General features: G+C 32.1%; 20 protein-coding genes across 20 annotated transcripts in view; 10 read left to right on the top strand and 10 right to left on the bottom strand.

The window, feature by feature from the left end:
- Positions 1-273, top strand: part of SAPINGB_P003335 (uncharacterized protein) — a gene marked incomplete at both ends in the record, with an annotated part of 1,329 nt that extends 1,056 nt beyond the window's left edge. The window contains one exon of the mRNA XM_031998053.1: positions 1-273. This exon is cut by the window's left edge and continues 1,056 nt beyond it. Within this exon, the coding sequence (XP_031853944.1) occupies positions 1-273 (273 nt within the window).
- A 101-nt stretch (positions 274-374) lies between these two features.
- On the bottom strand, positions 375-2,636 carry SAPINGB_P003334 (uncharacterized protein; the record flags this gene model as incomplete). The annotated part of the gene is made up of 1 exon (XM_031998052.1): positions 375-2,636. The coding sequence occupies one exon, from the start codon at positions 2,634-2,636 to the stop codon at positions 375-377; it is 2,262 nt and encodes a 753-aa protein (XP_031853943.1).
- A 1,495-nt stretch (positions 2,637-4,131) lies between these two features.
- SAPINGB_P003333 (uncharacterized protein) lies at positions 4,132-5,474 on the top strand (the record flags this gene model as incomplete). Its single annotated transcript, XM_031998051.1, has 4 exons — positions 4,132-4,156; positions 4,220-4,375; positions 4,436-5,196; positions 5,469-5,474. 4 exons carry the CDS (start codon positions 4,132-4,134, stop codon positions 5,472-5,474), a joined length of 948 nt encoding a protein of 315 aa, XP_031853942.1.
- A 235-nt stretch (positions 5,475-5,709) lies between these two features.
- On the bottom strand, positions 5,710-6,894 carry SAPINGB_P003332 (uncharacterized protein; the record flags this gene model as incomplete). Its single annotated transcript, XM_031998050.1, has 1 exon — positions 5,710-6,894. The coding sequence occupies one exon, from the start codon at positions 6,892-6,894 to the stop codon at positions 5,710-5,712; it is 1,185 nt and encodes a 394-aa protein (XP_031853941.1).
- Positions 6,895-9,197: 2,303 nt separating this feature from the next.
- SAPINGB_P003331 (uncharacterized protein) lies at positions 9,198-11,693 on the top strand (the record flags this gene model as incomplete). Its single annotated transcript, XM_031998049.1, has 1 exon — positions 9,198-11,693. One exon carries the CDS (start codon positions 9,198-9,200, stop codon positions 11,691-11,693), a length of 2,496 nt encoding a protein of 831 aa, XP_031853940.1.
- A 3,273-nt stretch (positions 11,694-14,966) lies between these two features.
- Positions 14,967-16,486, bottom strand: SAPINGB_P003330 (uncharacterized protein; the record flags this gene model as incomplete). The annotated part of the gene is made up of 3 exons (XM_031998048.1): positions 14,967-15,805; positions 15,859-15,898; positions 15,950-16,486. 3 exons carry the CDS (start codon positions 16,484-16,486, stop codon positions 14,967-14,969), a joined length of 1,416 nt encoding a protein of 471 aa, XP_031853939.1.
- Positions 16,487-26,228: 9,742 nt separating this feature from the next.
- On the top strand, positions 26,229-27,740 carry SAPINGB_P003329 (uncharacterized protein; the record flags this gene model as incomplete). Its single annotated transcript, XM_031998047.1, has 1 exon — positions 26,229-27,740. The coding sequence occupies one exon, from the start codon at positions 26,229-26,231 to the stop codon at positions 27,738-27,740; it is 1,512 nt and encodes a 503-aa protein (XP_031853938.1).
- A 37-nt stretch (positions 27,741-27,777) lies between these two features.
- On the bottom strand, positions 27,778-30,947 carry SAPINGB_P003328 (uncharacterized protein; the record flags this gene model as incomplete). The annotated part of the gene is made up of 2 exons (XM_031998046.1): positions 27,778-29,391; positions 30,108-30,947. The coding sequence occupies 2 exons, from the start codon at positions 30,945-30,947 to the stop codon at positions 27,778-27,780; spliced, it is 2,454 nt and encodes an 817-aa protein (XP_031853937.1).
- Positions 30,948-31,648: 701 nt separating this feature from the next.
- Positions 31,649-33,280, top strand: SAPINGB_P003327 (uncharacterized protein; the record flags this gene model as incomplete). Its single annotated transcript, XM_031998045.1, has 1 exon — positions 31,649-33,280. One exon carries the CDS (start codon positions 31,649-31,651, stop codon positions 33,278-33,280), a length of 1,632 nt encoding a protein of 543 aa, XP_031853936.1.
- A 164-nt stretch (positions 33,281-33,444) lies between these two features.
- Positions 33,445-34,965, bottom strand: SAPINGB_P003326 (uncharacterized protein; the record flags this gene model as incomplete). Its single annotated transcript, XM_031998044.1, has 1 exon — positions 33,445-34,965. One exon carries the CDS (start codon positions 34,963-34,965, stop codon positions 33,445-33,447), a length of 1,521 nt encoding a protein of 506 aa, XP_031853935.1.
- Positions 34,966-39,024: 4,059 nt separating this feature from the next.
- Positions 39,025-40,088, bottom strand: SAPINGB_P003325 (uncharacterized protein; the record flags this gene model as incomplete). Its single annotated transcript, XM_031998043.1, has 2 exons — positions 39,025-39,958; positions 40,006-40,088. 2 exons carry the CDS (start codon positions 40,086-40,088, stop codon positions 39,025-39,027), a joined length of 1,017 nt encoding a protein of 338 aa, XP_031853934.1.
- A 2,446-nt stretch (positions 40,089-42,534) lies between these two features.
- On the top strand, positions 42,535-43,400 carry SAPINGB_P003324 (uncharacterized protein; the record flags this gene model as incomplete). The annotated part of the gene is made up of 2 exons (XM_031998042.1): positions 42,535-42,565; positions 42,619-43,400. 2 exons carry the CDS (start codon positions 42,535-42,537, stop codon positions 43,398-43,400), a joined length of 813 nt encoding a protein of 270 aa, XP_031853933.1.
- An 18-nt stretch (positions 43,401-43,418) lies between these two features.
- SAPINGB_P003323 (uncharacterized protein) lies at positions 43,419-46,263 on the bottom strand (the record flags this gene model as incomplete). The annotated part of the gene is made up of 2 exons (XM_031998041.1): positions 43,419-43,481; positions 43,552-46,263. 2 exons carry the CDS (start codon positions 46,261-46,263, stop codon positions 43,419-43,421), a joined length of 2,775 nt encoding a protein of 924 aa, XP_031853932.1.
- Positions 46,264-46,607: 344 nt separating this feature from the next.
- On the bottom strand, positions 46,608-47,293 carry SAPINGB_P003322 (uncharacterized protein; the record flags this gene model as incomplete). The annotated part of the gene is made up of 2 exons (XM_031998040.1): positions 46,608-47,180; positions 47,225-47,293. The coding sequence occupies 2 exons, from the start codon at positions 47,291-47,293 to the stop codon at positions 46,608-46,610; spliced, it is 642 nt and encodes a 213-aa protein (XP_031853931.1).
- A 3,671-nt stretch (positions 47,294-50,964) lies between these two features.
- Positions 50,965-51,450, top strand: SAPINGB_P003321 (uncharacterized protein; the record flags this gene model as incomplete). The annotated part of the gene is made up of 1 exon (XM_031998039.1): positions 50,965-51,450. One exon carries the CDS (start codon positions 50,965-50,967, stop codon positions 51,448-51,450), a length of 486 nt encoding a protein of 161 aa, XP_031853930.1.
- Positions 51,451-52,699: 1,249 nt separating this feature from the next.
- On the top strand, positions 52,700-53,124 carry SAPINGB_P003320 (uncharacterized protein; the record flags this gene model as incomplete). Its single annotated transcript, XM_031998038.1, has 2 exons — positions 52,700-53,032; positions 53,110-53,124. The coding sequence occupies 2 exons, from the start codon at positions 52,700-52,702 to the stop codon at positions 53,122-53,124; spliced, it is 348 nt and encodes a 115-aa protein (XP_031853929.1).
- Positions 53,125-54,715: 1,591 nt separating this feature from the next.
- SAPINGB_P003319 (uncharacterized protein) lies at positions 54,716-57,813 on the bottom strand (the record flags this gene model as incomplete). Its single annotated transcript, XM_031998037.1, has 4 exons — positions 54,716-56,530; positions 56,586-56,734; positions 57,603-57,714; positions 57,778-57,813. 4 exons carry the CDS (start codon positions 57,811-57,813, stop codon positions 54,716-54,718), a joined length of 2,112 nt encoding a protein of 703 aa, XP_031853928.1.
- Positions 57,814-59,477: 1,664 nt separating this feature from the next.
- Positions 59,478-60,770, top strand: SAPINGB_P003318 (uncharacterized protein; the record flags this gene model as incomplete). Its single annotated transcript, XM_031998036.1, has 1 exon — positions 59,478-60,770. The coding sequence occupies one exon, from the start codon at positions 59,478-59,480 to the stop codon at positions 60,768-60,770; it is 1,293 nt and encodes a 430-aa protein (XP_031853927.1).
- Positions 60,771-60,823: 53 nt separating this feature from the next.
- Positions 60,824-64,495, bottom strand: SAPINGB_P003317 (uncharacterized protein; the record flags this gene model as incomplete). The annotated part of the gene is made up of 1 exon (XM_031998035.1): positions 60,824-64,495. One exon carries the CDS (start codon positions 64,493-64,495, stop codon positions 60,824-60,826), a length of 3,672 nt encoding a protein of 1,223 aa, XP_031853926.1.
- Positions 64,496-66,066: 1,571 nt separating this feature from the next.
- On the top strand, positions 66,067-68,559 carry SAPINGB_P003316 (uncharacterized protein; the record flags this gene model as incomplete). Its single annotated transcript, XM_031998034.1, has 3 exons — positions 66,067-66,175; positions 66,235-66,305; positions 66,361-68,559. 3 exons carry the CDS (start codon positions 66,067-66,069, stop codon positions 68,557-68,559), a joined length of 2,379 nt encoding a protein of 792 aa, XP_031853925.1.
- Positions 68,560-70,873: the final 2,314 nt, after the last annotated feature.

Below are 70,873 nucleotides of genomic sequence, written 5' to 3'. Positions count from 1 at the left end.
GGGTGCAATCCAGAAGAAAATTTTACGTGGAAAAGATTTTCATGCACTTCTGATTTTTATCTTATGCAAGAAAAACCCATTCCAGCTCAATCATGGCTTCATAGGAAGAAAGTTGTTGGAGAAGCTTTAAGAACTGGTGGAAAACAGTTATCTCCGGAACGTGAGAAGGAGGTCGTTGATCAGTCTAATAAAGAATTACTAGATTATTACAGAACTCACAAAGAGCTTCCTCCAGAAATGAAACCTAAGCTCTCAGGTTTAGCTTTAGACTAAATTCTTTAAATGGAATAACAGTTATATATATAATAGAAGTTTATTACATATTACGTAAAAAATTCAATTTAAATATACCATAAAATATGTCCATTTAGTCTCTACCTATTAAAATCAACAGTCGTGGGTGCTTTTTGATAAGAGTGGAAATCCATAGTAAAAGTGCCTCTTCCTTTTGTAAGACTCCTAAGGTAATTAAGATATCCAATCATTTGTTCTAATGGAACTTGTGCCTTTATTATACTTTGAGATGATCTGGCTCTATCGCCATGCTTTGACATATACATAGTAAAGTCCGGAGGTGTATATATAGAATTTGCCAAATCTCTATAGTTAATATCATTTGTATTTTCCTGAAAGAAGTCTTCGCTGTCTTTTAAAGAAATTATTGAGCCGCGGCGATTACTAGATAAGTCATTAACGACTGTTCCCACATCTTCTTCAGCTACCATAACTTTAACATCCATAATTGGTTCTAGTATACAATATGATTCAACTTTGATAGATTGTAAAGCTTCTTCAATGGCTAATCTTGTAGCCAAAGATATTGCTGATGGGTTTGTTATATCAGGAGGGATAGAAATATTTGAAACTTTAACATGTAGAGAGTGAAGTGGCAAATGTGATTTTAACCCTCCTTTAGCAATTCCCGGAACAATTCCACGATTTACTGATCTTAAGATGTCCTTTGAAGGTATTAAAAAATTCTCAGGCAAGTGCTCAGGGTATGAAACATAGATGTTATCTCGGGATATGATCTCAGCACCTAATGAAATATCTGAATCAGCCGGTTCAACTAACAGTGATACAGTAGCAGTTGATGGTCCAGTTTCATCAGTTTGAGTAGACAATGTCGCCAATTGTGTACAAGTTTTGGTTGAATCAATTATAGTTTCTTTATATGAAACCATAATTTTTCCTACCTCGACTTTAGCTTTTAAATCTTTGACAAGTCTATCTTTGGCAATTTCTAAATGAAGCTCACCCATTCCAGATAACATTGTTTGACCAGAATCCTCGTCATACATAACATGAAGGCTTGGATCTTCTGTAAGTAAAACTACAAGAGCCTCTTCCATATTTTTAGTGTCAGCCAAAGTTAAAGGGTCTATACTAGAGAAAAAAACAGGAGGAGGTATCTTGATTGGATGAAGTTGAAGATGTGATTCGGCTTTAGATAATGACTTAACACCGTCTCTTTTCAAGCCATGGGCAACAATGGTATCACCCGTTCTAATTTCTTTTGTACCAACAATTACGCCTATATTGCCTGCTTCAATAGAGGTAGTTTCAATTGGTAGATTTGCATGCATTTGATAAAGTTTCATTATGCGCTCGCGTTTGCCGGTAGTTGAATTAAGAACAATACTATTATGGTGTAATGTTCCGGAGTAAACTCTGACGTAAACCATCATTCCTTTCTTATTATCATGAACAACTTTAAAAGCAAGAGCTGATGTAAGATTTTTGTTGCTTGGATCTATGGTAATTTGTGTTTCATAAGGAGTAGCTGTTTTTTTGGCATTTTTATTTTGATTTAAAGTAATTGCTTTAGGAGGAGGTCTTTCAATGGGAGATGGTAGATAATCAATAACAGCCTCTAACAAAGGTTGAACACCTATATTTTTAAAACTAGCACCACATAATACCGGAACAATTTTTTTGTTTAAGCAAGCCTTTCTTAAAGCCTTTTTTATTTCATTTGGTGAGACATCCATATAGCTTCCAATTTCAAGATAATGTTCAACTAAATTGTCATCTAGCTCAGTGAGTGTTTCTATTAAGGCGGTTCGTGCTTTTTCACATTCTAAAGCAACTTCATTGTATTCTGTGATGTCTAAAACTTGAATGTTTTTACCATCTGACCCCTCAGACCATTTAATTATCTTTTTCTCAATAACATCAACAATTCCTTGAAACTTGCCTTCGGAGTTGACTTTTCCATTTTCAAAAAAAGGAAAATTTATAATTGCAACCTGAGTATTTAATTTCGACACAATTTCTTTTACTGTACGACCAAAACCTGCACTTTCACGATCCATCTTGTTGACATATACAATTCTAGGGATTTCCATTTCTGAAGCTTGCTTCCAAACTTTTTCAGTTTGTGCTTCAACACCAGCTACACCGTCTAGAATAGTAACAGCACCATCTAAAACACGGAGAGACCTAATGACCTCAAAAGTAAAATCGGCATGGCCTGGTGTATCAATCAAATTAATTTTATGATCTCTCCAATGAAAAGTAATAGCAGCCGATGTAATTGTAATTCCACGATCACGTTCAGCTGGTAAATAATCCATTACTGTATCTCCCTGATCAACGTCACCAATTCGATCGGTTAAGCCTGAGTAGTAAAGCATTCTTTCTGTAGTAGTTGTTTTTCCTGCATCAATATGAGCTATGATTCCAATATTTCTGAGCTTATAATGATCATAAATGGTTGAAGATTTTGTACTGTAATTCGAATTAAAACATAAAAAAGGTATGTTACCATGATGTTGTTTTTGAAATGACTTTATTAAATTGAAAGCATTTAAATAAGCCCATGGCTTTCTCATTAGTAGAGGAAAGCTCATTGTAACTTTTTATATATCTGAGCAATAAATTTTATATTGAAAAAATAGGGATGGTTGTCATCAAAAAATGAAGTTCTATTAAAAAAGGCTAATCATGGTTACCTGTAAAATTGCTTATAATTGCTTATAAGATGCATATGGCCCTTTCATGTTTTTATTTAATTACAAGTCAAATTACTGCTTACTTTAACTCTACTCTAATACAAAAACCCCATTACAAACATTAACCGTTTTGTAGCACTAGCTGTTATTATGAATATGCCAGCTGTAGTTTTATTTCCTTTCAATGTAATTTTTTTCTCAATAAATTTTTATAAGCGCGCTTAAGATGGGACTTAGCTTTCTCTTTAGTAATCTCTGATGATGGTGGTGATCCTTCTTAGTTTCAGGTCATATAACCCTAACCACTTAGCTCCTTGAACCCAGAGGCACCCCCATAACACCTATTGTGCTAGCTCATGAGTTAGGGCCCGGTGACATAGCTTGACATTCGTTAAAAAGATGGGCAACAAATCACAACAAATACATGCTCAACTCTTTTCAACATCCTGGTCTACATTCTTCACAAAGACGCAAACATATTACCATTATATTAAATATCAAAATGGAAGATCCGATGCTAAAAGTCAAATGTAAACTCATAAACCCCTTCAAAATTCACACAAACAACTGTCTATGAAGTCACAATTAAGAATCAATGTAATCAATTAAATTATTAAAACTAGCAGAATCGACTTACATCACCTCCTACTTTCCTTTTTTTTCCTAAGGAATTTTTTATCAACTATCAGAAACTCAAGACAGGATACAGTCAATTACCATTAGGATTTTTTCAGGTTTAGAACGATATTGTGGTCAAAATTTTCAACTGTAACAAATTTATAAAAATGGAATCTGTAGTACTGTAGACGTGAGAAGGTGTTTAGTGAGATTTGTATAGTAATTTTTAGAGAACTCGATGATTTGATACTATTTTTAGGAGTTATCTCCCAATTGTTTCATTTCTCTTTTTCACTTGTTACTTCCTCGGTGTTTCTTTTTTTTTTCTTTCTAGGGTATTTAAAACTTTGAAAATAAGGGGGAGAGGCAAAAGTTTTTTAAATCATATACAAATATAAAATAACTTCCATAAAGAGTAGTCATATAATAAGTGAGTTGGTGTCAAGAAACATTTTTTTTTCTGTGGAAAAATTTCGTTAACACTAAGTGTTGACCACCGAAAAAAGTTTTTCTTAATCATAAGCTTAGGTTTTTGATAATCGAAACTATACATTCTGCTATGTCGAAAGAAATCAAAAATGGATGTGAGTATTAACTTTGAAATCAAGAATTAAAGAAACATTTCTTATTAATAATCCATTTATCAGCTGTACAGTTACCATTAGCTGTTGTACCGATTTATGCCGATGATGGCACATTTGATATTAAAGCTACTTATTTAAAAGTTCTAGAAGATGATTCAGAAATAACAATGCCAGTTGCTGCTATTGAAAGTTTGGTTGTTCTATTAAGTGTTACGCAAAGTAAGTGGATTCATTTATATGCTTGATTATATATATTTTTTTAAATATCTAACAAATTAGCCTCGACTTCCTCTGAGCTGATTAAGGTGCTGGCTGATGCTACCTCAAAATTAAAAAAAGATGTTAAGAATTCTGTCAGCTTAACTGCTGGATGCGATCTTTTCACTCGGTTTGTATTAAGAAATATTAATGACATGGGTGATTGGGAGGCATGTAAGGACCATTTGATGAAAAATGGTCGACTTTTTGCACAAAGAGCTAAAGATGCAAGAAAAACTATCGCATCTAATGGACTTCCATTTATAAGAGATGACGATGTTATTTTAGTTCATGCCCATTCCCGAGCCGTTATTTCATTGTTACTTTTAGCAGCTTCAAAATTAATTCGCTTCCGTGTTTACGTGACTGAGTCACGAGTAACAGAAAATGGCTTTAAGACGGCCGAGATTCTTCGCAAAAATAATATCCCTGTTTGTTTAATTGCAGATGTAACTGTTGGTTATGTGATTCAAAAAGTAGATAAGATATTTGTTGGTGCAGAAGGTGTAGCAGAAAGTGGTGGTGTCATCAATGCCTCTGGCACATACCAGATCGGTGTACTAGCTAAAGATACCAAGGTTCCTTTCTATGTTGTCGCAGAAAGTCATAAGTTTGTTCGCTTATATCCGGTTTCTCCAAGCGATATTGCAACCGATTATCCATTGGAATTCACAACCGAAACAAAAAATAAAGAGTTAGAAACTTTACCTACAACAGACTTCACCCCACATCAATATGTAACTGCACTGATAACTGATATTGGTGTTTTAACCACGAGTGGTGTAAGTGAAGAACTAATTAAAATATATGTTTAGATCATGTGAAAAATAACTTTTGAATAAAAACAAACAATGTGAAAAAATGAATATAATTAATTATCTTACCTGTTGTATTTTGTATGAGCTCAATATATATAAGTTTATTATAATAAACTGTAACTGTAGGTAATAGTGTGACAAATTATTTTTTGAGCACTTGAAAACAGATAATAGGAGTATTAAGATGGAAATACAGCAAATTATAACTTTACTTTAACAAGGTTTAACAAGATTAGTGTTGACATCTAATTCGGTTTTTTTCTTGACAAAACTAAAATCAGTTCTGATTTCATAATAGATATCATTACTTTCCCACATTCTTTCTGTTAAATTTTTTAACTTAGAATCAATAAAACATGCTTGAGAAAAACACATTGTGTGTAACTTAACTATTTTTATAATTGTAAAGTTATTAAATTTACATACATAAAGTCCCAACAAAATTTATTACCATTTTTAGTAAAGAACTTAATATTATTATTTTTCTTTTTCTTTGCCTTTTTTTGAAGGTTTTATATTAGATGATGAATTCTTCAATAATTGTTTGGGTTTGGCTGTAGATTTTGCAATTTTCAATGTAGTTCTGGATTTATTAGGCCCTAAAGGAACTGATGCATTGCTTTTTGATAAACTTTCTTGAGAAGTTTTAATTTCATTTGAATGGGGTGAACTTATCTTTTGAATATATTCCTCTTGTGTCGTTAATGATATTAGAGATGCCTTAGTACTAGCGACAAGCTTATCGGAAACAGAAATTAATTCTCTTGAATCTCTATCATACCAGTCCATCCCTACAAAAGACTCATCCTCCATCTTTTTTCTGGCAGTCAAGGCACCGCTAAAACTAGGAGCGTTATCTCCTACAATTTTGGCAGTAAGTTGAACAGCTTTCGGACCTTTAATTTTCTCTTTCTCTTTCTCGTGATTCTTCTCTTGGTCTATAATCGAAATACCACTTATCTCACCAATAGGCTTTGGAGGCTGTGAAATATATTGAAACTGTGGTCTAAGTTGAGCAGTCGCGTGAACAGGGTTAAGATGAAGTTCATTATTTTTAAAAACACCAATCATATATCCATTAACAGGTTTTGCAATTCCGCCAAATGTTTGCTTATCCAATCCACCCCAATTGTCACCTTTTTCTTTATCATAAAACTGGGTTCCATCAACAGGTATATCAACCTCAACTGCATTAGAATTTGGTTTTATTCGAGAGTCAAGAATTCCTGTACCTAAAGCATCAACTAATGGACGAGCAGCAGAACGCGTAGGATATTGAAGTAAATAAAGTTTATTCAAAAATTCTGTGGAATAGTAAACTGGATATTCTTGTACTACTTCATCATCATTTTCATCACTTAGTACAAGCTCTGGCGTTGCTTCAAGTGCAATCACGCTGTCGCCTTCATAAAGTGTATTTAAGGTCTCACTAGTAGATTTTGTAATACTGTTGGAAATTTTTGGAGAGCATGGTTGCTTGTATAAGCTCATGTTACCGCTATGAGCTTTTTCGATTTTTCTAAAATCCCTTAGTTCATTGGTATTAGTATTAGAAATATTTTCTCCTTTTTGTTTTTTCCATGTAAGTTCAGCTCCTGGTTCAGTTTTAATCTTTACGTCTTTTGAACCAGAGACAAATAAATTATCGTCATCACTTTCCATTTTATTCTTATGTATATTTGCGAAATTTAAATAAATATTAAAAGAAATATAAAAAGCAGGGTTATTTTTCAATCGTGATTAAGCCAAAGGTATTTTAAACTGATGGATGCTGACATAAATTTTTTTCAAAAAAATTTTTGAATAAAAATTTAATAGACATACAAGGTTACAAAATGATGCGGCTCAGGCATGTAGCCGTTCAAGAAAATGTACAAATTCTAAAATGGCATTAATTTTCTTAAAGGAGTATGGAAGCACCCCTGTGTTTAATGTGATTTAGGTAGAGAAAGCCAGACATTTATTGACTCCGTTGACGTCTCTGTCAACAGAGATTCTACACGAGTCACAATAGTAGACACGCTCACAAAGAGGTAGCTTAGAGTTAACTATCTCGCAGCTGGAGTATGTCTTACTAGTGTGCTCTTCATTAATCCTTGGGAGTCTCGTGTCCGGTCAGTTGATACTTGAAGGAAAAACGCTCGTAAAACGAGTATTGCAAACTCGCCGTCAAATTTTTGTTCATCCCCCTATTTATACTAATACCAAACAACTTTTGATTTTCGAATGGCGGCTTTATGATTTCTTTTAACTTTACACTATCGCTTGAGGATTGTTTCTAAGATACTTGATTGTTTCTTTTTATTCAAGAATTATAGAATATAGAAACATCATCATCAGCATTATCCTTCTTGTTCTTACTATATACCTTTTTGTTTTCACAATATACTTTTAATTTAACTTCAACTTTGCATTTCCAACAACCCGAAAATAAGGTCTGATGTCAGCTTACGAGGAACAGGGGATCAAGGACTAAACCTTCCCAAATTATCTCCACTTGTCTTCATCAACGCTGTAATTGTACTTCTTAATCCCTCTAAGCATAGATAAAACCTAAACGTTCTTGTAAGCCAATTAAATAATTTAAAAGAGTCGACATGACAATGATTCTTGTAATTGTTCCAATACTTTTCTTTCTATTCCTTCATTGATTGTTTCTTTAGATTTCCAATCGTCTGATTCTGTTGCTGATTTAGTGTAAGAGGTTAAATGCTCTTGCGTCTTCTCTTTTCGTCATTTCCCATAAAATTTCTATCTTCTTTCGTCAACATATAAAGCGTTGTTAGCTTTATAATTAATGATTTTATAAATTCTTAGAAATCTGTATTTCAATATTCTTTTGTAAAAAAGTCGTGAGACTTTGCAATAGTTTAAAATCTTTTCCATACTTCCACCAAACTGTTACTGCAAAATAAAAATCCCGCCTCGTAATTTTAATATCAAAAATTGACATTTGGTCAGATCCTCTTTCAAAGTTTAAGCCTTCATTTTCGTTTTCAATTTTCAATTTTTTTTTTCTTCGATATGAACGAGACCAAATGTTATCTTTTATTATTAGGCATCCAATTGTACTTGAGCCATAGCTTAAGGGGTAAGTATTCCATGAACTATCAGAATTGTTTTGGAAATCAAAAGATTCCGAGATTATTTTATTAATAATACTGGAGATACTGTGTGGTGATAAATAAATATTGCTCTTGGAATCTTGTTTAACCGTGAAAGAAATTTCAGAAAGAGGAGGATTGAATGCTTTTAAAGAACGAGAATGGCATTGAGAAAGTCTGATTGGGGGTCTAAAATTGTGAAAACTCCAACCCAATATCCATCTCCTGGTAGTGGCTTTAATTTTTCTATTTTTGATATTAAATTCAGTGACAATTTCATACAATAAATAGTTGTCAATATTTCTTTTACGCAAATATTCAACTAATTTTATGAGAACCGATTTATGTCCTACTAAAGATGTATACCATAAAAATCTAGTATTATTTTGATAATTATAATTTATGCACGCATATATTAATTAATCGATTAGAATTAGTTAATAAGTTAGAATTAGCTTACTGTCGTTGAGTCAGTAGTACTTTAAGTTATAATTCATTTAAAATTAAAAGTTGTTGATTAAAGGCAATTATCTACATATATGAATAATTTCCTGGTTCCAACAGCTGAGCTCATTCCATGAGCCCCTTGATCTTAAGATGGACTCAGTTTCCTCTTTAGTAGTCTTTTTAGTGTAGTGCTGATGGAGGAGGTGATACTTCTCAGTTCTTAGTTATGTTACCACCTTACCACCTGACCCACATAACCCTAACCATTTAGATCACGGGACCAGAGGCGCCCCGCGACACTTACATAATTATTTTAAAATTTTTTATCAATAATATAAATTTTAAATCTCAAAAGATTTTAAAAGATTTACTTTTTCATTGACATGCAACTTCCAAAAAAGTTTTATTATTGAAATGGCTAATGAAGATGGACTTATTCTTAACTTGTCATTTGATAAATCTTTGACACCTAAGCCTGTGTCTAGAACGTCTTTAAAAAAGCAATATCTTATCGAAGGTGGTTCTAAGTATGAGCGCCAGCTAATACGTAAGGCAATTCGTGATCAAAGGGATAAAGAGCTTGGTATAGATACTGTTAGAAATAGAAACACCAATGATCCAAACGAACTTCCACTTGGGAAAAAACACGCTATTAGTTCTACAGCGCTTAAACAGAATATTGGTATTGTTAAGAGTAAAAGGCCTCTTGAGTTTACCAAAAAAGGAGATACTAGTTTAGCGGCCCAGTTCAGAAAAAAAAAGAAATTGGAATCTGAATTGTCTGGTGAAGTTCAAAAAAAAATGATAAAAAAGGTTTATAAAGAAAAAAGAGAAGGAGAAGATGGAAACTCATTTGTATCTTCATTATTTAACAAAAATGATTTGCACCAGATAGAAAAAGATTTTGATAATGATATTGCTGATAATCTACAAGTTATCAAAAATGAACCATCTAATGCGCCTTTGAAAGGATCTGATTTAACATTTGAAGGTCTAGGCATAGAAACCTCATTGACCAATATTTTACAAAAAAAGATGGGTTTGTCCATACCCACTAAAATTCAAAGAGCAGTTATTCCACGTATGTTGAATGGTATTGATAATGATTTATTTGTACAAGCTCAAACAGGTTCTGGTAAAACTTTAGCATACTCTCTACCTATCTTCCAAAGACTTCTAAGACAGAGCATTAGTGATAATAATTACAATGGTAAACTTAGCAGATCATCTGGAATTTTTGGAATCATTCTTGCTCCAACAAGAGAACTTGCTGCCCAGATTTACAATGTTTTGGAAATGCTTCACAAGGGTTGTTATTGGATTGTTCCTGGGATAGTTTCTGGTGGTGAAAAAAAAAAATCAGAAAAGGCACGAATTCGAAAAGGTGTCAATATTTTAGTTGCTACACCAGGACGACTTGCTGATCACATTGATTCCACTGAATCACTTGATCTGTCTTTTGTGAGATGGCTTGTTTTAGATGAATGTGATCGGCTGATGGAGCTTGGATTTGAAGAAACAATTGATAAAATTTTAAAAGCTTTGGATGAACAGTTTGATATTTCCAATTCTAAAACCATCTTTCCTCTACTACCAAAAAAACGTGTAAATATTTTGTGTTCTGCAACAGTAAAGGGAAAAGTCAAGGAGCTTGGGGAAACATCGTTAACAAATGCTGAATGGGTTACTGTTAATAGTCTACCAACAGATTCTCATGAAATGATCCCTGCAAATGAAATAAATGAGATAGTAGATAACTCTTCTAGTTATACTGCACCAGCTCAACTCATTCAAAGATGCATAATTGTTCCCGCGAAACTTCGTCTAGTTACATTAGCAGCTACATTAAGAAATACTGTGCGCAAACGAATTTTGAAATCCGTGATCAAACAAGAAGAAAAGATATCCAGAGTCATCGTTTTTTTTTCTTGCTCAGACTCAGTTGATTTTCATTTTTCGGTTTTTACAAGAAATGGAGTAGACCCTAAAAAAGAATTTAATCAATCTGACAAACCAAACGAAGTCACTAGAAGCTTAGTATCATCCACGGTTTTGACTAGTCCTTGGCTCGGTAAAAACACTGTCATCCATAAATTACATGGATCTTTAAACCAGGCAACTCGTACCTCTACTTTAGCTTCGTTTTTTGGAAAAGCTGGAAAATCTCAAGCCAACAAAAATAATGATAGCAAAGTTTTTATTTTATTTTGTACAGACGTTGCCTCTAGAGGTTTGGACCTGCCGCGCATCACAGACGTTATAGAATATGATCCACCTTTTGCAACTGAAGACCATATTCATCGTGTTGGCCGCACTGCTCGAGCAGGTCATGAAGGAACATCTGTTATATTTCTACTTCCTGGTAGTGAGGAAGCTTATTTAAATGAAATTAAGCCTTATCATCCTTCAGGAATTCAAAATGAAAAATATGACATAATATTACGGAAAGCCTTTGCTGAAGAAGAAAGTTACACGAATAATTCTACATTAAATTGGGAAGTTGAAGCAACAACTTGGCACCTGAATGTGGAAAGATGGATATTGGCAGATAATTTAGAGTTGACTAAAGCAAAAAGAGCATTTACGAGCCATATTAGAGCATATGCAACCCATTTGGCTAGCCAGAGAGGCATTTTTAATTTAAAAGGACTCCATTTAGGTCACTTAGCTAAAAGTTTTGGTTTGCGTGAAACTCCCGGAAAATTATCAACCGTCAAAGATTCTGTCAATAAAAGTGACAAAAAGAAAGTTAAATACAATAAGCCTAACTTTAGTCAAGGGAAACACCATGATGAATATAATAGTTTCACAGGTCAAGATTCTGAGGCTGCCGGGAAAAAGCGACTTTTATCTAAAGCACGCAGTTTAAATAATTTCAGAAGCCAGGCAAATGAATTCAATATAGGCTAAACGCGAGACCTTAAGTATGCATTATCATTTATATAATATCTCGAATAATCAAATTTTGTTTCATTTTATGATGTTACTTGTCTAATAATTTGTAATAAATAAATTACCAAATGTAATGTGTTCTAAAATGTAATGGGCATGTTAAGCGCTTCGCATAATTATAAACCCGAAAGAAGTAAATTTAACCGAGCAGCATGTAGTTTTATTAAGGCAATCAGCTACTTGAGGCAGTTTAAACATATCAATTCGTTTTTTGTTTTATTTTATTTTATTTTATTTTATTTTCTCATTTTCTCATTTTCTCATTTTCTTATTTTCTCATTTTCTTATTTTCTCATTTTTTGTTTTATTCTTTTATTTTTTATAAAACATTGGTAATAACCAATTTAGTGGTTGAAGTAGTTCATCTGTTAACTTGCCAGCTACTTAGCAGCAATTTGCGTTACCTTTTTTTTTTATATAAAAGAAACTGTCTTTGATATTACATAAATACAGGGACTAATTTCGTGTCTATTGCGCTAGCATTGTTTTTTTCAAATCAATATATAAATTATCATTAAATTGAAAACTTCTAGTTGTTTCAATATTAAGTGTAGTTTTCATTCCTAATTAGAGTTTAGAGATGCAATTTTAATAATTGACAAAAAATCGAAGTACTTATAATGACCGAACCATCCAACCCACCGATAAACCCATCATCAACATCTTCTTCCTCCTTACCATCATTAAGTTGCAATGAAAATAATACCAATTCCCTCATTAAAATACCAATTTTGAGTTCTAATAAAACTAAAAATTCAAGCAAATCTGATCCGCCAGTTCCAAAAAAACGTCGAGTGAGAACTGGGTGCCTTACATGCCGTGAACGTCATCTAAAATGTGACGAAGGGACACCAATGTGCAATAATTGCTTAAAATCTCACCGAAATTGCCGTCGAGGAATTAAACTTAATTTTATGGAAACAAAAGTCACTTCACCAAAAACTTTGGTCCCTTTTCCTCATCAGCATTTTGCAATTTGTGATGAATCAAGAGCAATTGCAGCAGAATATAAAGGAGGCCTTAGTAGTTATCCTGAATTAAAGACAGAAATTAGCACTAGAGATTTAACTACTCTTACTCGAGATCAAATTTCAACAAATAAAATAGAAACAACAGCGCTTTTTATATCAAAAGACAGCTCAAAAAAACGCAATGTTTATCAGGGAGATAAAATGTACTCGATAACACCAGAAAGCGAAAATATCGAATTAAATAGTTCATACGCTTTTGTTACTTTGCCTAATGATTCTAATTCCCATAATAAATTATCGTATGTTGTATCAGATCTATTACTGTTAAATTTACTGACTTACATTTAGTTTCATTTCTTCTGACCTTCATAGCTCTGTTTCTTCATGTAAAAATATCTCAACAGTTCAATCAAAATTTGCCGGTGAAAATTCTACATCTAATGTCATCAGTTCTGTGATTTATCCACATGGTATTACAGAATCACCAAGTACATTCTCACACTCAATTTCGACATCTTTTTATAATAAATACCAATTCCCATTGGTACCTTTTCATAATATTCCAACACCCACAAAAGGAATATTTAATTCATTTCCAATGAAATCTCGATATTCGCATAAAAATGATATGTTTTTTATCCCTCGCTCTGAAAATATTATATCAGATTCATTAACTCACCTTGCAGTTAAATACTATATTAAATACCATGCGGTTTATATCGATTTCATGACACCAATTCCTATTTTTCAGTGTATTGTTCCTTCATTGGCTCTCTCTTGTCCGATGCTTTTAAAAGCAGCTTCTGCTATTGGAGCAGAGGCATATAATCGCATATACCCTAACCAAAACCTTTTCAACTCAGAAAAGTATTATAGCCAAGCAAATAACCTTCTCTGTTCTGAACTTCAAAAGGAAGATAAAGATATAGAAACGTGTATCCTCACTGCTACATTAATAACTGTCTACGAGGTAACAAAAGAGTCAAACCATGATTTAAAGAGCCATATCTCTGGTGTAAAAACGCTTTTAGAAGAATTTCCTTTTTCTATTGATACTAGTACTAGGGAAATAGAATTTCATTCAATAATTGTTCAAGCTTGTTTTTGGGTTATGATTCATTGTGATCTACAATCAGCTTTTCTTTTACGTTCTTTACCTCTTTGGAACCCTAATGAATGGGGGCCTGCTGTAGGTTTAAAAAGCAATGACAATAGTTTTAAAGAAACAGCCAATAATTATGCACCTCATTATTGGTACAGTAAAATTCTTTATATTTTATATCGCATAATGTCGTTAAGAGGTTTGGGCTATGATCCAACTCTTTCGTCTCAAATATTTTCAACAAGGGTATATACTTTTGCTAGGCAAAAACTCATGGATGATCTCATTCAACTTCAAAATGACATCCCATCAATTATGAGGCCAATGTTTGAATTTTCGCCTTTTGTTACCAAAGAAAAAAGTACCGATGGTCAAAAAATCGACACTAATGACATACTTTTAGAAAAACCAAATAGAAGTACTTCTAAAGTGGTAGATGATAGATCCGAACGCAATATTCCTACAACATGTGGTAATATACAAGCAAATACATTAGAAAGCACTTCTTCAAAATTGATTTTGTCTCAAGACATACCGAATGATAATTTTTCTATACCTAAAATCAGTAATTTATTTACAAAATCGTCTTTACATGGCGTAAAGTCACCATTCCCTTTTATTTATTTTTCTGATCCTTTCTATGCCGTTACCAATGCATATATTATTTCTGGGATTTTATCATTAAATTCAATGAAGTCTGGAAGCATTAAATATAGCTGTAATTTAGTTCAACAAGGTATTTCTCCTGAAAAAAATGAATCTTCTTCTAATTCATCTTTTCAAGAAACTGGGGTAATTGCATCCCCATTTGATCCTTTCCGAATGGCCATATCATCAGAAGACTGCACTAAATATGCACGACGATTAACAGGTATTATTACTTCAACTGCTCCAAACACATCAATAGGTTGTATGACTGTGTGGTGTTTCTTATATATTGCCCCATACATTCACGAAAACTTTGAACGGGAATACATACTTAAATACATGGAAGCGAATTGTGTAAATGGTTGGTCATATGAAAATATTATCGCACATGTACGAAATGAGTGGAATAAAAAACCAAAATCAGATAATTCAAATATATAAGACAACTAATTACAATTAAAAATTAATTTTTCAACTAAATTCCTAACATTTCTATTATTGAAAGATAGCTTAAGGAATATTTTCCGTCTTACCAGTAGCCATAATCCAGGCTAATTTGGCATAAAAGTAAGATAATTTGAATCCGCATAAATAACGACTAGCAAATAAAAGGGAGCGAACCATTATAAAAACAGTACCATCATATTTCTTCTCATCTTTTTCAGGATGCTTTGCTTCTAGCAACAATGCAATAATTTCCCCCCAGATTTCGTCTTCGTTAGGAAACCCCGTTTGTTTATCTTTCATTTCACTAAGTGTTACTTCTATGGGTAAATTGCCTATTGAAGGTCGCCCAACAGTAATATACACTGCGATAAAAAAAACCCAGTAGTTTTTTACAAGTGTTAAGAAACAACTTTCGGAGACAACAACCTGATTTTTTTCAATAAATCTTTGAATTTTGTTACGATTTTTAGTGTGGTTGTGAATATTTGTCACTAATGTACCAATTTCTATTATTGCATGTAAGGCAGGCAAAAGTTGAACTAGCAATGAAATGTGATTTGCATGGTTTTTTTTAGTATCATAGTCAATATAACTTTTGAATGAAACAAGTACTGTCATATGTAATAATTCTTGCAAAACAGTATCTATATTATCCGCGGTAATGTTTAAAGATTTGGTATAATCAATAATGATATCCTGATATGTATCAACCGTAGTTTGGATACCAATATCTATAGTGGGTATTGATACTATGGAATTAAATCGGTTGTCTTTCTGAACATGAGTCAGCAATTCTAATGGATTATAAAAAACCTCTGCAACAGTCATATCAAGAAAAGTTTGTTTATGTAAAATTTTATCAATTCCATAGGTACAGTATTCAGTTGATGCAAGAGTTAAAGCTATCTCCATGGTTAGACTGGTCACAAATATGTGTATCACAATTTTAGCTTACCCTCCGAAGCTAGTTCCCAACTATCGATTTCAGCGGCATACTAGAACTTATTAGAATAACTATACGTAAGCAGTAATTTGTATTGACATACCCCTAAATGAATAAGTGCATTAATGGATCCTCCAAAAATTCCTGATAGTAAACATATTTCTTCACTCCCTTTTCCTTTATCAAAAACTTCTGTTAAAAAATAATGAGCAGTTTTTTTCCAATCATTTCCTGAATCATCGTCCTGAATTTTTTCTTTATAGAAATCAAAAAAACCTCTAGAGTATTCTTTTTTTCCAATAAAATCGTGCCAATCTTCCAAAGTCACTTCTTGTGGAGAATCTTCTTCCCATTCAATTAAATTTTCAACAAGCATTTCGTATGATGAATAAAGTTGATCAGGACTTGCTCCTAAGTAATATAAAGAAACCAATACATGAGATAAAATGTTTTGGCTAGATCGATCTTCAGAACATAATACATTGTAATTGTGATGATTAGCTAAAAGTAGCTGAACAAGTTTTTTGCGAGACTGTGAAGTCGGGAAAGGTAAGTCAGCCGGTCTTTTTAAACCTATTCCATCAAAATTCTGAAAGGAGTCACCCAACGAATCAGTTGTAACTGAAAACCGAATGCCCATTTTAAGTTAAATTAAAAAATTGTAATACTTATATATATATTTTTGAATTTCAAAAAAAGAGAAAGTAAATTTAGGTATTTATTAGAATATTATTTTCTTTTGAAATTACATAATCTGCCAATTTCTATCCTATTTCTTCTGTACTACAAAATAAATTACAATAACATATCCAGACAGTAATTAAAAAGTATATCATATGATATACTTTTTAATTACTCATATCATATGATATACTTTTTAATTAGTTTTTTTTAATTATAATTAAAATATCGGATCAACGACTATATACTTTTTAGTTGATTTTTAAATTATCTGTTTTTAATGCAAAGAGAAGAAACAGCTTTTAATATGTTAACAAACAACGATTTATTAATAAACCCTGATTTTTTATTATTATCATCGGAATACAAATTTATGAAAAAGTTTCTGAAAACTTTGGATAATGATGATGTCATTTACGATTTTGAAATGGGACCCGAAGCTAACTGTGCATTGAGCAAAGCACTTGCCCATAAATTTTTCAGAATCAATTTAGATTTGGATTCATCGTTTCTTTGTCCTACAATTCCAAATCGAACACTTTACGTACAATGGATACAAGATGTTGTGAAAATTACTCGCAGCTTTTATTTTTCGACATTGAAAACAGAATTTGGTATTTCAAATACTCATTTATCTTCAAATAATTCGTCTTGTTATAATAAGAATATCAGTACACTAGAAAATGTTGTTATTTTAGATATTGGTGTAGGCTCATCCTGTATTTATCCTTTGTTGATATGTAGTTTAGAGCCATCATGGACATGCGTTGGTACAGATATTAGTAAGGAGTCTCTTAAATTGGCAGATAAACAAATTAACTTAAATCCTTTACTTGCAAATCGCATCAAGCTAGTTAATACTTTACAACATGTGATTTCTGATGTTAATTCTCAAAAAAATTTATCAAGACCGCCGTTTTTTGAAGTACCACATTTTACTGCCTGTATGTGCAATCCACCATTTTATGAAGGAAACGACGATATGCAAACTTCAATTTCACTAAAACAAAGGTGTCCTTATGGCTCTTCAAAATCTTTCAAAGCACAGAAAAACGAAATATATACCACAGGTGGAGAATATTCATTTATATTACAAATGATCTCGGAAAGTGAAATAAGAGAAGCATCTTCAACAAATTATAAAAATAATACTAGATGTTTATGGTATACATCTTTAGTAGGACATAAATCGGTTCTCATAAAATTAGTTGAATATTTGCGTAAAAGAAATATTGACAACTATTTATTGTATGAAATTGTCACTGAATTTAATATCAAAAATAGAAAAATTAAAGCCACTACCAGGAGATGGATATTGGGTTGGAGTTTTCACAATTTTAGACCCCCAATCAGACTTTCTCAATGCCATTCTCGTTCTTTAAAAGCATTCAATCCTCCTCTTTCTGAAATTTCTTTCACGGTTAAACAAGATTCCAAGAGCAATATTTATTTATCACCACACAGTATCTCCAGTATTATTAATAAAATAATCTCGGAATCTTTTGATTTCCAAAACAATTCTGATAGTTCATGGAATACTTACCCCTTAAGCTATGGCTCAAGTACAATTGGATGCCTAATAATAAAAGATAACATTTGGTCTCGTTCATATCGAAGAAAAAAAAAATTGAAAATTGAAAACGAAAATGAAGGCTTAAACTTTGAAAGAGGATCTGACCAAATGTCAATTTTTGATATTAAAATTACGAGGCGGGATTTTTATTTTGCAGTAACAGTTTGGTGGAAGTATGGAAAAGATTTTAAACTATTGCAAAGTCTCACGACTTTTTTTACAAAAGAATATTGAAATACAGATTTCTAAGAATTTATAAAATCATTAATTATAAAGCTAACAACGCTTTATATGTTGACGAAAGAAGATAGAAATTTTATGGGAAATGACGAAAAGAGAAGACGCAAGAGCATTTAACCTCTTACACTAAATCAGCAACAGAATCAGACGATTGGAAATCTAAAGAAACAATCAATGAAGGAATAGAAAGAAAAGTATTGGAACAATTACAAGAATCATTGTCATGTCGACTCTTTTAAATTATTTAATTGGCTTACAAGAACGTTTAGGTTTTATCTATGCTTAGAGGGATTAAGAAGTACAATTACAGCGTTGATGAAGACAAGTGGAGATAATTTGGGAAGGTTTAGTCCTTGATCCCCTGTTCCTCGTAAGCTGACATCAGACCTTATTTTCGGGTTGTTGGAAATGCAAAGTTGAAGTTAAATTAAAAGTATATTGTGAAAACAAAAAGGTATATAGTAAGAACAAGAAGGATAATGCTGATGATGATGTTTCTATATTCTATAATTCTTGAATAAAAAGAAACAATCAAGTATCTTAGAAACAATCCTCAAGCGATAGTGTAAAGTTAAAAGAAATCATAAAGCCGCCATTCGAAAATCAAAAGTTGTTTGGTATTAGTATAAATAGGGGGATGAACAAAAATTTGACGGCGAGTTTGCAATACTCGTTTTACGAGCGTTTTTCCTTCAAGTATCAACTGACCGGACACGAGACTCCCAAGGATTAATGAAGAGCACACTAGTAAGACATACTCCAGCTGCGAGATAGTTAACTCTAAGCTACCTCTTTGTGAGCGTGTCTACTATTGTGACTCGTGTAGAATCTCTGTTGACAGAGACGTCAACGGAGTCAATAAATGTCTGGCTTTCTCTACCTAAATCACATTAAACACAGGGGTGCTTCCATACTCCTTTAAGAAAATTAATGCCATTTTAGAATTTGTACATTTTCTTGAACGGCATGCTCTCATCTGCATTTATATCGCTGTTAAATTAAAGCAACGTGATAGAAATATTTCCCTTTTTGTCAAAATTTTTGTTAATAAGCCAATCATATTCCTTTAATTTAAGTCTTTACCCCAAATAGGAACTTAAAATGTCAAGTGCGGCTCAAATCCATTTTTTTTTTATGCAACATTAAATATTATGGGAAATTTGGATTTTTCCTAAGGTTTTTTTTTTAACAGTGGTATATAAACACCCCCTTGTATTTACCAAAATATTAAACTTTTTTTCTTGGCCGATTTAGGATATTGTTGTCAATTTTTAAAATTTTTGAAACTTGGAACATTCCAACTAGAAATCTATATATGTATCGCATCAACGTCGTCTTCAATATTTATTATTTATTTCAATAATGAAAAAAATATTTACTTAGTTATTTATTTATTTATATATCTATTCGTTTAATTATTTATAATTTAAGCAACCACTTATATACAACGTAACGTAGAACGAAGTTTGTGGTTGTTTGCACCACCATGAATTTTTCAAACCAAAGTATAAAATAAGCTTAACTTACATCTAAGACATGCCGGTCGCTTTTTTAAGAAATCTCCTTAAAAAGTTAGAAATCCCTTCCCTTTTTTTTATATAAACTTGTTGCTTTCCAACGATTTATATTAAATATTATGTTCATATTGCTTCCCAAAGACAAGTTTAATCATCAAAATTGTTTATTTGTTTAATTGTTTAATCCTCATTTATTTATTTATTCATTTATTTTTATCTATCTATTTTGTTTAATATTTAATTAATTAATTTTCCGGCTAAAAGAAAAACCAATGACTTCTCCTCAAATTATACTAACAACTTTACATCAGTGCAAGCCGCTGGCAGATATATGGGGTAATTACCATTATAATGACTATTCGGCATCTACATCTACTAATAGCCCATTTATTTTACCTTCATCGTTAGATATTTCTCCACCATCTTCTCCATTGTCTTTAAAATCAATCTCCTCCTTATCATCATCATTATCAAGTGATATTAATTATACCCCTTGGAGTCCAAAGTTACAGGATTTCTCATCGTTTTCTTCATTCAAAACTAATACATCTGAAACTAATCAATTGCAACAGAATACTTTTCTGTTTGAAAGCTTTCCTATACCAATATCTTCACCTTCTTTTTTTAATGACAAAAATAAAGACTATATGGACGACTCACAAAATTTAACTAGAGTACCTCCAGCAACAGCCCTTTACTCGCCAGATGAATTTTTTCAAGATTCTCATAATGCCCAAATCAATGCTGATCTTTCCTCTTCAACATATGAATCTAGCTCTGTAACTTTACAAAATTCTTTTGTTTCTTCCAATTTTTTTTTGGTTTCTCAGAATAACAAGTCGGGAATAAGACATTATAATAACAGGTCGTTAAATGAATTGACAGATTCTTATTTGATATCTGATAATATTTCTAAAAAAAACAAGGCTGCAGTTAATACCGAATTATATAAAACTGAGCTATGTTCTACTTTTGTCAAATCAGGTGACTGCCCTTATGGTGAAAAGTGTCAATTTGCTCATGGAGAAAATGAACTGAAATCAGTCGACCGTCCATCTAACTGGCGATCTAAACCTTGCCAAAATTGGTTGAAAAAAGGAAGATGCTCCTATAACGAGCGTTGTTGCTTTCGGCACGATTAGCTGATCTAATAGTAATCTAAATTCTTGTTATTAAGCATATATGTATACGATTGTTGGTAATTTGAATTTGGATCCAAATTTCTGTTAATATAAATCAGGGTTTTCCGTGACACAATTTATATTTCAAGTCTTTTTATTTAAATTTTTTCGTTTAGCTAAAAAAATGTTGACAGGTCGTTTAGATATTCGATTAAGTAAATTTTTATTTTTTAAAAACTGAGTTTTTGAATGAGTCCATAGATGTGCACTTTTATGTTCTTCGGTAGTAGATTCTTTAGTAGAAGTATTTTCTGGTGGATCTACACTAGTTTTGGATTCAAAAAATGGTTTTGTTTCTAAATTATTTTGAATACTTGTGTGTAATGTTTTTGCGGAATAAGGAGAGATACTATTTTTCTCCATTTTGAAATGAGATATCTTTTGTTTCAGTAAATCACGTCGTTGCATTTGGATTTTAGACACAGTGCTCTTCATGGAATTTTTAAGAAGTCGCATTCCAATGGGTGAATTTTGGTTAAGTCTTTTATTTATCGATTTGAATGAATTAGGGTCTCGCGATAGTTGTATAATGGCATTACCCTGTCTTTCTTGTTCTACTTTGACTTTGGCTTGCCGTAGTTTTTCAGTAGCATTTTGAGTGCGCCAATTGGTATATTTCCTTAATTCAAAAAATAATTCCCTGTATTTCATGGCTTCATCGTCTTTTAAAGAAATTATAATGTTGAGTGTACTTTTGTCATCGTTCAAAATAGAAGTTCCTCGTAATCCACCAAACAAAGCTTGCTTTATATTTTTTGTTGTTTTAATGTCAGTCCTAATATCGCCCTTTTGTTTAAGATACTGTTCAATATCGTTTCTTGAAAATTCATTATTGACATGAGTCTTCCAAATGCTATCAGTTTGTAAACGAAGATGTGGGGAGTTACTTTCGATTTCAAGTAACTGATCTGGGGACATCACGCTGATTATTTCACAAATAAAAGAAAACGGTAAGTCACCAAAGTCATTAATCACTAGCTTTTAAGTTAAAATATTGAAGTTAATTAAATATATATATATATCGATGCCTACTTTCATGAAAATGAATACATTGTTTCAAAGCTATTTGAAATAATGTTGGAACTTTCATTATAAATTATATTAAATAAATATTTAATATGGTGACAATAAAAATTTGTTGAGCAAAGGTAGGATAGAGAGAGGTATGCAGGAAAAACTGTGGACCTCCCACCCAAACTTATTTCTGCTACTTCTTTTATTACATAATCAAAAATCATTCTCAAGACCTCAAGTCGAGAAAAAGACCATAATAATGGTCTTATAAATGGAAATTTTCAATCGACATTTTCAAAAATTAAATGAACCAAAATATGTACTATTTAAATACAAAAAGTTTTTTTAGAACTTTTCAAAAAACAAAATATTATAATTTTTATATACCTATAAGAATTTTGATTTCAGGTGATTCTCAAGGTCGTTGTTGGAAAATATGTGTATTATGATTATTGAAAATCTCCTCCTTACTCTAAACATTGACAGGTTTATTCAAATATTGCTGCTCGTTGGCCAAAAAGAATGCAATATTATTGTCATAAAGATAGACATTGTAATCGCTATTTTTTTTGGGTGTAGCCTTTGACAGGAAAAACTTCGTGGGAGATGTGCGCGATAGAAGAAACTAAGAACTTCAAACTTTAATGGCATTTCGTTTTTAAATTAAATAACAAACGTGGTGATGTTATATTTGTCGTTTACATTTGAAAAGACACTTTTTGAATTCAGAATAGTGAGTGATAGGAGATGGTCATATTTGGAAAGAAAGCTGGTTCGAATGAACCTGTTTTTTAAAAGACGATTTCCAATCATATCTTACCTTTTATTCTTGAACTGGCACCAAGAAAACTACACACCTATAAGATAAAAAAAATAGTGAATAAAAAGAGTATTTGTACATGCAAAAACAAAACAGTCATATTTCATAGTATCTTTTTGGTACCTTAACTTCATATACTCTAAAAACTTAATTTTGTTGTCCTTACAAAATCTTTAACATAGACCACTACACTTTCACTTTTGATAACATAACCTTCATCAGCGGGTTCAATGTCTATTTGAAAATCTTTAATTCTTTTCTAGGTAGACTTAAAAATTGAAAGTCAAATCAAAAACTTGGCCTTTTAACATCTGACCAAGTTGATAGCGAGCAACATTTTGCTGGATGCACAAAAAATGATTACTCTTAGTTACATTCAACATTACTTCTCAGTCATTTGCAAACTCGTTTTTGACTATTGTTTCAAAAGATTAAGGGAGGTAATGTTTTTTATACCATCAATAATTTGATATTGCAAATGGAAATTGAGGGCTATCTCGTTTACAAGCTAATGAATGTGGTCAATCTTTACATATTAAAAAAGTTAAAGCAAAATACAAGCCATTTTATAAAGGGGGTCAAGATTATCGTTTTTGGTTTCCGTAACTATTAAAGCATCGTAAATTGAGGGCCTTAGCAAATTTTCAATTTAAATCTTTTTACGTGTTTGAAAAATATGTGATTAGGACGTGTCTTGGAACAAATGTGTCCAAAAACTTGCTTAGGAGTAAGGTTGTATCGAGGGGCTTTAAATTGCAAATTTTATCCAACAGTAATTTTTAAGATGTTCCAAAAAACCAAAAATAGTGTCTGGTATGACAGCATAAAGCGTCGTAAATGATCTTGGATTGATGTTCATTTGGTCAATGTTTGTGGAGAAGTGTGTGTAAGGAACGTTCTTTACACTTCCTCTTTTTTATATAAGGATTTTTTTGATTTTCCCCGTTACCAATTTTTTTTTTACTAATTCAGCCTTTCGCCACTCCACCTCAATTTTTTTTCGACTCTCTTGAAATATTAGGATCCAGATTTACTAACATTAAGGAAACCCAACGCATACCAATCTCTGCATTTTCTCTTTCAACAAGCAACTCCTTATTATCTGAACCAAATTAAGATGAAATATTTGATAAAATATTCATCACATTGAAATCAAAGGAACACGCTGAAACAGATGGTGATTCTAGTAATTAACGAGATACTTTTGGGCAATCGGCCGACCTTTGTTCGGAGTCGCACTTTCTATTTTCGAATCCAAATTTTCTAAAATAAAACTTGCAATCAAAAAAATATGGTGTTTACGATCTTCTGTTATTTTTACCAATTTTTTATAATTTCCAATAATTTCTCATAATTTTTTTTGATTTTTTTTGATTTTTTTCAGTGTTTTTCGGTCTTTTTCCCTCATTTTGTTCTGATGTTGTGAGTCTCTCATGTGTGTTTGAGTGGAAAATCCTGTTGGGATACAGAAATAACAGGTTAGGGTTTGGAAAAGGACACTAAAAATAAAGTGAAATTTTTATTTGTTTTCTTTCCTCATCCATATTATTGTTATTAAATTGGCTGTGCCCTTTTACTGCTGTTTTCTCTAACACAGACTTCCATTTAGAGCCCACGTAAATCCTAACAAATCCAAGATTCTTCTCACATTTTGGGTAGAAATTATAGTTTTATGTGGTGCTTGTCAAAAAAGTACAAGCTATTGTACTCTTTTCAACATGAAATACAGGGAGAATTTTGAATTTTCCTCACATTGTGAATATTACGTAATAAAGAAATAAATTTAACTACCTCCTTCCTAAAAGGGAACTAATTAGTAAAATGATATCATGATATCATTTTTTATCACTGTTAAAAGAAAAACATTGTGTATATTTCCCTTTTTGTCGAAATCTATATAAATAAACTAATCATATCCCTTAAATTTAAAGTTTTGAGTCAAAATAAGATTATTTGTGTGATCATATATATTTTCATATATATTTTTATTAAACAGTGAACTATTCTTTTATTTATTATTATACTTAATTTTATTCAACAGATGCACTTTAAAAACGAAGATGCTCATTTTTATTTGGAATTTCCATTCGAGAAGCTGGAGAAACCTAAACACATATTAGATAAATAAAAATATTGTTAACAAATAAATTACATACCCTTGCTGCTGACCATCCCCATCTAAATCCTAATTCATGTGCAAATATTTCACCAAACCCGAGCATTAAGCCATTTACAAAAGGAAGAAAAACATTTATAGCGCATGACCAAAAGATTACGCCCCATGACAAAGGTGGCTCCCTTTTAATAATATTGAAGGAGTCATGTGATCTTAACGATGCTATTGAAGGAGAGTTGTTATTATCTTTTTTGTCCACCTGCTTTTCATAATGGTATTGTTCACCCCTTGTGCTCATTAAAAATTCTGATTCCGTTAATAGGTCTATTGGACTGTTAAACTCCATCTTAACTCGAATTTACCAGTTTTTAAATTAGGATATATGTTATTATAAGTTTTTTTAATATATCTTTAAAAAAAAAATTGTTTAGTGAAAACTTGATGAATGAAGTATAATACACACGAGCTTCTAAAGTCTATATTAAATAATTGTCAGAAAAGCTTGTTATTATTTTGAATGTTCACAATAATATTAAAGCATACTTCTTTGTATCCCTAATCCCAAAATAATATGTAGAAATTGTATTTTGAAGCCTTTTCTTAGAGCTTTTATGATAAAGTAGAAGATAATAGTTTTAATGTTTAATGTTAACTGTTTATCTTCATGACAAACTAATTAGTTTATAATTAAACTACTATTTACTATAGGGTTAGGGTTGGAATAAATATTTATAAACAAATTAAAACGTTACAAAATAACATTTTGGGTTACTGTGAAATTATTTATAATCTTAATAAGCTAAATTATTGTTTAAAACTTTTGTACATTTTAAATGATGTTATCATTTTAATGTAATTACATAATGTTATCACATATGTTTATGTTTTTTTTTTGGTAAGATAGTTATTCTCATGCTACATGATATTGAAAGAAATCCAACAAAATAATTATTTAAAAATTTGAGTTTAAGAATCTTGTCCCGAATGACATTCTATTTTCTCATAATTAAAACATAACAAAACTTTTTTTTTTCAATAAAACACGGGATCTCTTTATTATTACTTTTTAAGAAACTTGAGCGTAAGTTGTCGCGTTTCTGGTTTCTCTGATTTTCACAAATCAAATTTATATATTTACATTTATAGATTTTGATTTAAATCTAGATTAAGACATTTTGATATTAGTTTTATTGTAAATAAATTGATGCATAATATTCACTTTAATTTACTAGTAAAGACAATGTCACATTCTCAAAATGTCAATAAAATAATTGACAAATCTCTCGAGAGCTCAGATAATTTTGAATTCATTAATTTAAATGCTAAAAAGAAAGACTCAGTAACTAGTTTAACTTTTAAAAGCAACTTTGATAATAATGACATAGAAGAGCCTAGACTTCGTGCAGAATATGCAATCTGGAAAAAAAATGCACCGTTTCTCTATGATATGATCATAACCACTAGACTTCCTTGGCCATCTCTCACAGTTGAATGGTTTCCTGAAGTGGAAATGGTTAGTACAACTGTAAAATCCAATTCAAGTAATAATACGACTAAGGGCATTTCATCACTACTTTCTCGATACAAGATTCTTCTTGGAACTCAAACGTCTGGAAATGCTTACGAATATGTTCGTATTGGTGTTGTAGATTTGCCGAACTTGAATGCTGTATCTGAAGAAGCACCTCTCTCTTTACTAAATCAATATGATACAGTGTTAAACGAATTTGGAGGATATCAAACTTCTCAGTCTCAGTTTAAGATTCATCAATATTTGGATCACAACGGTGAGGTTAACAGAGCACGATACTGTCCTCAAAACCCATCAATAACTTCAACAGCTTCTTCCAATGGTCGGGTCTATATTTTTGACTGCACAAAACATCCACTAGACCCTCGAAATATTACCCAGGCTTCAAAAATTTTAACTGAATCAAGCTCGGATTCTATCTCAAAATCCAATTTGCCTAGCCCCCGTCCAGAGATGGTTTTAGATGCTCATACTAATGAGGTCAGTTCCATAAGCTGGAATTCATATAAGTATGGATATCTTGCATCAGGATCATACGACACCATGGTAGGTGTATGGAATATTCGGAATTATAGTAGAAGCAAAAAACATGTGCCGTTAAACCTAATAGAAACTCACAGTGACTTAGTTAATGATGTTGAATGGCATAAATTTAGTCCTTCAATTATAGGAAGTGTTTCTGATGACGGTATGATGCATATCCATGACTTGAGAGTTTCTGAAGTGAATTATACACCGCAATTGGCATCAGTCCCTAGAAAAATTAAAAAAAAGGATGAAAACTCTTACGGCACAGTTGGAATTAACTGCATAAGTTTTAATAATGCGAATGAAAATTTGGTTGCTACTGGAGGAACTGATTCCAACATTAATTTATGGGATTTAAGATCATTAAATCATACTTTGCATACAATGAAAGGCCATGCTGGTAATGTTAATTCTGTAGAATGGTGTCATCATGAACCAGGTATTCTCGCCAGTGCTTCGTCAGACAGACGTGTGTGCATCTGGGATACTGCAGCAATTCAAAAAAGTGCACCATTTGATAATGAGAATAACTTAAATCATTCACCAGAACTGTTATGGGTTCATGGAGGTCACACTGAATCCGTTTCCGATATATCATGGAATCCCGCATTACCTTGGGTTCTTGCTTCTGTTTCTAATGATAACCATATACATATATTTAAACCATCTCAAAGTTTGGTTAGAGCTAAATGATAAATTTACTTTCACTCAATTTCGCCATAAAAAGTTTTTAATTTTGATTATTTTTTGCATCAAAATCAAAAAAATCTTTATTATGTAACGAAAAAGCACCTGACTGAAACCAATTATTACATTCCTTGCCATTAGACATTGTTGATGAATTTTTACTTTTTTTAGAAGGATCAACGAGTTCAATTCCTTGAGATTGTGAAAAAGTAATAGAGGAAACCATACCACTTGAGAAGTTATCGTTACTGATTTTTTTGCTTATTCCCAGACTTTTTCCATTAAGCCTCTGTAAACGGTTTGCCATTCCTTTTGATATTTTCCCCTGCGACTTTTCTAGATTCAAAATACGAATTTGTCCAGAGTTTCCAATCGATAAACTTTTTGCAGAAGTCGTTCCTAAAGAACCACCCAAATCTGCCAAATCATTGTCGTATGTTTCTTCAAGACCAAATGTAACACGGTTTTGTACACGCTGTAATTCAGTCATTTTATGTTGTTCTTTGAATTTGCGAATTCTTCTTCCTGCTCGTTTTTTAGAAGGTTTGTCTAATGGAACCGGCAATGCTTTATGTGATTTATTTTCCGGTGGCTCTAATAGTCTTTCTAATTTTTCCATAATTTCTCGATGTAGCTTTTTACCATATTCATCAGCATCTTTGCCAAGTCTTTTTTTAGAAATGGAGTTCGAAAAATCAACACGAGCAGCTAAAACAAGTTTTCCACTAATAATTCGCATTGCTTGAGTTCGAAATTCTGGCGGGACGTTCTGTACAATTGGTGAATAATACAAAAACCCTCGATCTCGAGTAGGAGTTTGGCTAATTTCTACACCTACTATACCTTTAGAACCCAAAGAGGGAATATTTGAGCTTGGTGTTGCCCCAAGCTTTTTTAAGCCACCAGATGCACCAAGTAATTGAGCGGTAGCATGCGATCCTATAACTTCAGTAACATTGGGAGCAAAATGCGCAAGCCTTGACGATACAAATTGTGTGATTTGGTCTTTAGCTGATTTTAGAGACAAGAGAAGCTCACAAGCTGATGAAACTTCCTTTAACTCTGCATTTGATAAAGATTCTCCTTTTGATTCATAAGAAGCCATAGAAATAATCATAAAGGTTGCTGGTGAAACTACTAGTTTTAGCTTTGAAAGGTTCACATCTGCTGACTCACTGCTTGTCACTGAATCTGTTTTAACATTGTTTCCAATAGCCAAAACTGCCCTGGCATATTCTACAGGTGTTTGGACTAGTGAGTCTAGTTCAGAAAATCGTTTTTGGTATCTTTTTTTAATGAATTGATGCACAGTTAAAATGGCATCGTCAATTTCTACAGAATAAGAGTTTGCTTCTACAAGCAAAGAATATTCTGTAGAATCACCTAAAGCAGTTTTGTCAATAAGATTTAAAATGAGATTAAGACGATTCATTAGACCAGAAACAGATGTAACATCGGTAATTTGTTTTGAATCAGAACCGGAAAGAGAATCTTGCGCTGTTTCCCTCAATGACCTAATTTTTACTATTTTTATTGGCACTTTATTTTCAGTGACATCATTCACCGTTGAATTTTCTCTGGTATATTCAGTATCATCATCACTTTCAAGATCAGCAAAAAGAGCATTATTGAGAGACATAGATAAGTTATAGGAATACTATATTTAAGATAATCAAGATGACTTTGTTGTATAATTAATAAAAAAAATGGGGCAGTAAGGACACTCTATCAGTGCTCTAAAAATCTTCTTTTTGCCACCAGCCGTGCCAAAAACCCTCTTCACCTTTTAGCAAAGTTTTTACCCAAGCCCAGCCATTCAATGAGAGTCAAAACCTATTACATCTAATAAAGATGTTACAGCAATAAAAGCCGCACTCTTTTTGTTATATTTTTTTTTGATGAAACCCAAATTTGACTAGCTCTCATACAATGAGGAAGATAATCCATATAAAAATACATGAAGCATTGTAATTCTCATTTTGTTTTATGTATTTGAATGTATTTGCAAATTAACAATTACGTGAAGAAATATACAAAAATTGCGAGGTTAGACGATAATTCTTTTTAACGAGTTTATCCATTTTCGCTTGTGTGTGTTGAGGCAAGGCTTTAGCCACTGTGTTTTAACACATTGTTTAAATGGATTCGTTAAATAAGATTAGACAAGTGTAGATAAGACTCAAAAATTATAATAATTACATAGAACTTGCAAAATTTGATTATCTTAGTCAAGAAGAATGTTAAATCTATTTTCAACGTTTAAAGAATAACACATTTATGCTTTTTCCTTTTTTTTGAGTTTTGCTTTAATAAATCATTTATTTTTATATTTTTGTTTTTATCTAATTCTTTCCCACATGTTTTTAGTAAAACTGAACTCTCATTATAATCATGCATCACAATATTTATCGCTGTTGTAAAAATTTCGGATACACCAAGAGACATTCTAGCTGAACATTCAAGATACTCCTTGGCACCAATAGTTTTAGAAACTGAATTACCTTGCTCTTGAGTAATAAACTGCATGTTTTTATTTTTGAGTTCAGCTCGTAAATCTGTTTTCAATGCAACTAAAAGAAATGGTATTCCTGGACAAAAGTGAGATATTTCAGGTAACCACTTGTCAACAACATTTTCTAGTGAATTGGGAGAATCAATGTTAAAGCATATAAGGATTATATTGACTTCTGGGTATGATAGCACACGAAGACGGTCATACTCTTCTTGGCCTGCGGTATCCCAAAGAGCAACTTCTACTACTTGTCCATTAGGTGTCTTAATATTAGCCAAATAGTTTTCAAAAACAGTTGGAACATATATTGTTGGAAATTTTCCAATCGTATAAGTAAGAAGTAAACTAGTTTTTCCACATCCTCCATCACCCACACATACGATTTTAACATGAAAATTTGGTGGATCTTCAATTTTTTGATTTGGCTCAGAGAAATAAGTAGAATTATTTCTTATTGATTCAAAATGATTATTTACTCCAGCTATTGAACCTATTTCGGGTCGTCCTGGATTTATAGACGTCGAATGTTTTTGAAAAGAATTTAATGAAGATTTTGGTTCACAATATTCATTTTGAATCCCATTTCCGGTATCAAAACTGGAATTAGTCAGCTTCTTAGTACTTGGTGTAGCTGGACGTGACCCCAAAGGACCTGACAGATGCTGATGAGATGTAATATTATCGTACACAGACATCGACATTGATGAAGTAGGTATTGAGTTTAAAGAATTTGAAAAAGAATCTTTTAGTGAGGAGTTTTTGTTTTGAAATGAAGAAAATCGATTCAATGGGGAGTTCGCTGTCGGTTGTGGTAATGGACGAGATGTCATTGTTTAAAGAAACTTTTTAACAGAATTCCCAAAAACAAATAAATAAAGCAAGCGCCAAATTTTTATCCATAGTAATCTATTTGCAATTTAGTATTCTTGATTTTTTTCTTATTGTTGTTAACTTGTTAACTTGTTAACTGGTTAGCATTATTTTTATTAAAAAAAAAACAAAAATTATGTTTACTTCAAACCGTTTATTTATTAAATTGGTTAGCGTATTTGAATTTAACAGTACAAAGGTCTTTTAATTAACATCTCACGTGATGAATCTTTTTTTAATTAAGCCTATTAAGCTTAACAGTTTAATTTTATTTATTAGATCTTATAAATAACAGTATATTTTTTGACTGTGACTTCTCGTAATTTTGATTTGTTATCCATATAAAGTTCACTATTGAAAAAATTAAATAAGTTTTGTGAATTTAATTTTAGACCTATTTATTTTTTTGGTGTTGTTGTTTTTTATTTCGGTTGGAGGTCATGATAAGTTTGTTTAAAAAATATTTTTTTCTTCAAAATTAAACCATATTTTTATAAAAATTTCAACAAATAGGAGCACCAATACACTATTAATGCAAAGCCTATCTCCATCTGATATTTCTAGGAGAGTCTCTGGAGTTTCGGAGTTTTTAACTCCATCATCAATTCTCACTCCCAATGGAATACCTGCCGCTGGAAACAACACACAGACACATTATATTAGACGCATTGGCTCCTTCAGAAACTCAGTTAGAAATCTTTTACTTCCTATAATTCGTTGGGAAACACCGATTTTAGGTAAACTGCAGGCTCGCGTTAGATCTCCTTTTCTTGATGTTTATTTTACTCAAACTGCAAATCTTGGTTCACATACTTTTTATGTCCTTCTCCTTCCTATATCCTTTTGGTTTGGGTTTTCAGATTTTGGCAGCGTTTTAGTTTTTATACTAGCTGCTGGTGTCTATATGACTAACTTTCTTAAAGATTTTTGCTGTCTTCCAAGACCACTCTCTCCTCCCTTACATAGGCTAACAATGTCTAAAGATGCGGCGTTAGAGTATGGATTTCCTTCAACACATACAGCTAATGCAATTTCAGTATCTTTATTTTTCATGGATACCATTAACAGCTCGAAGCCTAATTTAAACCCCTTCTTTTATTATTTCCTTCACTTTCTTAACTGCATTTATATTTTTTCTCTTGTTGCAGGAAGAATTTACTGTGGAATGCATGGCTTTTTAGATCTCTTTGGTGGTGCTTTAATTGGTTCTATTGTGTATTTCTGGGGAGCCCCAATTTTTTCTCGCATTCTTTTTTACATTACATGGTCTAACACTTACTGGGCTTTAGCTGTTATTCCAATTGTCCTAATTCTTATAAGGATACAACCAGAACCAGCAGATGATTGTCCATGCTTTGAAGACTCCGTTGCCTTTTTAGGTGTATTAATGGGCCAATATCTTGGTGAATGGCAACTTCGGTATCAATGTTACAGAGTTGATAATCTACTTCAAACAACAGATAGAGCTTCGCTAGGTGCTATTGACAAGATTTACTTAAAGGCCAGAGAAAAGTATATACTTGAATGGGGAACTCTTAAACAAGAAAAACTTACTCCTGGAACCATGTTACTTCGATTCATCTTGGGTAGCCTTTTGATTGGAGTCTGGAAAGTTTACTCGAAAAAAATTTTTCATATAATACTTCCACCTCTTTGGCGTAGAATTGAGAAATTTGGGCTTAGTATGCCACGTCGTTTTTATGTTCCTGCTTCACAGTATGACGATGTTCCAAGTGATAAAATTCCTGATAACACTGTTCGTATATTTCCTATTCTTGTGGAACCCGATAGCTCTGACAATGATTCCGAATGTGAAAATTCTAAATCTTCGTCAGTTGAAAATAGCAATATATTGAAATTTAAAAGTAAGAATTTCAAAAATGAAACAGTGGGCCCTCAGTCTACTGCTGAAGTATATGAGGCACTTGCATATCGTGAACAACAGCTTAACCAGAATATGATTGAAAATAAAACTAGCTTAAAAAATTCTAAAATACCACCAAGTCTTAATCAAGAAAAAATTCCAAAGGAAATGGTCCCTGAAATAATTGTTCCCCGAGTGCATTACGATGTCGAGGTTATTACAAAACTTTTGGTTTATGCTGGTATCTCGGCTATAGCTCTTTATTTTGATAGAATATTGTTTTCTGTGCTGAATATATAACATTCTATTTAACTAATAAAACGATATCATTATCATTATCATTATCATTATCATTATCATTATCATTATCATTATCATTATCATTATCATTATCATTATCATTATCATTATCATTATCATTATTTATCGTTTGTAGAAATAGCTATAATTGCGTCATTGTCATCCTAATCATCTTGATTAACGTCATTCGCACTTTCCTCAAGACTCTCACTATTTTCGCCATCATCATCACTAATAATTACATAATTATCATTATCATTATCATTATCATTATCATTATCATTATCATTATCATTATCATTATCATTAGGGGTTTTATCTGTATTAAGCGACCCTTCAGGTTCATGATTCTCGCAATTACTGATCAACTTTGGTATATAGATCTTTTTTTTGGGTGGTTTGAGACTAATTGAGCTAAGAGTTGGATATTTCCGTTTCACTCCCGTTTGTTCAGGATTGCTAGGTAACCCTGAGCTATCAACTGTTTTTGTTAATTTTTCACTTTTCTCTTGATGTCTCTCTTTAGATTTTGCAAATGAACCTATTGATGATTCCGAAAAAGAAATTTTATCTGGTTCAATATTTTTCGTCAAAATATGTGAGGTTTCACTAGTTTTAATTTTGCTATTTAAATCATTATGCTGAGTTGAATCAGTTTGTAATAATAGTTCATTTGAATTGGCAGAAAGAAATTCAATTCTTTGAGCAACTTTATCAAATTCTTGATTTATTTCTTCAATAGTAACACCTTGTTTTTTTAGGTTGTCTTTTAGAATGTGTAACTTTAGCAATAAATTCTCAAGCCAAAGTTTATCATTTCGATGGTTAATTGATGCCCAACCACCTTTAATTTTGTTAAAATGATTTAAATTAATGCTTGAAGGAAACCTAGCTAGTGCATCGTCTAAAGATAAAGTTTCCAATTCAACAGATATTTTGTCAAAGTTTTGTGTTGAAACTGCTTGTTCACGAGACTTAACTGAATTTTCAAAAGGCTTATTGTCTAATAGATTTGGATTTGCAAACGTCTTACTTTGGGTCTGGGTTAAAGAATTTGGCGTATTCAAAACCTTGTCAAATAATTCATTTCTTAAACGAAGTTCCATAGCATTTTGTTGGGTTTTAAACTCCTCTAAATTAGATATAATCTGATTTTGAATTAGCTTATGGCCCTCCAATAAACCAGAAAATATGTAATTTTGAAGTGAAATACCAGATTTAACATCTTGAGAATATTCTGAAGTAAATTGAGCAAAATTTTCTGCTGCCTTTAGTTGATTGGATATGATTAATGAAACATCTTTAGAACGTTGAAATTCAGTCTTGCGTAAGTCAGATAATAAATAATTGAAGTTAGAAATTAACGTGTTAATTGGTTCAAACTGAACCTTTTGAAGCTCTTGATTCTTTTTTTCAGAAGCTTGTAAATAATACGATATTAAACCGTTGTATATTTTTTCCTGATTTTTAGTTAATACAGTAAATTCCTGATTTGATTTAAAGTCAATAAAATTAGTGATGGCAACACAATAATCATAATTGTCAGTGATGCGACTCAGCCTCAAAGCAACAGTCAACGAGTTGAGTAAATGTCGATCCGTAATATTCTTTGTAATAATGTTAATTTGTTCAACAAAAGAAAGCTTTTTTAAAGAATCCTCTATTTCGGAAACTGTATAACTCATTTTTCCTAAATAAAAATGTATATTTTTTTTATTTTTTGGGGAATGCTAGCATAGTAATTTGTGTAAAATAGAGGATACTAAAATTATCATTTAATATTACATAATCAGCTGACATCACAACTTTTTAAAACTGTTAAAATAAAAAATAATAGAAGCTATATATTTTCTAAAAAATAAAAGTAGGAGAAAAACGAGGATCATATGTGTGAAGAACACAAATCAAAGGAACTTAAAAGGATGGAACCCATTTTCTAAAACAAATCATAGTAAGCTTACTCCTCTTACTAAAAAATCATTTAAATATACTCCCACTTCAAAATCTACTGTAAAGACTCTCGTCAATGGTAGGATAAGTATATAAACTTATCCTACCATAAACATAGTTATGTTTTACTGAATTTTCTAGTCGTATTACTGTTTCCCATAAGTTTTTTATGTGCAAGTACTGTCTTAACATCTGCAGGCACTCTTTCAGAGAAAAGGCTGCTGATATTGGCTTTACCATGTACCAATAAATTCAAATATGTCTATTTGGTTTGATAGTGATATATCAATTAATATTAAAAAAATTTGGAATATTGGATTTATGTTAATTGTAATTATTGACAGTATCACAGTGTATTTTATAAAATGAAATTAAATTCTGTCTATTTGAACACTGCTTGACTTTTTCAAATGCTCACCGATTAGTTGTTTTCGCAAGGATAGGCATGATGATCTACATAATTTCCCAAAACCACACGTGCCAAAGAGTTTTTAGCCTCAAAGCATTCGGTTGCATTGTGTAAACTATGAGAAAGCATTTCAAACGGAGTATCCATTATCCTTGATTGGTGAAATGGCGAGCTCCAGTTTTTGCTCAATATTATATACCTAGTACAAATAGAGCAAAAAAACTCGAATGCGGAGCCACATCTGTGCCAGGAGTCTGAATCTCGAGCCGAGTGCTTTGAAGAGCATCCGAATCAATCACCAATCGAATACTAGCCGAACGACTCTGCCACTCCACGAAATTGAAACAGGAGCTCAAAAATCGGCAAGCAGCCACTTGTACTAATTGATGGTAGGGAGAAGAAGATGTGTCACACATGGAAGCTTGACCAAAATACTTGCAAGAAAAAGACAGTTGTTTTAAAAAATAACTTTGTGGATCACTATGGAGCCATTCATTTGCACGAATGCCGCAGATGGGTGTATTCTGTGACTAATTGGCAAGTGAAGCGATACATGGTGACTATGAAAGATTTAGGTATTGTTGATTTTCTTTTATAAAAGATTAGACAAAGATTAATCAAAATTAGAAATCCTAAAAAAAAAATAATCTTGTGAAATAGCCTCTTTCATTTCAAACAAATATAGCCCTCCCTTTAGCCTAATCACATCAATAAACAGTTTTGATTCTATTGACTCTCCTCGTTTTTTTATTCTATGTTACATTACAAGATATCTTCTCAGTTCTCTCTCAATGTGTGACTGGACTGACAAGCACGCTTGGACCTACTCTCTTAGTCGAGTTGAGTGGTAGAGGTGTTGCGCCCATTATTTTTTTGTAACCCTGAATCGTTATTGTATCTAGTGTATCATCATGATGATATGATGATATGATGATCATCAAATGATAAAAACTAAACTATCCCATACACATAATTATGTTATAACATCGTATAATACATCATCTAAAATGCTTATGAAAAAATACCTGATTTTCTATTCTTCAAGGAACTCTATGATAAGAGATTATTGGCTATGTGCCATATATTCAATTTCCATCGCTGTGAATGCCAATTGACTCAAAAATATTTTACCAGCAAAGTGCTCAATTATCATCCTAGTTACTACGATATTCAAACTACAGGCCAATTTGCCGAACTTCTTTCTTAGCATATTCAGAGTCTCAATTCATAAAACAATTCCCCTTTTTTTATAAATTTTTATAAAATTAATAATAAAGTTATATAATATCTGACATAATCATCAGTACATTTCATAGACCTTCGTCATTTGTAAAAAAATAAAAAAGTTAAGACGAATGCTAATTTTACTGCTTATTTCCATAATAATTTCATTAATAACTCATTTATAATTTTTTCATAACGCTCTATTTGCATCTGATGCCAGAAACAACTTTAGATTTATCAAACCAAGTTTCTTTCAATAGAGCATCAATCGGTTCATTAGCTTTGACAATAGGTTATGTTTTAGTTTTTTATATTCGCTCGTCAACAAGAACTACGGAACATCAAAAGCGAGATGACCCAGAAGTAATTAAAGAAAGGATCAAGGTAATAACCATTTACTCATTTTTTGCCGATTTTATTTTTATTCCCTTTTTACTATTAGCCTCTCATGTTTATGATAATTATATTCAGGTTTTAGGCATACTACGAGTTTTTGGAGGTTGGAAATCTGATGAAACTGAGGTTGCAATTGATACTCTTAAAGCGCTTTTGTTAGTGTCGATTCTTTTCATTGGTCCCATTACTAATTACTTATATTTTGAACAACAAGAGATCAGACAAAAATTAAACTTTAATACAAATGTGTTTGCCATTCTTAATGTGCTATTCCAAAACTTAAAGATAAATATATGCTCCGTACAGGGTCTACGAAATTTTGTAGTTGGCCCTCTTACAGAAGAGCTTGTTTTTAGATCGGGAATTCTATCATTGTATTTGTCTTCGAATGTATCTAAAGGGTAAGAAATTATGCATATTTACTATTAATATGTTTTATTCTAACATAAAAATAGCTTTTTGATTTTTTGCTGTCCGTTGTTTTTTGGGATTGCTCATTTACACCATGCATATGAACTTTTCTTTGAAGCTAAATATAAAGTAATGGATATATTTCTGGTTTGTTTCTTCCAATTTTTTTACACCTATGTTTTTGGTATTTTTTCCTCGTTCTTATTCTTGCGGTTTGGCACGATATGGCCATGTATTGTCACACATACATTTTGCAACCTGATGGGATTTCCTTCCCTTGGGCCAACTGGGTTAAATTATGTTTATCTTTGGATTTATCGTTCACTTTTAATTCTAGGGGCATATGGTTTTTACCATTATTTATTTTTTTTAACAAACTCTAGTAATCAAATTCTATAAATATGTTGTAACCGTTCATGTGGAAATGTACCATAAAAGGCATTGATTATTTTAAAAGAGCATGAAGATACTCTTGTGTTTAATGTGTGTAGGTGGAGGAAGCCAGACACTTGATTAGGATGTTTCTGGCTCCGTTGACGTTTCTGTTAACAGAAATTTCACACGAGTCACAACAGTATTCATGCTCAATCAGACACAGCTTAGCTTTCACTTCCTCACAGCTGGTGCATGCCTTACTGGTGTACTCTTCACTCATCCTGGAGAGTCCTGTCTATGTCAGCTGGAATTTGAAGGAAAGGCATTGGGAAACCGAGTAGTGCAAACTCACCATCAAATTTTTGTTCGTCCCCCTGTTTCTACTAACACCAACCAATGTTTTGGTTAATGGCGGCAGTGCTATGTTGTCGTAGTTAGTAGTATAGTAAGATGCTTTATGGTTTGATAGTGATCGTTGGCCATTGTGTTGATTATTTTCCCATAATGCTTAGCATATTGTCTGGCCTTTCCAGCAGATTGGATCTCTGAAATCTGTTTCTTCAACTTCGTGATTTTCCCTCTGTGAAGCGACGAATGGAATACATCGCCATCTGGTGAGTAACCTGTCCTGGAGTGTTTACTTCTAGGATCAAGGGTCATTTTACTCTTTCTTTCACCACTCTTAACCTCCTCTTAGCATGTTATTGGAATTAAGAGGTGGAATACCTTTGGTCTATTGCAGTGCATCTTGACTTCATACTCTATTTCGATAAATAATATCTCTTTACTATCTTAAACTCCGTTTGTTTTCTAATACCAGTAAAATATCATACAGAATTTATCACCTTCGTTGTATACAAGTGAGGATTTCTTAAATCAATTAAATTGACTGAATTGTCTCAAGATCTCTGATTCCTCTTTCGAAGTCATAAATGGTTTAAGGATCATATAAATGAATATATATATTTCAAATCAAATTTTATATTTTGCAAAGTTTAGCAAGACAGCCTTCTAACTGCAAATACGTTGCAATTCCATCTAAAATTCTCATATGTGACAATCCTATGATTTTGATATAATTTAATTTTTTCTTTTCAGACAGATCCTGAATACTTTTGGTCACTTTGAACATTGTAGATATAATGTCAACTGCGCTGTATCCTTTAGCCCATAACTTTTTTAAAGAGATTAATGCTTCATCAATGTTTTGTTTGCTGCAAGCTTTAATCATTTCTTGAACAATTAGTGGATGCGGTTGATCCACGACTTTAAAGACGTTATCAGCATTAACAAAATCGAACCCCGAAACTGTAGATTGTAGATTATTTATGGCTTGTCTCATATCTCCTTCGGCTGAAAAAATTAATGCACTAATGCCATCGTCACTAAATTTAACATTTTCCAGGTTAATTATTTTCATTAATCTTTTGCAAACTTGCTCATCTGAAAGTCTTGCAAAACGAAGAATAGCACAACGAGACTGAAGAGGTTCTATAATTTTGTTAGACATGTTACATGCAAAAGCAAAACGAGTAGTTTGAGAATATATTTCCATTGTTCTCCTAAGAGCTTGTTGGGCGCCTGCAGTCATAGAATCCGCTTCATCTAATATAATAATTTTTTGTCTGCCTGGGGGAAGGTTAACTTTTTTTTGAGCAAATTTTTTAATCGTTCCACGAACAACTTCAATTCCTCTTTCGTCTGATGCGTTAAGCTCTAATACAGCTTCTTTATATGAGGTTCCAAGCAAAGCCCTAGCTAAACAATGAATTGAAGTTGTTTTCCCAATACCAGGCAAACCCGCGATAATCATATGTGGCATATTACCATCTCTCGAAATTGCTTTTAATCTTTCTATTGTTTCTTCATTTCCAACAATATCATCGAGATAAATTGGTCTGTATTTTTCAACCCTTAAAAATGTTAAAATAGAATTTTTAAATAAATTAGAATTGCGTACCAAGGGGATTCGCTGCTATTTACTTTATTAGTTGAAATTTCATTATTTGAAGAATCGCCGGTATTAGGAACAATTTTCATCATATCTTTAAAGGTAAACTGCTAAAATTGAAACAAACAATTTGTGCATAAATAATGTCTTTAGTACACTTTAAAAAAAATTTGGAAAAAAATAGATCAGATCAGATACTTGTTCGCCTCAAGAAGCAGATTAATAAATATGCTTATATAAATTTTAATTCTAGAAATAAAATAAAATAAAATAAAATAAAATAAAATAAAATAAAATAAAATAAAATAAAATAAAATAAAATAAAATAAAATAAAATAAAATAAAATAAAATAAAATAAAATAAAATAAAATAAAATAAAATAAAATAAAATAAAATAAAAAAAAATAAAATAAAATAAAATAAAAAAAAAAATAAAATAAAATAAAATAAAATAAAATAAAAAAAAATAAAATAAAATAAAATAAAATAAAATAAAATAAAATAAAATAAAATAAAATAAAATAAAATAAAATAAAATAAAATAAAATAAAATAAAATAAAATAAAATAAAATAAAATAAAATAAAATAAAATAAAATAAAATAAAATAAAATAAAATAAAATAAAATAAAATAAAATAAAATAAAATAAAATAAAAAAAAATAAAATAAAATAAAATAAAATAAAATAAAATAAAATAAAATAAAATAAAATAAAATAAAATAAAAATAAAATAAAATAAAATAAAATAAAATAAAATAAAATAAAATAAAATAAAATAAAATAAAATAAAATAAAATAAAATAAAATAAAATAAAATAAAATAAAATAAAATAAAATAAAATAAAATAAAATAAAATAAAATAAAATAAAATAAAATAAAATAAAATAAAATAAAATAAAATAAAATAAAATAAAATAAAATAAAATAAAATAAAATAAAATAAAATAAAATAAAATAAAATAAAATAAAATAAAATAAAATAAAATAAAATAAAATAAAATACTGAGAAGTGTCATCATTATCATCAGCGCAACATAATACTGTTTCTTTCTACCACCTCACATTCTTTAATTGCTTGATTGCAATTTTTCTTCAAATACAATCATCTGTCACTGATATTTTATAAGTATTTAATCTTGATAACTGACAGTCGTTATTGTCTATTACTGCACTGAAAAAAAATACTTATCCTTGGTATTTCTAAGTACGTAATACCATGGGTATGCTAAAAAAAAAAAAGAAATCAGCCAAGTTATCAACTTGAAGGAATTAACCAGGCCGCCAGGATAAAAAATCTTTATAAATAAACATTTCTCTTCGTTTCACACTATTTATACTTATATTGGATAATATGCATGTGTTCTTAATCACCTATTTATCATTGTTAATAAATCCTTCTTTTTTGTTCTTGAACATATATATATTTAATTTGCATATTGTTTATTCTGATTAAGATTATACATAGACCAGCTAATATTCTAGGTCAAATAAGATTAAAGGTGAGATGAGAAACAAACTGAACCGATGGAACCGGATTACTAAATATATTTAGATACCTAAATTCACTTAAAATAACACAAAACTTAATATAATAGATAACCATATGATGAAAATTTGTCTAACTATAATTCATTCTTTAAATATGGGCTCAATAATGATTAATCCTAATTCCTAAGAAAACAAGCATATCCTAATTTATTTGTGTTACAATTTTTGTATTTGTCTGCTAATTGTGTCAGAAACAAATTTCAGTGAGTTAAGGGTAGGTATAGAAGTTTCTTTCCTAAAAATATGTGGAGACCCTATGAAAATGAAATTTGGTGGCATAGTTAACATAAAAATATAAATTAACTTACAAACTGAGCTATACTTGAAAAGGGGTTTTTTCAAATGCAGTTGTGTCCACTAATAAATCATATTATACCTCAAAGGCCGTTTATTTTTTTAAAAAAAGTAGTAAATCTAATTCATAACGTGAAACATTGTAATAACATTGACAATACTAGTGGCAAAAATAATATGACTGAAAAGGTAACATGAAGTTGAAAATAGAATATGATTATATTGAAGCATTGTTATTTATTATGTCAATGGTGGGTTTATAAACAATTAGTTTCAAATAAACTTATGCCGTGTTCATTAAATCAGTATACCGTATTAAAATTCAAATTCAAATTTCGTATGAAATATATTGTGTGAACGTGGAGAACCTTTTTCGTTTCATAGTAAGATTTGCTAAAAGAATATTAGATAAAAAATAATTATAAATTAAGTCGAAGATACTGAAAATTTTGAACCATATGTGTGATGACCACGTCGATGTTTTGGGGCTTGGCTTAAACTTTTTTGCAGATGTGAATATTCCTTTAAATCTGTTTCATCATCAGGCTATGTATGATATTTAACAGTTAAAATATGAACATTGTTTATTTATACAAAGAAAAACTTACGTTTTCTTTAGTATCATAGAAAGTTTCATTATCATCAAATGAGCTTTCATTAAATAAATGGTTCGAAACATTCCCGATATCTCGATGTTCTTCAGACAAATATTCAAGTTTTTCGGTGCTCCCGTCAAAAGAAAAATCATTGTAAGCAGAAGTATCTTTAGTTTTTAGGTTATGATTCAACGTTTGATAAACCCTTAAACTCGAGTTCTGTTGTTGATGTTGTTGATGTTGTTGATGTTGTTGATGTTGTTGATGTTGTTGATGTTGTTGATGTTGTTGATGTTGTTGATGTTGTTGATGTTGTTGATGTTGTTGATGTTGTTGATGTTGTTGATGTTGTTGATGTTGTTGATGTTGTTGATGTTGTTGATGTTGTTGATGTTGTTGATGTTGTTGATGTTGTTGATGTTGTTGATGTTGTTGATGTTGTTGATGTTGTTGATGTTGTTGATGTTGTTGATGTTGTTGATGTTGTTGATGTTGTTGATGTTGTTGATGTTGTTGATGCTGTTGATGCTGTTGATGCTGTTGATGCTGTTGATGCTGTTGATGCTGTTGCTGTTGCTGTTGCTGTTGCTGTTGCTGTTGCTGTTGCTGTTGCTGTTGCTGTTGCTGTTGCTGTTGCTGTTGCTGTTGCTGTTGCTGTTGCTGTTGCTGTTGCTGTTGCTGTTGCTGTTGCTGTTGCTGTTGCTGTTGCTGTTGCTGTTGCTGTTGCTGTTGCTGTTGCTGTTGCTGTTGCTGTTGCTGTTGCTGTTGCTGTTGCTGTTGCTGTTGCTGTTGCTGTTGCTGTTGCTGTTGCTGTTGCTGTTGCTGTTGCTGTTGCTGTTGCTGTTGCTGTTGCTGTTGCTGTTGCTGTTGCTGTTGCTGTTGCTGTTGCTGTTGCTGTTGCTGTTGCTGTTGCTGTTGCTGTTGCTGTTGCTGTTGCTGTTGCTGTTGCTGTTGTTGTATAAACCCTTGATTAATTAAATTCAAATAAGCATACATAAAATTCGATAACAAAACCTGTTGAAGTAGTGGTCGTCTTGGGTTTGCTAACTTTAAATGAGAAAGTCGATAAATTGCGCGTTCGATATGCAATGGGTATCTATGATGCATCATAACTAATGACTTATCGGACATTTGATGTGGTGGTATTTGATAAGGTGCCCCATAATATGCGGCTGCTTCCGCAGTGTATACCACTGTTTGAGAAACATTTGAATTCTTAAAGTTATTTGAAGTTGATGTTTCGGATTTATCTTCATTAATTGATTCATCAGGAGATTGTGCTCGAGATTTTGACCTATACCGACTACTTCTTTTTTCAGATTTTGAAGACTTAATACCAGAAGATTTTGAGCGAGTCGAGTTTTTGAATCCAGTATCTGAAGAAGACTGCGAGTTGGAATGATATGACTGATCCGGAAGTAAATTTTGGGCTTTTATTTTATCATTAGGATCTGTTATGCAGTTCGCATATTCATCTTTTTGTTTTGTAGATGAGGAAACTACTTTTTTTTTTAAAAAAAAATTAGATAATCGATCTTTACTAGAAGACGAAGATGGCTCGTTAGTTTCCTGTGCACTTGGCTTAAGTATAGGTGATTGAGAAGACGCACGATTTAAAAATCTGTCCGTAGAAACCTTCCCTGAGTCAAAAGAAGAGTGTGGCTCTGAGTCTGTTGGAATTTCATCATGTAAGACGATAAGTTCTCCTGAGTTCTTGAAATTAGATGTTTGAGAATTTGAAACGGTATGATTAGTATTGTTATTAGTATTACTATTACTAGGAGTACCGCTAAATAACCAGCTCCACGTACTTCGCCGAGTCTTAGTTTTAAGTTGAGATTCCTCTTCTTCAAAAATAGGAGAATCATAATTAGTTATAAGTTCTGACTCGCTCTTATTAATTTTATCAAATTTATGGTGTTCTTTGAATGGTTCTTCTTGGTTAAAAATACTATCCCTTTCAATATTTAACAAAATTTGAAAATTATCAGCTGGTTGTGTTTGGTCAATTGAATTCGACATAAAAGGATTCGATTGATGAATAGAAGATAGTGAAGGCAAATTTTGGGATATAAGGGATATTGGATTTTCTTTCTGCTTATTTAAATCTGTTACTTGTAAGTTATCCTGATTCAAAGTCGAAGCTGAGTTTGAGATTTGATCCTGCTGGATTGTCGTATTTCTGGAATCATTATCAACAAACTTAGATCTTTGACAATTTTCTTTAACGTTATTGGTGGTTGTTTTTGTTGGTAAAGTAACTATTAATATCGGATCAGTATCCTCAATTTTAGCTGAACCAACATGATTTATATGTATCGCATTTTCATGGCTATGAGTAACTGTCGAAAAATTAACTGAATTGCTGTTAATCGATGATTCTAACTCTGAGTTAAAACTGAACGTTTCATTAAACTGTCTTTTTTTTTCATCCAAACACGATTTATCTGAAACTTTTAATTTTTGAAAATTATCTATTTTTGATTTACCAGAAATATTATCATCTTCCAGTTCATTTGAGCTTTCAAAAGATTTATCATGCTTCAAATTAAACTCTGTTTGTTTAACAGAAATTTTCTTCTCATAATGTCGTTGATCATGATTACTACCACTAAAATTATTTTGAACTATATCCCGCTTTCCACGTCGAATAAAAGATTTATTATAGCGGGTTCGGGTAGATCGTCGAAGAGAAGATTTTGGTGCATGAAGAATAGGAGAGTCTGTGTCAATGGAAGCTGTGTCAGAGATTGAAGGTTGGGACCTAGATGCAATAAAATTTACCGGATCTTCAGAAGAATTTGAGGAGGAATTTAAATTAGTAGTCATGGAAAGAGATCTAGCCAATTGAAATGGATCCATGGCAAGGCTTTCTAGTTCTCCAAAAGTTCTCAAGTGTTTAGAGAGAGATTCAATAGTCGGGTCGAATTGGTCTATTAAAAGGTCTTTAGATTTTCTTTTTTCTAATATATCAGCACCATCGGTATATCCCTCTTGATCTTTTATCTGCCTAGAAAGACGAGAATTTCGCCTTCGAATCTTAACTGTGTTGGCTTTAAATGAAGAATTTTCTGTTTGTTGTAAAGAGGAATCTGATACTGAGGCCTTGATTTCAGCCATTTTATTTTGTACAAATGTCTTCCATTCTTGAGGTGCCAATTCTGGATGAATATGTGCTGGAACCCATAATAGTTGAGAAGCATGTGTCGCATCAATTTCCGAATTTTGGTATTCAGAATTAGAATGATTTTGGTCTGTGTCTTTTTGAAAATCAATCGAACTGTTCGAATATTGTCTTGAGTTAATGCTAGATTCAGAATTTGAAAGATAGATATCTGACGTATAATTAGGAAGATCTGGATCAATAGTAGAAAGAGCTCCTATGGATAGACGCTTCAAAGTTTTAACCGCATTCATTTCTTTGGCAACAACTGCTGCAGCTACTTCGGCATTTGTTGATCCACACTTTGAAGAAACACCAGAAACTGTATTCGATCTGTGAGGGGACCTCAAAAATTCATTCGATTTAACGTCTTGTTCTGATGAAGCTTGAGCCATAAGTTTGAATTTTTCAGATTTAATGTCCTGTGGATTGGTGGTGCTGTTAAAGGGTTTGTCATGTTTCCCTGAATCAGAAGAGATAGAACTAATAGCAATTTCATTTGAAAGCTCTAAATTTAATGTAGAATAATCGGAAGTATTGGAACGTAAAATTCCATTACCTCTGTAATCATTCTGCTCATTTAGTGACAATGAAAGATCAGCGTTTTGGGGATTAACTGGAACTTGCTTAACATTCTGTGATTCGTTATTATTATTAATCATTCTAAATAGACGGCATGTATTATAGAAATAAGAACAAGCACATTTGAGTATAAAATATTAAAAGGTGGTATCAAAAAACTTATTCTCACTTGCTAGGTTCAAAATTTAGTCAAAAAAAATTATTGGATCTGCTGCGTCTTTAAAAAAAATAAAGATCTAATTTTACTAATAAAAAATGTGGCATTAGTATTAAATAATATATATTGGGTTAGGGTAAAAATAATCCTACGAGTATCTTCAATGTTTTTGGACTTCATATGTATCAGTATTTTTCCGGAAATAATTTTTTATTGAAAAAGTGTATATTTTGCTTTTTATATTATATTATAATTTATTTCAAATTTTTAACTAGAATTTTCAGCAATTTGATTGCTTTCTAACTGTGGTTTTTTACTTGTGTTATCTTGGTGCACATTTGAAAGCAGTTTTCTTGGTGGAATCACATTTTCAAAGGCTAGTTTCCAATCTTTGGTTACCAGCCATTGAAGAAGGATTTCAAAAACATGATTTGTAGTGAGAACACGACGTCCAGAAATTTTAATGAATTCATCTATAGGAAGCCTTCCAGTTTGAATGCCTTGTTTTTCTGCTTTATCCTTACACAAATTTTTGTATCTTCCCTTGTCAACAATTCCACCTATTATATAGGTCCTGTGAGGTTCTAAGGTTTCAATTAAATTAGATGAGTCGGAAGAAAGGTATACCCAATTTTTAAGATCTTCTGGATCGTTCGGGAAATGATACTCTTCTTCTAGGATTTCAATGTTTTTCCATTGTAAATGCTGATTTCTCATTACCGTGGTAAACCGCTCTTTTAAAGATTTATTAAATGATGAAAGTTTAAGATTTACATATTTTTCCGATTTCTTGTTGTCAGAATAGCATCTAATAATTTGTGATCCGAGCGAATTTAATTCCTAAAAAATATTAGAACAAATCAATAATAGCTAATTAAACTTACCTCTGGCTTCATCATTTCATCAAAACCACAATCAATAATAACATCAAGTTCAACATGATGTCTAACCATTAAACGTTTTTTTGTGTTATTACACTCCTCATCAAGGTCATTTTTTTCTTGATTTAATCTTCTTTTTGCAAGTTGTTTTTCCCTTCGTTTTTCTTTTTTCTTCAAATTCCATTCTTCCTTTTTTTCCTCAAGTTTTTCACGTCTAAGTTGGCGTTTATAAGCCGATAAAGTCATACCAAGAGGAGGAGGATTTTTTCTTTTGCTATACTTTGGGTCAACAAGCATTGAATTTTCTGTTTTTTTATTGATGGCAACATCTTCTAAATCATTTCCAATTTTCTTGCATTCTTCCAACGTAACCTCTTTGTTATTAAAGTTGCTCGTGTTTAAATTAATATCACCCATTCTAGTTATTTTTAAAATGAAAACTCATAATTTTAAGTAACAAAAATACAATGTTAATATTATAATAAAAATAGAGTTGTTTGTTTGCTATAATTATAGCAAACAATTACTTGTATTCGTTAAAGAAATACCTAAGCATAAATTTAGTCAGCATCTAACATCTAATAAAAATAACTATTGTGGCCAAGATGACATAATCACTGTTGAAAAAAATGAGTGGGAAGCCCTTTTATAATTATATTAAGAAGATATTTTTTGAATTAAATTTATGGTGGTGATGAAAAATCTATATCGAACTACGAATTACCTAATAGAGTAAAACGGTAGTATAATGTAGAACGAGTGTGTTTAGAGCTTATTACTTAAAAGATAAGACTATAGTCTCAATTCATATAATTTATAGGACTAGGTCGTAGTATGTAAAGAAACAGAACAAATTAGATCGTAAATATAATCAAAATTATCTGATGAAAAAAAAAAAAGCAAAAGCGTTTATTTAAAAAAAAAGGCAGAGATCCTTATATAGCCAAATAGTATGGCGGCATAAAGTATTATGCTAAGTAGATGATCCTGGATGGATGTTAATTTTGTAACCATTTGTTGAGCAGTGCAGTGCGTTAAACCACAGTTCTTTATAGGAACTCTTTTTTACCACCATAAAGGAATGTCTTTATCCTGGCCAACATAAAATGCTATTTCACACCCTCTTGCATTTCGCTTCTCCACACTATTTTTTTTTTAAATCTCTTGAAATATCAGTAGCCAGTTTTACAATGGAAAAAAATACTTGATGCACACACTTCAAATTTCAAATTCACAACATGAAAATAAATAAACCACTTCGCCGCTCAACACGAATTGCTGCTACTTCTAAAAAATTAAAACGAGAATTTGAAGAATCTTCAACTGTTAGTGAAGACAAAATAAAAATACCAGATCTATCACATAAAAAACAAAAAACATATTCAACACCAATTAAATTTCTCCAAGTTGGGGATAGGCTTCCTGAAATTGTGCTTCAAGATCAAGATGGAAACGATGTCAATTTCAAGCATATAGTTGAATCTCATTCTAACATTGTTATTTTTGGTATGGATTTTTTATCATGTTTATAAAAATTATTAATGGCTGGGAAATTTTTGCAGTTTATCCTCGAGCAAGTACTCCAGGTTGCACTAGGGTAAGAATCGACCTATGAATATAATTTTCATTTAAACAAGTTTAACTCTTATTCCTTTTTTTTAAAAAAAAACAGCAAGTTTGTGGATTTAGGGACAATTATAAAAGATTAAGTGAAAAAAAGGTGCAGATTTACGGTGTTTCTGCCGATTCTTTAAATGCACAAAAAAATTTTTCTCTTAAACAAAAACTTGACTATCCTTTATTGTCAGACCCAAATTATAAGCTCATTGAGTTGCTAGGTGCAAAAAAGTTTCCTAGAGGAGCCATAAGGTCGTACTGGATTTTAAAAGATGGAAGAATCGTTGTTTCAAGAATAAAAATAAGTCCTGAAGAATCATTTAATGAAGTTGTTGACTATTTTTCTTAAGTTATTTGATGATTTGAAATGAATAAAAACTATTTTTACTCATTCTCATGTAAATGGAATAATCATTTTGGTAAAATTTGCTACCATCGCCATTATTATTAGTTTTATTGAAATATCAGAAATCGAATAATAAAACTGATTATTGTTTTTTTAATTTCAAAGTTAACAAATACTTAAAATATATTTGTTAAACACAAATGACAGTATGATTTGGATTGAGCATAGCGTAAACATAACTACTTCAAAATGGCTTTTTTCGGTCAGATATTGATCTCATTCATATTGGAAAATCAAGAAATGAAATCACTATGCTGCAAAATGAATTTAGTAATATTATCAATGCACTCAAGTTGGTTTAAATAAAAAATTTCAAAATTGTACTACATCTCATTTGTTGTTGTCCAAGAGGTTCTGGGAGGACCAACAGAAGCTGCAATAAAATATTTCTTATTCTACAAATAAGAGCGATAAAATTGTTGAGATTAGAGGAATAAATACCCAATACTCCAGATAATCTATATCTATATAAAGGTATTTAAGTGCTGAAAAAAATTTCATATCTGCCATATTGCTTGGAGTTTTTCGTGTAGTTACTTATTTTTTCCAATATCTCATTCCTTAACTATTTGTTTTTATTTAGATTCCTGTTGAAATCACATTACGAGAAAGTCTACCAACTCCAAAGATTATTAACCCCCATGTAAAGTTGAAGCAAACATGATATTATCTCCGGGTTGAATTTCATATTTTTCTTCGCCTACCAACTCCCAATCTGCATCATTGATGAGAACCAAAATCCCTGGTCGACTTTTAAAACGTTAATACATTTTCAGTCTAAATTTTTAATTTGCTTACATTGTTTCATTTTGCAAAAACATATCTTCTTTGGTATGGTCTATTTCATTACGCTTTAAATATGTTATTAAATCATTGATAGTAAAAATATCATATGAAAATTCCAGATCTAAGTCTAAATGTCGTCGGTTGTTAAACAAAGTCTCCAAACCCCCGCTTATATTTTTATATTAGAGCAATTATTTTTAATAAATTTTATCGAGTAACAATTTTTCATACTTAAATTCGATTCTAATCCTCATTTTCTTTAACTAATGAAACTATTGAAAGAAAAACAGATATTCCGCTGGTTTTGCAAGGAATATCTTATCAAAATAGAAAAAAAACCGAAAAATATTTTGATCGATTTTTTTTAGTGTTACCCTACTTCTAAACATTAAACCCATCAACTCTAAATTTAAATTTTTTGGGATTGTTAATCAGAAGTTACTGTTTATTACTTTTTAATGTTCCAAAAATTTCAATGATCATTGAATTGATTTGAAAATATTACAAAACGCCCAAAATCAAACTAAACCCAAACCCTAAACATAACAAAATTTAAATTTAAATTGTCTAAATCAAATTATTTTTTCGTCATTATTTCGAGTGTTGACAACCTAATTTATTTAAGAGGTAATATCATTTGATATTAATTATAATATAATATAAAATGAAATTGATATCATTTTATTTTTTCGTTTTTTCTTCCTTGTTAGTTTTAGCTTATTCATCTACTGAAAAAACGGGTCTTCCCACAACAGAAAGCATTATTACTAACGTTGTGTTCCCTGACACGAAGAACTCTAAAGATCTTCCCGAGTTTGTGAATGACAAAGAAACAAATGTTCAATTTCAATTCACGAACAATGGCGACACACCAATTCATATTGCTGGATATTTTGGGTCATTCTATTATAATAAGAAAGGTATAAGAGAAAAAATGCCATATGCTAATCTTACAACTTCGAAGATTGGCCCTTTAGCTATTGAACCTGGAAAATATTCTACATTTGATGCCAAAATAGTGGTCAATTTACCACCTGAAGATTTTGATCTTATTATTTCATTTTTCGTTGGACTTCAAGGGGAAGTGGTTGTTATTGAAAACAAGCCTTTGAAAGTGACTATTTCGGATGCACCTGTTAGTTTTTTTGATCCAAAATTTTTATTTGTTCAATTGATTTTTACTCTTACCATTGGAGCAATAGGATTTGCAATTTATTATTTTGCATTGGTTCCATACATTGAAGATTCTTTAAATACTTCTAGAAAGCAAAATGTCTCCAAAAAAGTTAGTCAAGAAAAGAAGAAAAGTGTTAACCCTGGTAACAAAGGATACGATGAATCATGGATCCCTTCTCACCATTTGAAACCTTTATCAAATACAGAAGGGCTCACCTCAAATAAGTTGAAAAAGACATCTTAAATCTAGAGATCTCTAACTCATTTTCTTTCATATAATTTGAATATGGACAATGATAATGATTTCACCTTGGCTCAAGCTGATAAGGATTTGAAGATTGCAGTACTGGAAAGTGCATAGCTTTGCTAATACTTTTCTCATAGTATTTTAGTATATAAAAAATGGCAAAACAAACATTACAGTTATTATTATTATTATTAAATTATGCAAAGTTTATTTTTTTTTTTTTTTTGGAAAATGATTCAATCAGATCTTTGATGTTCGGTGACTGAAACGTAGACTAATAAGTATTTGATGCCAGAAACACAACACATATTGTCGTCAAAGTGGGCTTTATTAACTTAAATAGTGAGTTAAAAAAAGAAAAAAACGAATATTCTTTCCTGAGATTATTGGTCCATCCAAAAAGACCAAAAATCAAATCTGTAAATAAAATTAGGTTATTTTTTTCACTGACCAGAACATGATAAAACCTTTTATAAAGCTATTTGAATATCGTAAAACTTCACATATTTGCAAAACCAGCCTTATCAATAGAACCAATCCACGGCAATAACAAGTCTATCGAATTAAGGCTTATTGTTTTTGTTTATATTATGCTACTCTTCAAAATAGAAACTTTGCCTCTTCCTCCTTAGATAATTTTGTTTATATTAATAACCTACAACCAAGCCGGGCTTTGTCATCATACTGAAATCTAGTCCTATAAATTATCTGAGTTGAGACAAGAAACTTATATCTTAAATTGTAACTCTTGTGACCCTCTTCGATAATTTTTAGCCAAATACCTCTCACTATCACTATGAATCAAGAGTAATGTAGGGGCTTTCCTTATGTCAGCCTAGGCCACAAAAGTAACAAAAAATGTAACTAACTACCTGAGCTATCCGTACGATATGGCGCAAAAGCCTAAATGCGGGGACAATTATCCCAAAATAAATAGGAAATTTTGTGATCTTAACTCAACTTATTTTTAAATGTAAGTTGAAACTTTCAACAATTAGATAACACACCTAATATCTTAGGCGGGAAAATGATAGATTCTTATATAGATGAAAAATCATCTCATAGACAGCTTTTTTTTAATAATTTAAACTCTTTACATACATCAGAAGATAATTACAATTCAGCGGGTGAAAACAGCACTCACACTAATCACAAAAGTTTATCTTCTCTTACTGTTGAATCTGATGATAATAATTTAGACTCAAAATCCTCCATTGGCATTAGTTCCTTAGCATATAATCCAATAATGGGCACTGAACTAGCTGCTACATTTGCTGCTGCAAGAAATCAACATTTTAATGCCGCCGCTGCTGCCGCCGCTGCAACTGCACCAGCTACGGTTACTCGTGCCTCTACTTGCCCTTCTTCTTTACCACCTACTTCCACTTCCATAATTTCCCCAGTTGCCAATGTTGTTGCCTCTTCTTCTGGTTTTGCACCAAAAGATTCTTTTGTTAATACTTTAGTTGAAAATTATAATACTACGGTAAAGAAAAACCAAAATTTGTCTGATAATAGCATATTAAGTCGTCATATTAAGAAGGACTCTATACTAAATGATTCTTCTGGTGGTGCAACAGTAAGCTTAATTCATGAAATTGACAATTCAACCGGAATTCACTTTAACAAACCAGTTTTAAATCCTAATCCTACTAGTCTATCATCTTTTAAGCCACCATCTTTACAAGCTTCTTTAAATTTATCTAGTTCAATGAAAGAAGCCCGAGAGGAACCTTATCGAAAACATTTAAAATCAACAAGCGGAGGAAATTTAAACTCCAATAACGCTTTATTCGAGTTTCAAAATGGTCATTCAACGGTATTAAACTCTGAAATAAAAGGCAAGCCAAAACCAGCTTCAGAATCTATAAATACCTCAAAGTTTGGTTCATTTCCTTCTCATATTTTGGAACCATCTTCTATATCTAAACGAATATCTAGCGAGAAAAATCACGAGGAATTTAGCTCTGCTTCTTTTAATAACAAGCCCTCAATGGTCACCGATACCTTTAATAGAAACACAAAAGGTTTAAGGCATTATGACATAACATTAAACTCAAATGAAAAAACTCAAATTTCAGTTGAAAATAATAAGAGTCGAAATGACCAACAACAACATATGAAGCCATTACATATTTCTATATCATCCCCTAGCTTTAACCAATTACTTAATAAATCGACATTTTTTCCCGATGATGTCCCCGGTTCTATTTCAAGGCGAAAATCTTTATCATTCGAACCTTCTAATTTACTTGATAATTCCCATAAAGATTTTTTCAATGTTCATGTTAAAAAGAAAAATACTGTCGTTTCGGATGTTCTCCCTTTGAAATCTGATGGAGTTCCACATCTACCTAAAAATTGTGAGGCAAATTTTTCCAATAATGTTGAAATATCTTCAAAAACAAAATTTCCGACGGAAAAATCTTACAGAAGTGAGGCTTTATATTCAAGTATTCAAAAGATAAAGAAACCGACTTTACAAAAACAAGGCTCAAATTATTTTTCTTTAAATTCACCAGAACCTCATTCAGACAACTCTTCTTTATTTTCATTTTTTCCTGAAGAAAATTCGGATATGGGCTTTCTGTCTACTTCAATCGCTAATTTATACCACTATTGCAACCCTGTAAAGCAACGTTTATCCTTACTTGAAGGAATTTCGGATTTAAAATCACATATCTCGGCAACATCTATGTCAATTGAAGTAGCAAGTGTTGAAGAGGGTTTGAGGTCACAAATTTTAGAGTTTCAGCTCTCGTTATTTCAACTTCGAGAAATGCATAGGCAATGTATTAGAATGTTGTATTCTTTTATTTCAGAAAGTGAAAGATCTGCTTTAAGTGTGAATAAGCAATTTTCAACTTTAAGAGAGCAGATGACTGGGTTTACTATAATTGACTCTTTAGAGTATAGAATTGAAAGCGTACAAGCCATGATCGAATCTAGGACAAAAAAATTAGAGAAAATTAATAGTTGGGTGGCGAAACAAGAAGATATCTTAATCAAAAATAAAAAGCGTATTCAAAAATTTTGGAAATTCGGACTTTTATTATCCTCTTTGGGGTTGTTCCTAATTATTGTTATTTATCTTTTTTCAATAATTAATTTATGTACCTGATTTAATTGTGCTGTGAATATACAAAATTTGTCATTTTTGACGACTAAAATTGAAATGATTAACAAAAATTTAATTGCAGTTTTCAGTCTCTAGTTTATAAAAAAAAACGACGACATATATAACTTCTCGTTGTAAAATAATTTAATTTGGTTCATAAGCTTGAGTCAGTAATTTAAAATGATCTTTTTCTTGATTTGCGAGAGGCCCCGTTAAATCACTTAGAATTGTAGAAACCAAAAAATAATTGTTATATAAAAATTTTTCTTGTTTAGTAGAACCTTGCCTTTTTCCAATTTCATGTCCATTAGGACAAAAAGTGGAAGTACTAAGCTTTGTTAACACACTTTCAAATTCATTTCTCAATCGTAAAACCGATCTTGCAACAGGCTCACTGATACTATCTTCATTTTCGCAAAGAGTTAAGATTCCAGCAAGAAAGCTGCTAAATGCTTGGGTGAGAGGGTGTGGTACAAGAGCAGCCGATCCTAAACTTCCATTTGAATCACCAGTGGATGAATCCGAAATATATGAATGAAGGGATGATCTCGACGAAGATCGATGAAGTGACTCACAATGAGCATCCATAACAAGTTGAAATTTAGGCCATAGATTTAAAAGTTGTAGATTCAAGTAGTCTTCCATTACTGGAACCTTTCTATGTTGAAGCTCAAATTCTAATTTTCGGCAAAGACGAATACATATCAAAATTCCAAATGCATCGTATGAGTCATTTGTCAATATATCATTAGTATATGCTTGTCCCAATGAAAATGTTTTTTGAAAAATGGATTCAAAAACCTTATTAACACTTTCGCCTGCTTTAAGTCCAAAAAAATCTTGAAGAAATTGATATTCAACGGTCACATTGTCTAAAAGCGCAAAGTTGAGACTTCGAAATCCAGTCTCAATGTAATATAAAAGGTGATTGTTTCCATTTAATGAACTGTTTTCCGCCACATGTGCCAGAAGAACACTAGGGTCATCTGAGCTGATAATATTGGCACGATTACCCAAATTTACAGAATCCATTAATACTTGCATAAATGTTTTGTCCTTTAATGTAGACCTAGAAAAAAGCAATCCTCTTTTGCTTCCTTCATCAGATCCAAGCAAAACATTTTTCTGAAAATGATGAATGTTTATTTTCTCCAAAGATTTTGTATATCGATAAAAGTAACTAAAGTAATACCATGACATCGTGTTAATGTATGCTTTAAGTATATCTTTTGCTAAGCTTGAATGTTGAATTTTTAAAAAGGTATAAAGGTCTCGAAACATTAATAAATCTTTTTGTATAGCCTGCGAATTTACACCGAAAACACGAAGGGCTTTAATTTTGGAACCCAAAAAGTCTCGGATTCGCTCCACTGCCTTTCTTGATATTACCGAGAGTTGTTGCTCAGCAGCTTTTATTGCAACAAATCCACCACGTTCCTTAAGCATAATTTCCAGCTCATTATGACGTTGCAATATGTATTTAAGAGCTAAAAGCCACTGTAAGGATACCTCACCATCGGATATTTGCCGTACAATGGAGGGAGGTATAATAAGAGCTTCAACTATAGGGGCAAGTTTTTTTTCGGTATTCTGAAAAACAATTAATTTTTGATTAAGTGAACGTGACCGTGCTTCTAAAGTTTCCATATCAGAAGAAAGAGAATTGAGGCTCTCATAAAAAGAGACTAAGTATCCTTCCAAAAAATCTAAGTTTTTATCTGAAAACTTCAGATCATGATGAAATTCATCAAACTTTGAAAAAAAGGGTTTAGAGGACTTTGAATCGATAAGAAGTTTAAGTTTTTCTTGAGGATCTTTAAATGCAATGCCGTTTTTATAATCATTCGTCAAATAATATAACGATGAAAAATTACAAGTGCAATTAAATTGAAATAGATTATCAATAAAAACAGTTTCAAGGCCTAAAATACCTTCCTGATCTTTAGAGTTACTGTTATTCTATCAATTGTTAAATTATTTCAGTTATCCAAAAATCAAAAATTTCAATACTTACTTCACAAATATCTGGACCAAGAAATGTTTCTAGTAATGTTAAAACGTCAACATACGACTCAATAGACCCTGTTGGTGGATGTCTAGATATAGAACGACGTGATATTCTATGGGGAACTGATGCTGTTATGCCATGAGCTTTTGATTTATCTAAATTTTTAGAAAATTTAGAATTAAAATTAGAATCGCTTCCGAAAGCTTCTGAAGCATCAAAATTTAAAGTGTTTTTTAGCATATTTTACAATGAGAACATATCCACAGAACAATATTACAGTAATAAAAAAGATAATGTTAGTAGAAATTTGCACTAATAGAAGTTAACTTCATCTGGCTTTCACTATTTTGAATGTAGGACCTCTTTACATATTGTTACAGATCAATTATGTAACAAAAAGTTGAAAATAAATTAAATAATTAAATAGTATTCGGGTAAGGGTTACAAAAAAAGTGATTTGTCAGATAAGATTAAAAAGACTAGCCCCTCTTGCTGTCTCCTACATACCATTTCTCAAATATAAGCTAACTTTATGTTACATTAATATTTACTTATGTAAATATAAATATAAATAAAAATTAAAATAGACAAACATAAAATCATTCCTATTTTAATTTGATTGGTATATTGAATATTAAATTATTTTTAATTTTTCATTCATTAACGTAATCTTTAAGTTATTAAAACTAATAAGCTGAGCACTTCCAATTTATTGTTAAAAGTTTAGTTATGGCAAATTCACAAAACATTTCAAGACAGAACAATACAAATAACAGAGAACCTAACGCTTACATAAATGAGGATTTAAGGGAGTCTGTTCCAGATGATCCACCACCTCCCTACAGTGAAGTTGCAAATGGAAATACAGAGGTAACGGCTGATGCAAACTTCCAAAGGCCTTTTGTTGCATTAAATCAACAGTTTGAAAGGGCCTCTTCTGCTTCTTCTCAAGATACAAATTTACCTCCACCAATACCTAGAAGGCCTTTACAAAGACCCTCTAATCCTTCAAATATTCCATACCATGGAGGTTCAAGCAATAATGTAACATTTGATAGTCATCAGGAATCACAACAATTTCAAAAGCCACAAAAATCAAGAGTTCCATGGGCCTATCCTCCAGGGTATTGGTGCCCTAAATGCAATAATACTGGTATTAAAATTAAAAATGGTTTATCATGCCAAGACTGTTACGCACGATTTGCTCGTCAGCATGCGAATATATACCAATCATATTCGAATACCTCGTCTTTTTCACCGTGGACGTCTCAACCTTCCCGTGATCCTACAATTAGGTATGGACCCTCTCCAATTGTTGTTCAGCCAGGTGATCCACGGATAGGTGGAATTTTATGTGGGAGATGTCGTGGAAAAGGTGTGGTATGGGATTTATTAATGGAAAGTACTTGTCCAACATGTAAAGGGGTTGGCAGGCTTTTTTAATGATTAAATTAATTTTCAAAATAAAAAGAAAGATTTGGAAGGTCTTCTATGATTTGTGTAACTTGTTTATCAGTAGCATCTGTTGTATTTTGGTAAGGACCAAGAAAAGTTGGATTAACTAGAGAAGGTCCTGATGCATCTAATCCGGGACGCCTCAAAAATTTACCAGACAAATGCTTTTTCACAGAATCGTTTCCAAAATGTTTTGAGCCACGATTGGAAGCAATTGTTAGGGTGATTGGAACGTTTAGTTGAAAATTTATGCCATTTTCTAAGTTACAATTTTCATTTTCATTTTCATTTTCATTTTCATTTTCATTTTCATTTTCATTTTCATTTTCATTTTCATTTTCATTTTCATTTTCATTTTCATTTTTATGCAATGTGCTGAGTTTTTTTTTATTAGTAGGATTTTTTTTTGTCATTATAATTGAGTACCTCTTGGTATGAAAAAATGGTTCTGACATCCATACCGACCAGTTTCTTTTTTTTGATGTTAAAAGTATATGGTCTTGTTCTTTCCATTGTTCAACAATAAAATTCATCTCCTTTTGAATAGCATCTTGATGAACTTTTTTTGTCTTGTAAACTGTCGAACCCTGATAATCATTAAAATGAAAAAACTGTCTGTTTGGGCAAGTTAATTTATTGTACCATTTTCTTGCATATCCAAAATCGTTAAGAATATTCTCCAGTGCTTCATCTGGTAAAACATTATAATCTTGTACTTTTGAAATCTGCTCCAATTCCTCAAATTCCATTAGTTTTGTTCCAATTTCTAATAATAATTGATTTGAATATGTTTTGGTTTTGTTATTCTTGCTATCCAATGTATATTGTTTTATCATTTCAGAATTGACATTAGTAGCAGGAGGTATAGAGGAAGAGCTTTTGTTCTCTTTATTTGTTTCCAAAATTTCTGACATCAATATACTAGAATTTTTGATCTGGTAGTTTTAATATCCTCAAAAAAATAAAGCATAACGCATAACGCATAACGCATAATGAATAGTGAATTATGAAACCTTCTTGGTAATGTTTATTTATTTAATTCTCAAGCCTGAAGGCATATCTGCAACTGCATTTAACCACTAGTAGCAGAAGTAAATTAAATAATGTTTATTACAATTACAGTTACAAAAATATGCTTAGTTACACAAACTTGTCATCTTTAATCGAGATACAAAGACCTTTAAATGGTTTTCCAGTTAAAAAATTGTTGGTGTTAGTAATGTTTTGCAAATATATGGTATACAAACCTGTTAATTGGTTATGACCAAACTAATTAGGTCTAGTATCAGTTTAGGGTTCTACTAAACCCGGTTTTTTATAGCACGGGAAAACCCGTGCATTCCTTAATATTTTTTCTTACAATTAAAAACTTCCCCATAAATTCTCTTAACTGGTTTTATTTTACCTTTTACAAAAACACACCAAAAAAAATATTTACTTACTATGTCAAGAAAACTCATTTCAACAACTATTTTTTCGCCGGAAGGGGTCTACTATAAGATCCATGAAGTTAATTTTTCCATTAGAACTCTTGCCACGCTGTCAAAAGGTCACAAAGATTTATCATTGGATCAAATAAACAACTCTGGTAATTCAAATAAAAATAGCTCACTCGATTCTGCCGTCAGTTTTTCAGAAACAACTGAGAATCAAAAATTAAAAAGACGTCGAACTCGATTCACTGATACACTGAATAAAGGCCCCAGTTTTGATGATTTTCTTCGCGGTCGAATCAACCAAGATGATTTAATGAGCATTGATCCAGTAGCAGCTTCTCAACCAGCAGAACATGTTAAACTTCCCTCTTGGCTCAAAACACAGATTCCTAAAGGATCAAATTTCAGTAAACTTAAAGATGATGTTCGTGACCTTAAACTTCATACAGTTTGTGAAGAGGCACGTTGCCCTAACATTGGAGAATGCTGGGGAGGAAAAGATAAGTCTAAAGCAACTGCGACTATTATGTTGATGGGTGATACATGCACTCGAGGATGTCGTTTTTGTTCCGTTAAAACAAACCGTACACCCCCTCCTCTGGATCCTCAGGAACCAGAAAACACGGCTGTTGCAATTGCAAAATGGGGGTTGGGTTATGTGGTTTTGACAACGGTAGATCGTGATGACTTGATTGATGGTGGAGCTCATCATTTTGCTGATACCGTTAAAAGAATTAAATCAAAGGCTCCTCACATTTTGGTTGAATGTCTAACTGGTGATTTTCGTGGTGATAAAAACATGATATCTTTAATGGCGAATAGTGGGCTAGATGTCTTTGCTCATAACTTGGAAACTGTTGAGGATTTAACGCCTTATGTTCGTGATAGACGCGCTACTTTTCAACAATCTCTAGGTGTTCTTAAATACGCCAAAGAGTCTAACCCTAATGTAATCACAAAAACTTCAATAATGCTTGGGTTTGGTGAAACTGACGAACAAATTGATGATGCTTTGAAGAAATTGAGAGAAATTGCTAATTGCGACATAGTCACTTTTGGGCAGTATATGAGACCTACGAAGCGACATTTAAAGGTTGTGGAATACATATCTCCAGATAAATTTAATTATTGGAAGAAACGGGCCATGGACATGGGCTTTATCTACTGTGCAAGTGGTCCATTGGTAAGATCATCTTATAAGGCAGGTGAAGTTTTTATTGAAAACGTTTTGAAAAAAAGACAGCTAAAAGAAACTTTGAGAAAAACTACTGGAGAGATTAACTCTTCTAATATTCTGTAAATTTGATTTTTTAATGTTTAAATGTCAATGTGTGCCTGTATCTTTATTATCAACTATAGCATTTCTGTATGAGATGGAAATTCAACAAATTCTCTTGCCTTTGTTTCATCAGGAGCTGCATCACCAAAAATAGAATCGAAATCGGTCAAGAAAGACGTAAGAACAGAAGATGATATATTTAATGTCAATGCAAATACGATGCCAACATTCCTTAAGTTCATCTTATTTATATCTTGATGAGCAATGACCTCGGTGAGAAGTGAGCATAAAACACACAGTAGATCTCTATTTTCACGGGGAAGTTCTTGAACTAGTGATTTAAGTTTAAGAATTTTAGTTGTAACATTAGGGATTTCAACGGCATCCCGAAACTCTGGTGCAAGATATGAAGACAATATTAAAGTGGGTATTTCACGTAGATAAAGTTTTAACAAACCTGCAACAGCATGTATATCGTAATAGATATCACTGTTCACCAAGTCCACATCATATTCATTATTAAATCTTTCCTTCAAAAGTCGAATAGTTGCAGTCGAGCCACTGAGTCTAAATATTCCTTCTTCAAATATAGCATCACGAACTTTAAGTAATTCAATACATCGATAAACTATCGATGGAACTCTGCAGTGATGAACATCTTTATACGAAAGTTGAACTGCTTCATTTAAAGGAATTCCAAATATCCGTTTTGATGTCCCATCTGGCAAAGCTGAAGACGAACTGAAATTAGAAATATCATTCAAACCATTAATATTTGCTTTATTGTTATTATGATCTAAACTTCGAATCTCCTCGCTGTTAGAAGTATCTGTAGAATGTGAAAATGAGTCATCTAAATTACTATTAAGATGTTTTTGAACATTTTTCTCATAATTACTTAAATTTTGAGAAGTCTGAGGAGTGAGTTGCTGAGGGCGAGGACTTAACAGAGGAGTCTGAGAATGTAGTTGTGAGCATGAATCAAAATTTGCTGAAGGTAGGGATTGCTGTTCAACAGAAGAATAAGGAGTTGACTGAAATTCATTAAATGAATGGTCCGAATTCACAGCAGAGGTGGCATATGAACTTAATCCGGTAGTAGGTGGATTTATTTTGTTTCTAAAAGAAAAAAAACTTTTCTTTTTTGGTTTTTTGCCGTCTTTAAAATTATCTGTCTCATCAGCATCTACAATTAAATCAATAGGATCCATTAAATTTGTGTTGCTAGCGCTATTTACGCTGTGAGTTGTTGCAGCACTTCCTGTTGGCCGAAGATCATGAAAAAGCGATGACTCATTGCTAATTTTGCTGGATGAATCTGTCAACTTTGTTGATGATAAAGTATTTTTATTAGGAATACTTTTGGTAACTAATTGGGTAACGGATATTGGTGATATAGGACTGTTGGTCGAAGTTGTGCCATTGATGCAAGGAGGAGGGATATTCGATAGTCTAGAATTTTCGTCTAATTTTCCAATTCGATGTGTTGGAGAAGTTAGTTCTTCCAATACTGTTTGTGAAGTGTTGAAAAGTGCATTGTTTGTAGTAGGTGTGAAAGGCATTGAACTAGTCAGAGAAGAATTAGTATATTCAGCAATTGCTTCAAAAAGAGCCTTAATCCAACGATCTCTATCTTCATCTGATTCAGCGCATAACACATGACGAATATAGCTCTTCTTTTTGTGCTCCAAAATAAGAAATGCGTGCCGAAAAGCCTTCTCAACTGACTCTTCAGGATTTAAATCATTTTCATTCTTAGCTTGTCTTCCAATTTTAGCATTTTGTAACGATATAGAGCCTTGAAGCTCTCCACCAGGTTTATCATAATAATTTAACAAATCATCCTCAATAACGAAGTATCTGACTTTCCAAACCTTAATTTTTTTCCCGCGTTTAGTTAAATACCCTTCATATCGAGATAGATTATCTGGAATATCCATTGGATCTATCGCATCTGTCGAAAGAAATTCACATAATACATTTGCAACCGGCAAGGATATTTTTGTTGAAAGCAAAAAAGAAAAATATGATTCAAGAGCTACTTTGCGAGCGTCCACACGAGTGGGAGCATGGGATTGAAACATGGATTTTTCTGGAAGCTTAGGCAAGTTAAATGAATGCATAGATGGTCGAATGATATTGTCAAGAGCTTGAAGAGCAGTGTAATCTTTCATAATCTTCCACAGTTCTTTTCCAGAGTCTCGGTCTAAAGCACTAATTATAGCAATCGGATCTTCACGACGAGATCTGTAAATAGGCTTAATCTTCCCTATAAGTGTGCTTATTTCAAGAGAAATAGTGGATATATTTTCTGGTTGTACGTATAAAACAGGTGATCTTTGAACCGAGGAATTGGAACGGCGCGGAGATACTTGGTTGCTTAAAGTTTCTTCTTCTGTAGATAAAGTGTGCGCAGAAAAATCAAATGGACTCTTTGGATTGACAGAGGATTGCGGAGTTTTGGAAATACTAGGCGATGAAACCATTGATTCTAAAGACGGTGATCTCAAAGGGGTTACTGATAGATTTAGTGTTTTATTAGTTTCACTGTTTGTTGACTCATTAACAGTGGCAGACAAAACCGATTTAGTATCAGGTTCTGATGGAACCATAATAGGGGGAGGTCGGTGTTTTATTGTTGGTAAATTTGTACTTGAAAGGTTAGGAAATTGCGAATCAGTACTCTGCAAACGCGTTTCAATATATGGATTATTTTCTTGAATTGCGCAGTTACCTGCAACATCTTCATTATTTTCACAACTGACTTGAAACTGATCATCAAATGTACTTTTTGACCCAGTTTTTATTAGAGACAAAGCTGAAGATGATATCTTCTTTGATTTTTCTTCTTCAAAACTATTGGAGGTATTGGTATTGTTGTCTCTTAAGATATTTGAAACTTCGGCGACCGACGAAAATATTTCATTTTTACTAGGTTTTCGAGAAATTTTAAACGTTGTCGACGATAAAGATGAGGTTTTATTTAAAGCAGAATTTTTAGAGCTATTGTTATTTTCAATGCTATTTAACTCTGAGTTAGATTGCTCTTTCGTAGTCTTTAAACTTTCCAATTGTTTAGCTAATTTTTCGTTTTGGTCGACGGCATTATCAAAATCTCTTTGGAGATCAAAAATCATTGTTCGTTGTTTATTTACTAATGTCCATAATTGAGAGTTTTGATGTTGCACTTGTGATAACTGAATGAGCTTCTCACTTAAAATGTTTTTAAGTTCACTAAAGGAACAGTTTTCCAAAGAATATGAAGATATTACAGGCGAATTCCCTGTAGTTACCACATTGACAGAATACTGAGAAGTGGCTGATAAAGGTTGTTCGGGGGGGGCAACAGAAGAAGGTGTGGTAGGAATTGAGTTTGGCAGGCTTTTTGCTGTTTCTTCCTTTCGAGCAACAAGAGAAGTTTGAGAATTTGTTTTGCTATGTGTGATATCAAGATCATAATTCGATTCGTTATCATCTTGTAAGCTAATTTGATCATCTTCTTTTTCGTATCCATTTTCCGACAAAAATTCCGAATTCACATATGTACTTCTGTTGTCGTCAGATGAAAATGCTGTTGTTTCAAGATTTTGAATAGTAGTAAACTTACTATTATTAGATGAATCGGGATCAAAAAAATTAAGATTTTTCAAGGATGATTGAGTGTCCAATATTAAGGGAGAACGAAGCCCCGATAAATTTTCAGCTGTTTTTTCTTTTTGAGGCGAGTCGATTGTTATTGAGTTCATAGGTTTAGTTGATGATGACATCTGTTATGCTATATATTAAATAGACTGAGATAAAATATTTTAAATAAGATTAAACCTGTCAAAAGCAGAATTATGTCTGATTACATAATCACATATGTTTGCTTCATTAATTAATGGAGTTAAATTAAATTAGGTTAAGATACTATAAAAGATTAACCACCAAATATCAATTAAGTGGATTATTTTAAAAACTTATAATTTACTCAAATAATATTCTATTAATATTAATGAAATTATTCAGGCCTTTTTACAATATTTTGTAGGTAAAATTAAGTTAATTTAGTTAATTCAAGTTATAATTAACTTAATATTAAGTTAATCCAAGTTAAACTAAAACCTCCTTTTAAATTTTGAGTTAGGAATCACATTTTACAATTTTCTTTCTTACTGATGGCTAAATGAGAGTGTATCTCCCACAAAATTTTAGGTTAAATCAAAAATGCTCTGATCATGTTTTAAATGTGAGCAAAGCAAACCATAATTTTTAAGTAAAATTTTAACTAATATTGAATATTAGGTTGAAAATAGCGTCAGCTTAAATACAATTTTGATTCTAATCGCAACAGATTGTTTAAATGCAAAGGGAATTTCAAAAGCAACACAAAGTTTAAATGTATCTGTTTTTATTTTCCAAAACAGCTGTTTGAATAATGTGTTATAGTATGTGTCCTGAAATGATGTGTCAAACCTTTCATTTCAGATGTCGTCTTGTGTGTCGTCTAGCTATATTTTAGGCATTCAGTGATGTGCCCGATAATTTTTGAACGAGGTTTCGAACGTACGAGTGGTTGCTCGTTATTTCGATGATGCACTGGGCTAGTCTTCCATTATCGGTTGTGAGTTGAATAAGGCCCGGTAAGGTTTCTCTTAAGTCCCTCATTACTTGGTTGAGTTGTGGTTTTTTATTGCCTATTTCCTTGTTTCTAATGATTGTGCTTTTGTACCATGCAAAATGTGGGTTACCTTAGAGAATGTTGTTAATAATCCATGTTCGTGTCTCTTTACTCGATGAAAGCACATCTTTGGCAGATGTTTAGGGATCTTGTGTTGATTTTTATGACATCGATATGACTGTTCAGTTATTTTGATTATCAAATTCCCACTATGATTTATATTTTTATTTTTTGGTTTTTTTTTTTGCGTACCCAAATTCCATGACATATATCCACTTATTTGGAAAGTTAATTTAAATCAAGTTTATATATATTAAATTTAATATTTTGCTTTTCTTATTACTTTCGATACAAAGTTTAAAAAAAACATTAATTGAATAAAAACTGACAAAGGCTAAAAAGCAGTTAACTTTGGCATCTTACTTTAAAAGTAACTTAATACAGTAATTACATGACCGTTGCGTTTTAAATAATTGTGTTTAAATAATTGTAACATCATCAAAGTTATTGAAGCCTGTTATCACATGGTTAACCTGAAACTGATTTTAAAAACCTTATTTACTAGTCAGCATCAACTTTTTCTATATATTGTCTGTATAATATTTCCAGAAAATCTTTTAGTCTCTTTTATTCATAGTTCAAAAAAATTTATACAATATGAATATTTTTGGAAGAGCAATTGATTCAGTTTCTAAAACCTGGAATTCAATAAACCCGGCAACTTTAAGTGGTGCAATAGATATTATTGTTGTTGAACAAGAAAACGGTATGAATTATTGTGGAAAATTTATTATAAATTTATTAGTACTTATTAACGATTAATAGGTGATTTGGCTTGTTCTCCATTTCATATTCGTTTTGGAAAATTTCAGCTTCTAAGGCCTTCTCAAAAAAAAGTAAGTTAATTCCCATTACTAGCTCTGATGATGTTCTATTAACAACTTGTTTTAGGTTGAATTTCGCGTTAACAATGAAAAGGTTGATTTTCCTATGAAAGTTGGAGATGGTGGCGAAGCTTTTTTTGTTTTTGAGACTGAAGGCAATGTCCCCTCTCATCTAATAACTTCTCCTGTTATATCTCCAACTGGCTCCCCGTCGAATTCTCCTAAAACGTCGCCTTCATCTTCTCCGTTAGCTCCTGATCCAGAATTTTTAGATTTATCACGTAGCAGATCTCGTTCACCTAGTCCTAGCTCCACTTCTGTCCAAAAATCTGAAAAAAGAACTGATAGTTTATTAGGGCGCAATACTAGTATTTCACCCGAAAGAGAGACAGATCCATATTCAATTGCCAGCCATAGGTTTGCTGACTCTTCACCGGATCTGTCTAGATCACGAAGCCCTCCTCTTACACGTGAACAAGCAATTGAAAGAGCCCAATATCTTACAAGAAAGCTTGGTGATATTAATATTCCTTCAAAGATTACCGATAATGGTGATGTAGTAATGGATATGACTGGTTATAAATCTGGGGAGGCTGATATAAAGGAATCTGAAGAAGTAGTAAAACGAATACTTGCAGAAGAATTTGGTGAGAACAATTTAGAATCTTTGATGAAACGTGATACCGAAGGGCATCTTCGCATATTTGCGCCTATAGAAGAAAGTATTTCTGATCAATTTGATGACAATGACAATATATCTGAATACAGTGCTCCATCGTTTAGTGCTAGCAATGATATCAAACCTATTCATGCCGCAACTTTTCCTCAAACAAATAATGAAGACTATTCTTCTGATGACGAAGGAAAAGAAACAGAAAAGTTGCATGCCAAAACTCTTAGACTAACATCTGATCAATTAAAATCTTTAAACTTGAACCCAGGTGTAAATGATGTGTCCTTTACCGTTATTCAAAGCAAAGCTCAATGCACTGCTAGAATCTTTTACTGGAAATATAATGTACCTATTGTTATTTCCGATATTGACGGAACTATAACGAAGTCCGATGCACTAGGTCACGTTCTTGCTATGATAGGACGTGACTGGACCCACCCTGGAGTCGGGAAACTTTTCACAGATATCCAAAGTAACGGCTATCACATAATGTATTTGACTGCGAGATCAGTTGGTCAGGCAGACTCTACAAAATACTACTTACAAGGTATTTCTCAGGATGGCTACAAGCTTCCCGATGGTCCTGTGATATTATCTCCAGATCGGACTATTGCTGCACTTCGGCGCGAAGTGATTATGAAAAAACCAGAGGTTTTTAAGATGGCTTGTTTACGTGATATTAAAAGTTTATATGGTGATTTAAAAGATGGAACTCCTTTTTATGCAGGATTTGGTAATAGAATAACTGATGCATTATCATATAGATCTGTTGGTGTTCCCTCATCTCGAATTTTCACAATTAATCCTAATGGCGATGTCCATATGGAACTTTTAGAGCTCTCAGGTTATAAAAGTTCATACGTATCAATTTCAGATTTGGTGGATCATTTTTTCCCGCCAGATAACAGCCTAAGAGGAGCAGAAACATATACAGATTTAGCTTTTTGGCGTGAACCGGTTCCTGCATTGAGTGATTGGGAAAGTGATGAAAGCTCTGAAGAAGCAAAATCAAGTGAGGTGCCCCTTATTTATAAGCGCAAATCATTTCGTGATGGACCATTATCAAATGGTTCAATTTCATCAAGCATACCGGGCTCTCCGTCATCGGAATCAGAAATCATTACTAATAAACAACTTTCGTCAAACATTACTAGCTTGAAAGGAAACCTAACAAACGAGCCAGTTAGCGACTACAGTGATGAATATGATTCTTCTGATGATTATGAAGACGAAAGTGATGAGAGTCCAGTTGAAAATAACTTTTTGGCTATGAGTAATCCTGAAGAGGAAGAGGAAGAAGAAGAGGAAGAAGAAGAGGAAGAAGAAGAAGAGGAAGAAGAAGAAGAGGAAGAAGAAGAGGAAGAAGAAGAGGAAGAAGAAGAGGAAGAAGAAGATGAAGAAGTAGAGGAAGAAGAAGAGGAAGAAGAAGAGGTGGAAGGAAAAGAAGAAGAGGAAGAAGCTTCTGATCAGAGTTCTAGAAATAACGAAACTGAAAAATCAGATCAATTGGAAAAATCTCCAATTAATGGTGAATTCGGCTCCAAATCGGAAAGGATTTTACAAAATGAAACGACAAATATAAGCCTCAAGTAATAGTTTAATCCTAAATATTATGTTAATTAAGCAAAAAAAAGAATTGTTTATGAGATAAAGAAAAGAAAGAATTAATATGAGTAAAAACACATGCTCTTTATTTATTTTTAGATTATGGCTTATTAATCTTTCAATTTAATAAATCATTTTAATATTAAGGAATATTTACAACTATAGAACTGGTGTCTTTTAGAGGGCGTTTATTAGATCGTTGTCTTCAAACATCAATAACTCGAAAAGAAAAGCTACATGAATGTCTATTTTTGAACGTCTTTTCACAAAACCTTTGCTCAAAAGTAATTTTTTGGACTGAAAAATGCCAGTTTGTTTTAATTCAAGGTTATAGAATTATATAACATTAGCATCCGCGCCAACCTTTTTGTTCTTACAATATATATTTTCGTTTTCACAATACACTTTTAATTTGACTTCAATATACAGACAAAAGACAAAAAAAAACAGCCCAACAAGATAGAATCAATATTGTTGGCCTAGTGAAGCACAAAGCAATAATAGTGGCCAGAAACCCTTAGCCAGTTAGGTGGTAGGTTCAACGTGTCTCAGATCCCAAGCGGCCGTAAAATACTCTCTCTTTAGACTGCTGGTTTTAGAGCCATCATATTATGATGTTAGGTTGGCTCAAGCCAGATCACAACATGATCTGGTTGGTAACTAGAACATCTTTATTAACGAATTAAGATGTGTAGAAAATCAAAAATTGTTAGTTTAAATAATTCTGTAAAACAATGGCTTGATATTTTTCTGACTCGATATTACAGAAAAATGCAGGTAAGGACACATGCAACCTGGTAAACTGTGATTGGGATTTGTTAGGCGTTGCTCTGTCTTTTCTCGTATTTACTGTTCATCTTGAAATAGGTTTGCATTCGTGTTCTGTGAAACTATTTTAGATTTTAAATCCGAAAACTAAGTGATCGATAACAAGCTTCTCGAATTACGTAAAGATCGGTTGCAATAGATTTTTGCTAGCTTAATAAGCATTACTATGTTCATGTGATAGAGATTGAAACTTATAAGTTATATGTCAATTACTTAATTTACGAGCTGAAGAACATATATAAATGATCAGGAGGGGTGACATTTCATTTAATTTGTAGAACAGCATAAAAGAGGAAAATTTATATTTCCAATGAAGAAAATCGAAATTATAGACGGTAATAGTGACAGATAACTGCAAAACTAGTTAGGCAATGATTAATATGAGCACCTCTTTCCACCAACTAATATTTATTTTGGACAGCTGATCGTGACCAAGACAAAATTTTTGCAATCATAATAATTTCAAGTACTTTAACAACAACATCATCAAAATTCTTGCAATCATAATAATTTCAAGTACTTTAACAACAACATCATCAAAATTCTTGGCTTGATGCGACCTTAAGAACAATGCTAAAGATGAAACTTTCGTATTAAATCATTGGCGAAGACAAGTAGTAGGATGACGAAAAATTGCATGCAAGAAAGGCTAAGAGCCACAACAATTTGATATTGATCGACAACAACCGTAAAACATTCTAGCTTAAATCTAATTTTGACTCAATTCAAATAATCGAACTTAAATACATCATTTATTTCAACCGTCACAATTATTTTGGACTGCAAATAGGAATCCTGCTAAGGTTTATGGTCGTATAAATACTATAGAAATCTTGACTAATGATAAATTTCTTTATTACTTATATATAATTAAACACTCCATTCATTATTTTACTTATGTAGTTAATAATACTAAAGAGAGGGCAAAGGGGGGCAAAGGGGGGGCAAAGGGGGCAAAGGGGGCAAAGGGGGGGCAAAGGGGGGACAAAGGGGGGGGCAAACAAAGGGGGGCAAAGGGGGCAAAGGGGGGGGGACAAGGGAGGGGGACAAAGGGGGACAAAGGGGGAAAGGGGACAAAGGGGGACAAAGGGGGGGACAAAGGGGACAAAGGGGACAAAAGGGGGGACAAAGGGGGAAAGGGGAAAAAGGGGGGACAAAGGGGGACAAAAAGGGGGGGGAAAAGGGGACAAAGGGGGACAAAGGGGGACAAAGGGGGGGACAAAGGGGAGACAAAGGGGGAGACAAAGGGGGGGGGACAAAGGGGGACAAAGGGGGGACACAAAGGGGGAACAAAGGGGGGGGGACAAAGGGGGGAGACAAAGGGGGGGACAAAGGGGGGGACAAAAGGGGACAAAAAGGGGAACAAAGGGGGACAAAAGGGGGACAAAAGGGGAAACAAAGGGGGGGGGGGGACAAAGGGGGGACAAAAGGGGGGACAAAGGGGGGAACAAAGGGGGGGGACAAAAAGGGGACA

The sequence above is a fragment of the Magnusiomyces paraingens genome, assembly GCF_902498895.1.
Source record: "Magnusiomyces paraingens strain CBS 517.90 genome assembly, contig: contig3, whole genome shotgun sequence".
Lineage (NCBI taxonomy): Eukaryota > Fungi > Ascomycota > Dipodascomycetes > Dipodascales > Dipodascaceae > Magnusiomyces > Magnusiomyces paraingens.
This window is presented reverse-complemented; position numbering and strand designations above follow the sequence as displayed.